Source organism: Falco peregrinus, chromosome 2 (assembly GCF_023634155.1).
Source record: "Falco peregrinus isolate bFalPer1 chromosome 2, bFalPer1.pri, whole genome shotgun sequence".
Classification (NCBI taxonomy): domain Eukaryota; kingdom Metazoa; phylum Chordata; class Aves; order Falconiformes; family Falconidae; genus Falco; species Falco peregrinus.
Genome location: NC_073722.1, coordinates 23810978 through 23870458, shown reverse-complemented (window position 1 = coordinate 23870458; position 59481 = coordinate 23810978). Strand labels below are relative to the sequence as shown.

The following is a 59481-nucleotide window of genomic DNA, read 5'->3' as shown; positions in this document are numbered from 1 at the left end:
ACAAAAATAAAAGGTTTCTTGCCTGCAAACATGGCACACCTGGGGCCCAGCACAGCTCAGCAGCCTAGCTCCGTCACTGCAGGGCTCCGCTACCAGGGCTGTGCGAGCTGGGGACGCGCCTGGTGTGGGGACAGCCAGGACCTGCTCTTGTCCTGTTGGTTTTTGCGGGAGGAGAAAATGGTGAGAAGGAAAACTCTGTTGCCTTCTCACAAAGCGCCTCACAGCCACGGCTGCAGCACATCTGGTAGAGCAGAACTGCTCCAGCAGCACCCAAATCTCTTTCCTGACGCCCAGCTTCCCCCCCTTCTGTTCCAGCCGGGGTCCCGCCAGCTGGCACAAGCAAACACGTTCCTTTCTCCAGCCCGGCGCCAACTCCTCTCCTTCTGCGCGTCTGCAGATGGCTTTGGGCCGGGATCCTCCCGAGTGCCTGTGTGCTGCTGCTGCTGCAGCCGAATGGGGAGTGCATCCCAGAAACTGGGAGGGAAGGAGCGTGGGGAGGGGGAGAAGCCAGCGGAAGGTGAGGCTTAGATTTATTGCCGTGGGATGACAACGCCGTGGCACTTCGGGCCCATCTTCTTCCCTGAAAAAACTCTCTCCACAGCGGTGTACGGTGCAGGCTGGCACCGCTGGAAGAGGCCTGGCTCACTTCTGACTGCGGGTGCAGCTGGAGCGCTGAGCAGCTGCTCCCTTCAAGCTGGATCACTTGAACCGCCGCTCACACGCAGCAAGCGCGCACAGGCTCCCCTCTGTGCAGAAACCGCGGGTGCCTGGCTCAGTGTGAAAATGGCCTGGCTCTGATCTTTCTCATGCTAATGTTGTTTTATCTAGTGTTGGAAATCAGGGCAGTTATTTTTATTTCGAGCTGTTGTGCTGTGTGATTTAACAGAAAAAGGTGTTCGCCTTGCAGTGGGTTTGGAGTAGTGAGCGTCAGGATGACGGAGCTCTTGCAGCGAAGGGGTGTTCTGCTGGGGGTGCGGTAGGTGAAGCCCCAAACCTGCGCAGCACCCTGGCCGAAGAAAAGCGAGCAACGGGAGAAGAGAGAAGGTCAGGGACTGGTTATACCATCAGGAGGACAGAAAGGGCTGGAAGGGGAAAAGGAAGGTGCACACCCCGCCGAGAAATGTGTCTGTGGGATGAGATCCCCAGGACACAGGCAGGAAGAGAGCTGAAACCCCGAGAAGTGTCTTGTCACAGTGGACTCCGCGCAACAAAAACAATGGCACCTCAGGAGATGTGAGGCAGGAGGGGCCGGCTCCTCCTGAAATTCAAAACCAGCCGGGAAGAAGGTGAGATTACAGAGCAGAATCAATTCCATAACCTACGAGTTTACAGAGAAGAGCAGAAAGGAATTCTGTGCTAACCTTTTCGTTACCAGATGTGCCTTTCAGTGGAAGGGGTGTCAGGCAAGCAGGCACCCACAGCCAGCCTGAGCTCAGGAAACACGACTCCAACGAGGCGTTCCGTTCCGAATACCAGAAAGGAGATGGCTGCAAGATGGGTGAGCTGGATGCACCAAGCGGCCTGTGCTCAGCTGGGAAGAGGAACAGCCTTGGGACCAGCCTTGGGACCGAGGAAGGAGTGAGAAGCACCGGAGTTGGGGCTAGAGCTGGAACCGCTGCAGAGGCGGTGATGAGTTTGTGTTGTGCAGCTCCCCTGGCACCCCGGCTGCCCAGCGCCCCTCAAGTCGCTTTGCCACAGCTCTGGCACGGAGCAGCTCCCTTGCAGCCTCCAAGTAAAACCGATCCTGGACGGGGGTGAAAAGCACAACACCAGACTCGGAATCCAGGACAACTTTCTTTATTGCTACCAGAAGGCTTTCATCAGTACAATGGCTCCAAGTACGATACCTTCCTCAGGGCTGTGGAGAGAGCTTACAATTGGAACAGGTCATTCTGAGAAAACAGAGGTGTACATTTAAGAGACAAGTTTTTAAAGGTTTTACGCTTGGTTAGAGGTTACATGAACACAAAACTTCTGGGTTAGGGTCTTTTGGTTTTGTGGCTGATAATGACACACCTTTCAAACCTCAGGCGTACGTAGCTGCCCCAGCACCTCACCGAGCAGCACGGGTCACATGCTAAGCGTAGAAACATATGGGGAAAAAAACAGACTCTGCACAATTTAAGGTTTACACTTGATGTAGAGTCAAGCAGTGGTGAAAATCCACACTGAGTGCAAACAAGAAAAAAATACCATTTTTGTTGAAGTGATACAAAATCCATTAGCTGTTTGCTGTGTTAGAAAACACAAACTGTTTCAACCTGGAGAAGTCTCTGTGCAAGGTACAGAGAGCAGCGGCCGGCTGCCCGAGTGTTCTTCTAGAGTACTTTCACACTCCTGTGGCTATTACTTAAGTGTGGAGCAGCTTGCAAGCATTGGTTTTTGGTTTTTTTCCTGACTAACCTTTTATTTAAATCCAGTTTTTAAACATTATCACATTTAAACACCAAAGTGCTAACAAAACAAAAAAGGTCTTTTTCTTTAGAAAGGAAAAAGAAAGCTGTCGTGAAGGTCAGGTAGTACAGAACATCATGCACAAGACTTGCTGAGAATTAAAAAAGGAGCAAGCAGAAAGAGAGCAAGGAGCAGATGGAGATCGGATCAGAGAGGTGGTAGTTGGCTGGGAAACCTGGAACAACTCTGCACGACTGATGTGAGCTCTTGGACACGGAGGATGGGTTACAATACACAGGAGCAGAAAAACAGTGGAACTGACAACACTAGAAAGAAACAATTTTTTGCTACTTTTTTTGTTTGGTTTTTGGGTCTTTTTTTAGATTTTTATACTTTTTTGTGTTTTTAAGTGCTTAAATAGTGGAACTATAATTAGCCGCACAAGAAAAAAATTCAAAAAAGGGTTGGGATTTTTTTTTTCTGTTTTTTGGCTCCCTTCAGTTCAGCCTGAGAAGGTATGGCCCCTTCTTCCCCCACTGAGAACACAGGGTGCCAGGTTCTGCACGGTTTCTAGAGTAGCTGTGGTGGAGCAGGTGGTGTGCGCCCACAGCTACATAACAGACACTGGCTGTAAAGGTGGACAAGGGGAAACGTTGCCCTCCTGCCTCGAGACATCAGCGCCACAAACAGAGCCCATGTTTTCAAGAGCCACTACCTCTGGAGCAATGTCTTCGTTGTAGAGACGCTTGATACCATCGTAGAAGTCATCCACTTCCATCTCTTCCACTTTACGCTTGGCAGAGGCTTGCTTGCAACCGCTGGGAGCTGGCAGACGCTGGTAGAGCGCGGCTGTACCTGTGACTGGCACTTCTGGCCTGCCGTTGTCCTTGGAGAAACCTGGCCCTGGGACAGAGGAGGGCTGGCATTTGAACGCTCCTCTGTTACAGGTCACCAGGGTATGCTGGAGGGGACTGTAGACATATACAGAATTGGGCAGCAGAGAAGACTGCAGAGTGGAAAGGTGATGTGCCACAAGCTCCCGGCAGTGGATCAGCTGCGAGCTATCCATCTGGAGGGGGAAGACAAGCAAAGATACCGGCATTACGGGATCGCTGCCAAGGAGAGGAGAGGCCATCAGCCAGCGCAGGGCAAAGGCTCTGAGCACACCGCCACCCAGGCCCCTCACTTCTCAACGACATGCTGGATGCAGGAGAAAGTAAGCGATAAAGGACCAAAAAGACCCCCAGCACGATGACTTGGTAAGATGCGGACCCCTGCTCCTTCTTAGGCCTCATGGGAATAGCGGAGAGGGGAAACCTTTCGGATATTAGAAGGTTTCGCTGCGTATTTTCAGCAGCTGGAGTGTTTGTCTTTGCAGTACCTGTCAGGACCACCCCGTGCACTTAGCGTGAATGGCTGAGCGGCTAACCAGGACTTTCTCCCCCGATGGTGTTTCCTCCGCAGTGCAGAGTGCCTGCATACACCAGGACACTCAGCTCCTCCCTTTGTCACCTACTGCATGCAGTCACCATCAGAACTTTGCAGAACTGTCCCAAACAAACCGTCGCTTCAGGCTGAAGCACCGCCATCCTTGCAAAAGCGTAACTGCAGGCAGAGAGCAGCAGCTGGGGATCCGAAAGCCCCGGCTGGCTTGGCTTGGCTCGGCTCACTGGAGTATGGAGCAAGACACAGCCTCCGGCGGCGCCCAGGCCCTCCCCGCTGCGATGTGCGGTACCAGCACCCCCTCACCTGTGCCTTCTGGAGCAGCTCGATGATGAGAGCCAGCCAGTCGGGGAGCAGCTTCTCCAGCTCCAGGCTGACGATGGCCAGCGCCAGCATGGAGCCCTTGAACTGCAGCAGCTGGTAACAGGCCATGCAGTGCAGCAGCTGCTTGGTGAGCGCCGCCACGTGCTGAGAGGGACTCAGCTTGGGCAGGATGGTCAGTAGCTGAGGCCTGTTGGACACCGCAACTGCGTGGAACTGGGGGGGGAAACAAGCACGTGAGGCAGCTGGCGTCGCTGACAGGCAACCCCACAGGCAAAGCCAGGTCAGACTTCAAGAATGGCATGCGACACGTCTCTGATGCACAAGGATTCTCCAGCTTAACAGTCTATTTCTGCACCGTGGGGGAAAAAAACCAAGGCGTTGAACCTGCCAGCAGCTTGGTGCCACCTTTCTGGCAGGACCTGGCATCGTACACATCGTCTGCCTGGGGAACCAGGCTTCCCGGGGCTCTGCAAAAGCCTACCCCCTTCCACCCTTCTCTCCCGGCAACACAGGTCTGGCAGTTGGTGTCCTAGACAAAAACCGCTTTTCAAGCAAGCAGAGGATGAAATTCAAGAGAACCTCAGGATGCTTTCCGTCCCTTTGCCTTACCCATGAATCTGGTTCTCTGGCCATGCCCTTCTGCAGCAGGCACAGAGCATACCCATCGCCCAGCATCGGCGCTTTCTCCATGGCTGTACTTAACTGCTTTTGTGCTGCCTGGCATTTAGCTCTGAGCAAACGCACTAGCAATTAAGATCATGAGGCAATGTTTCTCAGGATTGGCGAGTCTTAGTGTGTAGCTTAACATGCCTCAAAACAGGCCAGATGGTCAGATGGCACGCCCACGTTTTGGAAATTGCACCCCAAGTGTCACAAGTCTCCTGAAATTCTCTGGCAAGGCTTTTTCTTTCAGAAACTACTTGTACAGAGGAATTACAAACACATCCTGAGGTCTTCGCTCCCCTACAGGTACAGTTTTTGTCTAGGTACCTCGATACATTAGGTACACCGACAGACACCAGAAAGAACACAAGCAGCCCTTTACTTACAATATGAAGGAAATCCAGTGGCGTTGCCATGTGAAGATCCCAGTTCAGTTTATCCAGGATAATCTTCTCCATTCGGCGAATTTCAGCTGGAGAACAACCACAAAAGCTATCCCGAGCCAACACCTTCAGTACTGGAATCCTCTGCAAAAGCCAACACAAAAAAGAAATGAGAGAACCAGTCATTATAGAAATCACACAAAACGCTTCGTTCCTGTCCTGGCAAGCGTCAGCCACCATGTGCAAGCAAAGGCAGGACTGGAAGAGCTGTGTTCACACAATGCTAAGGTGGTAAGAACAAAAAAAATTACCTCATCTTCCTCAATGGTCTTTGCAGCAAGGAAGAAGCAGCTGATTGCAATACAGTTCAAGTACTTTGGACGGGCCTACAGTACAGAAAAGCAGAGAAGTCTCTGTGTGAATGTGATGCAAAAATTATGCTCAATCCTTTCTGGTCGGACATCCTGAGCCCCAGGGTCTCGCTGCCCAGGCAGTGCGTTCCGGATCGACAGGCTGACCTCCTACGCCACAGCGGTGGCAAGCTGTGCCAAGCAAAACTCCACACTCCATGATGTAAGGCAGAACAGCAACCTGCCAGCCCTGCGATCGTAACTGGCTCCCACTGATGTGCAGCGCTGGAGTGGAAAGAGCTCGGGTTTAGGCACTGCAGTAGAAACAGGAAGGAGAGAATCAGAAGGGCCAGACTGTCACCTGGCAAAAAAAAATAAATATTGCCACTCCATCTGCTTCAGCAGAGCTCTGCTGCTAGTGCTGCTGGGGGTCAGACACAGAATAGGCAGGAAAAAGAAGGTAATTTATGAAACACTGTCCTTGCCAAGGGATGTGTAAAACACCCGTGAAAACCACTACTCATGTCATTTCACATTGCAGTTCTCAAAACTGTGGCGCAGGGATTGTCAGAGGAGAGGTGGTCCCTTCCAGTGAGTTGTTTTAGGCAGGGTAAGTAAAATTTGGAGGGGAAAGGGTGATTCTTCACGTGCATCAAAACCTCCTTTTTCTGCGGCTCAGCTGGGGGCAGAGGGGGGCCGCAGGCTGCGTGGCTGTAAGCATGCGGGCAGTCCCTGCGATGGACCAGGCTGCGCGCATAACTGAGTATGGCACATCGGCTGGAGTTTTCGCTCTGCAGCCATCTTTGTCAATGTGACCGTCTGACTTCGCTTCCAGCACCGGCATAAAAGCCATAGGATGCGGCCAGCAACTCCTTAGTGGCTGGGGGCCGGGAAGTGCAGAGCCGCTGCTCCTAAACCTTGCTGCAGCCGAGCGGGTAGCCAGCTGCAGAGCCGTGCCCCCACCTCCGACAGCCTACTGGCAGCTGGTGCTCTTCTCTCCACATTAGAAGATGCTGAAAGCAAAGGTAAGTGAAAATCCTGCACCAAATGTGAAAATCTACTTACAACCTGAACTGCTGCCACGATTTATTCTTGCTAGGTAAATTTTAGCAAATGCAACAGAGTTTATGGGGTAGCTGAAGGGTGAGTGCCAAAAAAAACCCCCCCACAACAATGCAGGATTGTATCCAAACTGAAAATCTTTACCTACGCTCAGCCTTAGTTACTTAAAAAGGACCATGCTATGCCTAGAGGTTTGGTTTCCTAGCGTCATTTTAAACTTCTACTTAAATATGTGTAGAAAATCCACACTTGGGAGCGGGGGCAGTGCGTGCACACATCCACATCTGCTTGTGCACTCAGGTGTCACTGAAAGCAAAGAGAATGAATTCCCTTAGGGCAAGACTGGAACTTGTTCTTGACCATTCACGCAGGTTCAAAGAAAACTGTCAAGTTAGCGCAAAATTATGTTCAGCAAAGAAGGACACCTTCTGTGTCACATTCAGGGAAAAGCACAGGTGTCCAGAGCAGGTTCCTACCATCAGGGAAGCTTTTTCTCCCCACTATTTTTAACAATAATTTTGTCTCCTTCTATCCAAGTGCATCCCCTCTAGGGACTGACCTGGAAGGAACACACTGTGTCTTCTGCCGAAGCATGCTGAAACCCAGTCACCACCCTGGTCCCCCCCAGGAGCTTCTCCCTGCCTTGCTGGCTCTTCACACCCCAGCAGGCGCTGCTGGGATGGGCTGCAAGCGCCGCTCTGTTGAGGGTTAACGAGTGCTGTGCAGTGAGTTACACCAGCACTGCTGGAGTGGGTAACAGCCCCAGGGGCAGCCAGTTGGAACAATTTCAAAGCCTGTTCCCGCTGAAGGGAAGGGACTAGTTGTCCTAATAATAAAATCCCACATGGCAGCGCCTGGTAAAAAATCCAGGAGTTAAGCTGCATTAGAAGAATGACAGCTTTATGGGAGAGGAAAACTGGGAGAGGGAGCACAAAGCCCCGAGCTGTTTGAACAATGCTCACCCAGACTAAACACCTTTCCACATTCCTGCTCGCTGCCTGAAGCACGCAGTGGACTCCTTACTCATCTTCTCATACTCTCTTTGCAGACTTCTTGGCTGCTGCAAATTACTGAAAGAAAAACTGTACTCGAGGGCATTAGCTGTTGAGGGATTTAAATCTACTTCCCAACTCAGTATTTCAGTAAATTGGCTCTTTTAAGATCTCTTTAAAAATAAAACCCCAAAACTTCCATGGCTTGTAATGAAAGTATTATCAATATTTATTAATATTTAAAGGAAAGCTTAATGGATGATGTCGCCTGCATTCTACCAAACGAAGTCATATTGAAATGCAAGTGCACAGGCTGAGAACACATTCTTCTGCTCAGATTTCCTAAGCTATATTGTTTACCCAACAGTGCTGGTGACGAGCTTAGACACACATGCAGATGAGACTGCGGATTTGACGAGCACGGAATGTAACTGAGCAAATATGCCAAGAGATAAGGCCACCTACAGCCTGACTTCACAACTCAAGGCCAGGGATTTCAGGTTGTTCAGTCACTTGCAAGGGTGCCAAACAGCCCGAGCACAGCACATCTGACTTGCTCCCGCAGCAGACTTACAGGGACAGAAGAGCAGCAGATCCCAGATGCTGATTTTTAACTTTCCTTTTTTGAAAAAAGCACCAGTTTCTATGGTATAACAGCCCTAAAAACAAATGGGCGCATATATACATTCTCTGTTCCGTAGAGCAGGAGGGGACAGCTTATCACTTTGATGGCCTGCACCCATGCTCCTTACCTCTCTCCTTCACATCTGTCTGACTGGTATCCTGCTATCAGGAAGCTCTTAAGTCTGTCAGACTGGATATAGAGCAGGTTAGTAGTGAACTACTCCCCCAAAAAGCAATCTCCTCAAGCTGTATCTTCTTCCCAACCCCCCCCCCCCTTTTTTTTAATAATTTTTTCATTTCCCTGCATTAGCACACTTGCCAGGCCCAGACCTGTCCTCACGTTTGTTTCCTCTAGTTAGTTCACTGCTAGCAGGTGCCCACCGCAATTCTAGGTGGTACAAATGAGATTAAATGCAGTTAGAACACCAGAGAAATCACAAGGTGAGTAGGGACCGTCCCTGACATTACTGTCGGAGGGCGCTGGGCCCGTTTCTAACGGCAAGCTAGCAGGCGGTTCCTTTAGCCTTATGAGTCCATTTAGGTTAAGGCGGAGTGTTTTCTTTTCATCTAAAGCATTACCTCTACGCAGCTTCTTTTTCTCATTGCTTGAAGGAAGGAACAGGGACTGCGCTGAGGCAAATTCAACATTCAAACCAGTTTAAGAGCACGCACGTAGCTGAAGAGGAAGGGCGCTTCTCTGGGGTTAATATACGTTTAAACTAATGAGCTGCATTAATGATGGCAATGGGCAGAACAGAGGAAAGAGGGAAAATAAGTCTCAGCAGGTCCAAGCACTCGGTCAGTTCCCAGAGAACTGTGTGTTCTCATTCAAGCAATCGCTATTTTCACCAGGTGAAAAAAGACTACGGAAGGGATCTACCTCCTGACGTTCCTGGCTGCAGAGCGTGCTGCCAGTACTGCCACCTGAAACTGAGCTCCTGGAGCACTGCAGGTACCATCCTGTACGTGTTTGAGAAAGGAAGCGGGTGTGAGGGCAGAGGGGGGAAGTTAGCGTTTCCGTACAGCCATGCTGCTAGGACTGTACACAGAAATAGCTGAATGGGTGGTATGAATCTATTTCAATGTATGTTTCTGCAAATATTTACCTTTACTGCAGCTAAAAACCTGTCCAAAAGGCTGATGGCCAGGGCGAGCGTTTCTGGATAAAGGTGGAACTGGTATTTGAGCTTGGCCAGCCACTGAATGACCTCATCCCTCTGCTTTGGAGAAATGGCTACATCCTGTTGGAGAGAAAAACAAACTTTTCTTATACACAGGCTGAGGGAGTCAGAAAAGACCAAACATTTTACCTCCACAGGAGTTATTCAGCATGGAAACAAAGCCTCCTTTGGAAGGGGGGGAGGTGATGGCCTCAGAGCCAGCCTGAATCACCCCTTTGTTCTTGCTGTTACTTACCCTATCCCAAGTAATTTTCCCTGGAAAAGACAGCTTTCCTTACAGCAACCTCAACCATCACTCAGAGATTTCACTCTGCGTTGGGGAAGAGAGGAAGGATGTCTTGTCGTTTCTCAAGTACTGACAGGGTATTCTCTAACTTAGCTCTGAGTGATTTGGGTTTTTTAACCTCCTTAGAACCATGGCAGATGGAAAGACATGCCCACCTTGAACAAAGCCAGACATGCTGTGGGAGCTGGGCACATGCACAGCTCCTGACGAACAGAAGAGGGGAGGGACCGAGCTGGTGTTTTGAGAGGAAAAGTTTATTTTTCCTTCAAATTACAGGGATTATTTTTAGCTCAGTGTATGCTAAAAAAAGAAAATTCCAAACAGCTTACAGAAGACCTTTAGCAGTACAGTTAACTGCACCGTGGTAAAGCAGGTAAATTTTCACCCAAAAACCAGTTTGGGTTTGGTTTGTTGTGGGGTGGGTGTGTGTAAATATATTTTTGGCCCAAGTCACTGCCATTGATCTGTTTGGACAGCAGCTGAATTTCAACCACATGTACAGATCGCTCATTGACATCAAATCTTTCTTGCTGCCCTTCTTCAGAAATATTTACAGCTTTTCTAGAGCCTTTCAATTCAGCCAAGTAAATGTCTGGTCTCACTTCAGCAGGGATTATTCAAGATGATTAGCAAGGATCTGTCCAGAAGTGAAACCAAACAAATTTCTTCCACTGTGCTCAGGGTCCTTGTGCTCATTTGGCTACTGCTGAGATGGTTTAAGAGAATGAAACCAAATGAAATGCTGGCTGACCAGCTTCTGTGGAAGAGAAAGCCGAGGGCTTGCTGCTGGGCTGGGCTGGAGCTGTCCTCCCAGCAGTTAACACGGTAGGGGGGAAAGGAGCAGGATTTTAGAAAATAAACCCACCCACTACTGATGCAAAATCAATCCTTCAGGCTGTATCTATCACAAAAGTACCTACTGTGCATCTTGCGTAGACAGTAATGAGCTTGGTAACAGGTCGTGCTTGGTAACAGCTCTGCTGACTCTCCTGCCTTGGAGTCAAGAACACGTGTGACAGCAGAGTGTTTAAGGCAGAACTGTCGTTACACCAGGGCCTCCACAAGGACACCAGCTTTGCACCTTTCACTGTCACTTGCAGTATGCCATCTTTACTCCACGCTGACCCTCCTTACTGGTGCTGAGCTCCACGTTCAGCACCGAGTGGAACAGAACGGATGGGGAAGGTGGTGGGGCTCCAGTGCCCTGGGCTGGGTTCTGGGCTCTGCGGCAGTGGGCACAGAGCTGGTTACGGCTGCTCAGACACGTGTCTTGCCAAAATGCAGCCACCTGATTCCCTTCGAAAAACGACGACGGTGACAGCGCTACGGCAGCAGGGATCTAGTCTAAAGACACAGGGTTGCGCAATCTCAAAGCTGTTTCTTTCAGCTGTACTAGCTGGGCTAACGAAGCGATACTACCTCTGCCTGCCTGCAAAACGTGCCTTCAGTGCTGAATCAGGTGCTCCCCTGAGGAGAACAAAGTCCTGCCTTGTTTTCTCTCCTTTAGCCCTGACGGTGCAACAGCATCAGCAGGACTGTGTCTGATCCAGGTGGGCCTCTGGTCTCAGCTGGGGCCTCTGGATGCCACCTGACTACAGCATGGCCTTTTAAAAAGCACCTACCGTTTTTCAGGAGAGAAGAGAAAATTAATTTCCTTAATTCCAAGAAACGATGTTTCTTTCTAAAATGGTTACTGCAATTTAAGGGTGAAATCCGAGCCCCACCAGGGGCAGGACACCTGCTGTCTGCAAGGCGTTGCACTCGTTCCAGAAATGCCTAGTTCGATGCACCCTGGGACTGTAATGAAAGCACCACACAGCAGTATGGAGTTCATTAAATACTCTGCTAAAAACGTCTTTTGGACAGCGGGATAGGGACCTAAAATGTATCTGGGGAGTTAAAAAAAAGGGCAACACAATGTTAAATACTAGCTGTCCTCATAGAGCGTGCTTCTGTAGCAAAGGGAGGCCTGCACAGCTGCACCTAAAACAGGCAGAAAAGGGAGGAGCGATAGTGAAAAGATGAAGTTCCTTATTGCTTTACTCATTGCACCTGGTTTTAAAGGGAGGGAGACAAAACTACAAAAGAGCTTATAACCACAGTCAGGTCTGGACAATATTGTGGACTTTAAAGATTTCAAGCAGCTTAAAGGATTATTTTGGAAATGCAGTATCTGGGTGAATCCAGTGGGTAAGCTCTGTGTGTACCTGCTAAAAGCCATCCTGAAACCATGCCATCAAACAAAATAAACCTGACTTAAAAAACCTGCCTCTGACTCTCAAATCACCGAACTGGTCCCGCCACAGCAGCTTCACTGGCGAAGGCAGCAGGAATGGGCTTGGGCCCTTGGCCAACAAGAGGGGAGCTGCATCCCCTGGGTGCTGTGTCAACAGGACAGCAGCCTCTGTCCCCCCTGCACTCCCTCCTGAGACACAGGGTCTGCTCTAGAGGGGGCAAAACCAGCACCTGTGGCACTCCTTGCTGGGGAGGCAGGGCCCTGCCTCAGCAGCACCGGGGGAATCTCTCCCATCCCCTTCCATTCCTGGCAAATCCCACTCGTGCTGGACCCCAGCAGAAGCAGGCACTGGCTTCAACAGGCTCCTGGTGCGTCTGTCCTGGCTCCATGCCTTTCTCCCTGTGCCTGCCAAAGCAAAAGGTTAGGCCTTCTCCTAAAAACAGCACGGGTGGGAAGGGAAAGATTGTCTTTCCACGCTGCCTCTCAGTGTCCAGTCCTCGCGAGATCTGTCCTTGTATCTTCTCACCCTTCATGGGCAGTGCGAGGCCGTATTTCAAGACTCGGGAGTTAACTTTAAATGGCAAGGCCGTAATGTAAAGAATAGCAATCACACACTCAGCCCCAGCAACAACTTTCCATGTGAAAAAGAAATGGTGTTTAATCTAAACCACTGAAAACCAACCGTTTGTCTAAGCAAGATAAAAAATTAAAACAAACCAAAACCAGTCCCTGCACAGAGCACCATGTTCCTTTAATGTGAAGAACAACTGCAAAGTGAACTCACACCCAGGTACATGCGCAACAGAAGTAAGGCTTCAGAATAAAATCTGGCTTCGTAAGAACCATCTGGGAAAGCAAGGAAAGGAGGGACATCTCCAGCTCTCTTCTGCAGTAACATCAATCCTACAAAAAGCCTGTCTGCTCCAGTCTCTAACTGCAAATAAAGGAGCACAAGGGCAGGGGGGAGAACTCCCTTGCACAGAAAGACCAGGCACATTTAAACCTCCCCCCAGCAGCACTAGGAAAGGTCGTTAAGGCCCCGTTTACGAGACAGGCAGAAGGAATGAGAACGGCTCCCACCGCACCACAAATCCTGCTGCTACTTCCAAGCAGGGCCAGGAGCATCCCGCACAAAGGTATCGGTCTTTATCCCTCTCCCTCGAAGGCGTACTTGTGTCAGCCTAGTAACACAAATAAGAAATGCAGCACTGTAAGATTAATTAAACAGTGAGGTCACTGTTCCTTAGTTACATAAAATTAGAAGGAAAAAAAAATGAGATGCTATGGTGACTGAAAGCAAGGAAGTCCCTTTGGGCTGGAAAGCACAAGCTGCTCTTTGGTGTGGAGGTGGTTTCCCACAGACGTACAGGTCTGTGTGTGGCCAGCTGTTCTGTTTTGTCGCCACAAACCCACCCACCGTTGCAGAACTTAACCCCCGGGGTGGAAGAGCACGCTAGCCTAGCATGACAGCTTTAATTAGGGAAAATTAACCCCAGCACAGCAATGGCAGACTCTGTTTTCACGCAGCAGCAGCAGGTTGCTCCAAGACAGACCTAACAACCGAAGGACAATCCATCTCCTCTGGCTGGCACCCTGTCCTCTCCTTTTCTTTTTGGAGGAGAGGCCAGATCAGAGCAAGCCCTGACCTACAGATCTGGTTGCCCAGCCCAGCACCAAAGGTTAGCAGACGTGCACATGACTCCAGCCATGAAAAAAAAAGACCTGACAGCACTCCCAGCTCTTCAACCACAACCACCACTGGGATCAGGCGCCTGACTGAGCTGCAGCCCCACTCACCATGCGCCACTGCAGGTGCCCAGGTCCCCCAGCTGCTGGGGGCAGGCGGGGGGTGTGTGACTGCGTTACCTGCCCCCCCTCCTGCACCAGCCAACACAGACCGAGCCCGTGCAGGTGCCCGAGAGCTTTTCTCTGGCCTGGTGCCCGTGCAGATATTTGCAAGAGGCGCCGCTTGGCTCACCCGCAGCAGGAAGCTGGCGGGCAGCTACACGAAGCACGAGGGATTTCAGAACGGGTTTGCTGTGCAGGAACACCCCATGCAGCACAGGCAGGGCTCTTGCAAAAGCACCTGACAAGAGTTCTACTGAGACTGAAGAGACACGGCGCTGCGATGCCTTAGGAGTAACTTGTGCAAACTGTCCTGCACACGTACAGCCGTTTGCTCACAGCTCTTCGTCTACCTTGTGCTTGGGACGGACAGCCACGCGTAACATGGCAGGCTGAATGCTCCTGCAGAGCGCGAGACCAACCACTGCTCCTTTCCTCCCTCTCCATCCCACTTAGTCCTGCTTGGCACCTCCATAAAATAAGAGGTTTCCGCAGCTCTTTCCCCTGTCTTCCACCTAAAGAGCACACAAATAGCTCCAGCCAGCCAGAGGCCGGTGGGAGCAATGGACAGCGTGGAGCACACAGCGAGCCCTGCTGCTATCAGCTCAAAAAGCGATACCCAAGGAACGCAACAGCCCCATCAGATGTGCAAGTCATCAAAGCTATTCCATACTCACGTGTGAGCAACAGACCTGCATCTTCTTTTCCAAGCAGAAGGCATGATGCTAAGTCCCACCTTTTCAGAGCACAACACGCTGGGTTTGTTTCAGCACAGACACAAAGAAGCCACCTTGCACGAACTACAGAGCTAACAGAATGCATTTGGGACACATATGGGAAGTGGAGGGAGGTCAGCTTCTCTCTCGTTCTTGCGTAACACAGGTGTACATCACGTTGACCTGCTTCCTGCCATTATTTGCTTGATTCGTTATCAAGAAGTATCCTCTCCGTCACTTACTCTATCGATGAACATGCTGTGAACGATTCCTGTCAAGTACTTCAAATCACACAACATGAGGCCAGTTCACATGCCGGAACTGCGTTGCTCGACTGTACCGAGTAACAGCCACGCTGCACTCACCGCTTCTGTCTTTTTACCGCTCCAAAGTGAGCAACCGCGGAGGTCAGTAGTTGTGCCCAAGGGAAGGAATACAGCACCCCGTACAAAACACACAGCCCTGAGGCCTCCAGCATCTGCCACGGTTAATGTCTTTATTTGCCCGATTCCCAAATCAGTGCCCCAAACACCGTTTCTGAAGAGTCCTGTCAGAAAGGTGGCCACGAGGCCTTGGCGATGGCGAGAGGCACACAGAGCTGTTGTTCTGCTTCCCATTTACTGACAGCCATATCGCCCTGTTACCATCCCCGACCCAGGAACCCTGCCACAGGGCTCACAACATGCTTGCTGCATGGGACGGGAGGGCCGGAGGCTGTGACTCAGGCTCCAGAGTGCAAGCACAGTGCAAATCACCTATAAGGATACCTGGAGACTTTTGGAAAATGCAGTCTAAAAAAACCTATTATCTGTGAACTCAAACATGACTCCATTTTATTGCTGCCTAATCTAGGAAAAGCACCTTACCTGGTAATTTTTTCTCTTTAATATCTGCTGTCCCAGACAGAGGTATTTTGCTCTTTCCCCTATTTGTTTCTGCCTAGTCCCGCCATAGGCTCCTTGGGGAGCAGGCAGGTGACCTTTATCAGGACTGGGAGGTGTCTGAAAAGGGCAGCTGTAAACATTGCAGCCAAATCAGTCCCTCCTTGGGTCTCAGGATTGCTCCTTTTAGGCCAGAGCAACCCCCAGCTGACACCCACTGGGTTGCTTCTCATTTGGACCAGCTGGGGATTAGAGGTGCTCTCTGGATACCGCTCACGAGTGGCATTCTGCAGGGTTTGCCTGCAGTTTAGTGGCACAGCAAAGAGCTCAAGCAGCACGACCTCTGCCATCTGCACAATACCATGCACAAACACTGGGGAGAGAGATTACTGCTCAGCAAAGCAGAAGAGCTGGATGCATTAACCTCACAATGTTGTACAAAATTGGTAAGTCAGCCTCCAATTTACTTGCAGCATAAAACAGAAGGTTGAAAGAACAACCCAAGGACATGTGGTGAGACAGTGGAAAAACTGGAAGTAAACTGAGGTCTCCTGATTCTTCAAGAGGTACAGAGAACGAATGAGAAGACAGAAAGAAAAAGCCAGAGCAAGCAAGAAAGGAGCAATGATAGAAGTGACACCCTGTTTCTGTCAAAAATTAAAGATCTTTGCTTACACATCTCTCTGCTGCAAGGTTACCTGGCAACATGCAAATCTCAACCTTTGACCAGTCTTTACTGCTTGATTTCTCAAGCCTTAATCACATGAAAACTTCTGAATGTCACCTGCATATTGTATAACTCCGGAGGGGGGGGGGGGGCGGGGGGAGGAGGAGAAAGCCACCAAATACATTCAGAAGCACCAGGAGTGCTCCAGACTCGGCCCACCTGGGTTTCTAGGCTGAAAAGCCCTTGTGAGGTCTGGCTTTGATACACCGCAAATACCCGGAGCCAGTGGCCTACATTTAAAGCAGGGAAAGTAGAAGAAATATACATGCCAGTAGGAAATGGGAGTCTTCAGGCAAAAAGTAAAAACAAAACAGAAAAAACACATACATTAAATTACCAGGACCGAAATCCCCCACAGTGTCTGCATCCTGTAGTGAAAATGCAGTGTCTTTCTGTACCAGTTTCTTTCTTCCTTTCAAAGACCTCAGCTCTGATACATATTTAGAAACTGAATTTGTTCCGGTTTTAAACATTAGAACCGAAAATGTCTCCTAAAAAGTCAAACCTGAAAGTTTACTCCTGAAAAATTACCTCCAATCTCATCATTAGGTTTTGGAGGACATATTCACATGTCCTCATTTGCAAACCAGATGACTTCATTAAAACCCTTTCTGTAGTCGATCTACCTTTGTAACACAGAATGGAAAGTTACACAGGCTTCAGGTTGCCAGATCTGATACACAGGAGGATGCAGATTTCCTGACTGTCATGGGAAATAAACAACAGTTTCATACAAGTGAGGTTTTAGGCTACTGCAGCTGTTTTCAGAAGAAGGCAGAAGGTGTCAGGGAATATGTCCTTCTTCCAGACATTACAGAAAACAGGGTAATTCACACTGAACGTCCGTGACTGCAACACTGCCAAAATGAACGCTGCAGAAGTGGAGGAACATGTGACAGTTTGAAGTTGGGTGTCACAAACCGTAGGAACAGTGAGAAAGACGTGACTACAGACAGGGGTTTTCAGCTGCACCATGGCACTGCAAGTCAGGATTTCCCCAGAGCAGACAGCTGTGTTTATGTTCTCTATTAAATCTGACCTTTGTGCCTGTTACACATACACACAGAGAAGTCCATCCAATGTAATGATTATTTACTGCTAGAAAACATTTAGTATTATGGCATTCTAGCTGATAAAGTCTGAAATGACACATAGGAAAATAGAAAGAAAAAGGTTAAAAATACAACAGAGTTTTGGGAGTGGAAATTCCAGGAGCCGAAACCCCAGGGGACAAGCACAGAGGGCCAGGAAACACTCCCAAGCACGGACCTCAGCAGTATTGTCCAAGTGCAGGGAGGAGGGTGGGGAGAGATCCTTCATCATCATGACATAATTGCACACTGAAAGGACAAACTTGGTATTTGTCCAGGCCAGACCCGAGACTCTGCTGTTAAGCACAAACCTTACACTGGCTTTAGCCATCAGTCTGTTTCCACACTTGATCCTACTCTGACTTTTCACAGCAGGCAACCCATCTGCCTCCCCGCTTTCCTATTGGGCAGACTGCCAAAGGTCCCGCTAACTCCTCTGAGTATTTGCCACTGAGGACAATGCTTCACGGGGTGCTGCAAACCTCAACCGCAGTGAACGTTATGACCCCCTCAAGGTCCCTGGCAGCAGGACAACTGCTCTCCACCACAGACAGGGCTGAGGTCAGTCCTGCTGCTGTAGCGACAACTCAAACGCGGCACAGGTGGGGAACCTCATCTTCAAAGGGCACCACCACCACAATCCTGCAAGGGAGGGATCGCTAGAAAGCCTGTCTAATGCAGGTGGCAGTTTCTGAGCCACCAAAATCAACTTCACCAAGGCAAAAATGCAAGTGCTTTGTCCCTGTGAAATCTTCACACAAGAATCTGGTTTGGTTACACTCTCTGAGTCCCCAGCCTATCTTGTTATATCGTAATCTTATCTCCCTATATTATAATCACTTAATCACTAACCCCCGGAATACTGCCAGCTTGGAACAACAGGCTGGTTTACCATAAACCAGGGTCTTAAACTGGACATGCCCAAAGACAGTCACAGCTACAGTATACTCAGCACCTCTGTCAACCAGGTCACTTATTTGCAAACAGAAATGTGGATTAACAAAATAGGCAACCTGTTAAAAAACTATTTGCTCCTACACAAACCCAGCAGTTTCTTGTTCACTGACAGAAAAAACACTGTGCTGATTAACTTTGACAACAGCTGACATACTTGCATGAACATTTTGTGTGAATCAAGAACAGCAAGAAAGGGTCCGAGTGCATCAGTGTGGTTATTTCTGCCCAACCCAGTGACAAAGTAACAGAAACTCTGTGACAACTGTCCTCACATTTCACGTTTTGTTTTAAACAAAGGTTTGCGGAGTTCACAGGCATTTCTGAATGCACATGCTAGACAGATGGCTCCTCCGCCAGGAGCACACAGTTCAGGCTGGGTAAGGCCGTGAGCGACCTGGACCAACCTCCCAGCTGTCCCGTCGCAAAGCCTGAGCAGTAGGTTGGACTATGGACCCCCTGTGGTCCCTTCCACCCTGAATTTCCCTCCAGTCCTGTGAGAACATTCCTCAGTGGCAGAGGCGAGTGCCTGGCTTGGCTTCCCTTGACACGAGCTTGCACCCTGCTCCATAAATAGTTCTGTTAGAGTCTGTGGGGTCCTTCCTGAAGCAGGCAGTGCCTGACCGAGTCGGATCCTCATCTTGGCTTCGTCTGATACAGCTACAGCCTACTCCGCTGACGTAGGATGATGTACCGTAAGGAAGAATCTGGCTCAGAATGGGAGAAGGTGGCAAGGTCAGGCTTTCACTGTGAATATGCTGTTCCAGGGGGAGGCCTGAGCTAAGCTAGTGCTAATGGTTCGAGTCAGAAGGCGGCGTTTCGTGTGGAGAGCCAGCATTTCAGCGCTGCTATTAGTGAATTTGATCACTATGAAGATGAAGCTGCTTTTAAGAACTGTTGCAGAGTTGGTACCCCCAAGAAATGTGCGTTTATTACCCACACAATTTGTAAAATGATTTTAATTAAGACAATGTATGTACATGCTTTCACAAGCAACGGCAGAGCTCTAACGCTGTATGCTGTTCAGCACGTTCTGTACCCCTGACTGTGGCTAGGTCCCTCAAATAAAAAAGTAATCACTTACTTCACAAGCTAATTTCCCAGGTCTCAAGCAAAAGGTAACTTCTCATGCAACAGCATCAGTTGTTCACATAAAAATACACCAGAGGATAGCCTCATGCCTTTACCAAGATGAATGATGTGAAGAAGAGACATTACCTGATTGGGCTGAATTTTCGGCACATGTGCTTTCCACATTTGAGCTTCCCTAGAGATTGCCGTCTCCAGAAGGAGAGACAACCTCTGGCTCTCCAGGGGTCCTGAAAACTTCATGGTAACCCTTGGATCCACCTGCCACCCAGCTGGATACAGCTACCTGTAAAAGCAAAGACAGCCTGGTGAAACACTGAGCTGTGCCCGTCCGGTAAACTGAGCAAAAGCAAGCACACAAAGGTGACTAAGGCTGCAAGAAACGGACCAGGCTCATCTGTAACAGACAGTGACTGGGTACTTGGCAAACCTACCAAGGAAACCCAAACCAGTCGGCTCAGATTCAGATGAAGCAGGGCCAAAATCATCCACAGGTCTCCAACACCTACATGGGCTGGAGAGTCCTGCCGCTTTGAGGTTTTCTGCTCCTCCGTTATGTGGGCAATCAGGGCAAGACTTCAGCAGCACTAAAAAGGGGGTGTTTTATGAAAAATACTTGAGAAGAGGGAGGAGCAGTACAGCAAATATAAAGGGGATTTCAGTGAGTCAGTTGCCCTGGCCCAAATCTTGCTGCAGTTAAAACCAGTCTACCTGTGACTTCAAGGGAAGTTAAAACTGACATTCAAATATTTTTCAAAAATTCCAGCCTTGGAGCCTGGTTGGTGCCAGCCTTAGCCCAGTACTCTCAGCAGCAACAGGAAGTTCTGTGCAAAACAGAGGAACATTTGTTTGATAACTTAAATGATTTACAGGCTGAAGCCTGACAAAAAGGTCAATGTTCTCCCTCTCTGCACAGTATGGTCTGTAGCTTCTCACACAAGCTGCGACCCATTTCATGTGCAATGCAAATGTACCAGGGAGTTCAGGAAGGTTCCTCTCAGGTCTGAACACTCTGAACATACATTAGATCCACAAAACATTAGGGCACATCTCTAATTTTAGATAGGAAATGCATTCTAAAGGCGGAAAAAAGCGGCAAACCCAGTGGCGGCCTTTGCAAAGCAAGAACTGACTACAAGCCCGGTAAGTGGCCTGCAAGGCCCACAGTATTCAGAAACACCTGCTTCCACTGGCAGAAGGGACAATAAAAAAGCAAGCCATTTAAAGTAAAGCACTTTTCTATACACAAAACAGAAAAAAGGGGGTTCTCCTGGCCCTAGCGCAGTCTCACTCAGCAGTTACGATGTGGCAAGAAACTTGTAAATTTGAAATTACAAAGTGGAGGCAGGATTTTTTTAATTTTTTTTTTTTTTTAAAGACAACCTGCTTTCAAATGGAGAAAATTATCTGATTGAAAAGGTTGCTCACATTGTTCCAATACTGCCCACCATTACTCTGGCCGCAAACTTCTTGAGAGTATTAAATCACTTAGGCAAAACAATTCAGCCCTGAAGGGTAAATCCATGGGAAAGTTATTTGAACTTTCAATTCCTTCTGTGAGCTCTTGTGAAATATGCAACAAACAGGTGGATACTGGCCAAATGCTAACCAGGCTATTTTATACAGACCAGTTTGTTAATACAAGAGTTTATGCTGTATTTACAGGAAATAAGGCAACACGTTGAATCAGAAAAAACAAACAAAAGTTCAGAGTTACAACAATCAGTTTATTATAAAATTTAACAACAGCAGCTCTGAACAAATGAAGATTCAGAGTGTTTTCACAGAGGTGTAAGAGAAACTGTCAAACAAGTGTTTTTCTTTACCAATCCACAGAAGGGGCGCGATACACACAGAACCTGCGTGAGGCATAAAACCGCACTCAAGTCCCACTTACAGCCAAGCAGGTTTTAAGTGGCAAATAAACGTCAAGCTTCTCGGTCCTGAACAGAAACCCCTTTTATATCAGGTTTTTACTGAACAAATGCTTCTCCATGAACAAAGGAGAGGCTGTACTGGCTTGGCATACCCCTACACAAGGTTTCCAGCCCGTCACTGTAAAGACCCAAGGTGAGTGGGGCCATATACTGGTTTTCCAGCTGGAGGGGACACCATGGATCCCGGATTCCTGAACGGGGCTCAGAATGACTCCCCATCAGCCCCCGAACGGCTAACTGAGTATCACTGTGGACTGAAGAATCCCTGTTAAAAGTTCCTCACTTGACCAGAGGGATAGTCTGCCTGCGAAGAGGTGAAACTACCTTCCTCTAAACAGAACCGTGGCCTGAACCGCAAGGGTATTTACGTGCGTTTCTTTTTTTAAGCCTCGGAGTGATCCTGACGAGACTCCTACCACTGTACATGGGGCTGCTGGTGAAGCTGAAGGGGAAACCGGGATACCCATCCACAGCCTCCCTCGCAGCTCACTCCCTCGGGGGCGTCATTAGCATCTCATTAGCCTCTCATCAGACAATACACTCGGGCTCGGCCGGTTCCCGAAGGCTGCATCACCCACCGTTTCCAGAGCCATCAGGCCTCCAAATGAAGTGTAAAGCCCTGGGAAATGAGGATAGCGGTGATGGGGGCTGCACCCCTGCGCTGATGGAAAAAAGCAGTTTAAATCGCAGGCGCAGGTGAGAGATTTTGTCCCCTCTGGCATGGGGGGTGGGGGTGGGGCAGCGGGCATCCAGCAAACAGGGATTGAGATTGGGGAGCGCAGCCTTCCCATCTTGCAACTCGAGAGCCCCAGAAAAGGGGTTTCTCCAGGACTGTGCAGAGCAAAAGATGGGTGACTTTTTAAAAAAATTATTTGTTTATTATTTAACTGAGCCCGCAGATTGTCAGCTGCTATGTACCAGATAACGCTAACTGGGTAACATCCCACAGGGTATCGGCTACAGTCCCTCAGGCCACATTTGGAGAAGACAGCCATTAAATGTGTGCTCGTGAGCACTTGGAGTTGCACAAGGTGAAATGGAGAAAAACGGTGACGTCAGGACCAGACCCAAAGCTCAGGACCAGCGCTGAGCACCAAGAGCCGGGACACAGCAAGCTCCTCATTGCACGCTTGTCAATAAAAACAATCAGCAGCTATACTTAGCCCAACCGCGTCTCCTAATATGAAATATTGACAGTCCTTTCTTGGGTTTGCAGGAAAGAGAGAGTAATTAGCCACCCCCCAAATCACTGGAGAAAACATGAAAAATTTCAGGCCCAAGCAAGCATCCTCATGCACCATTTTTTTGGTCTGTTGCAACTGACAAAACATCCCCACAGTATTTACAACACAAGTGGGTTTCACAGGCCTCTGGACCGAGAAAAGATCTTTTCCTTACCCTGATCCCTTTTTTAGGCTGTCCCTGTGCTGCCTGGACTGGTCAGCGGCCCCAGCAGAGAGCTCAGGGGTGACCCTGGAGCACCCCTAAATACCAATGGCCCTGCAAGGGGTGTTTTTAGTGAGCAGTGATGGTGACTCTTCTTGAGTCACCAAGGGGGAAAAAAGAGAGGGGAAAATAACGTTTCCCTCCTGAACTAGGGAGGCAATTCAATGAGGGCTGAGGCCCAATAACCTTTATAAGGAAAAAAAGAAAAGGAATGACGCGCTTGAAAGTTTCCGTTGGAGCAACAGTGGTGCGCAGGCTTTTCCAGCACCGAGAGCATGCCGGGCAGCTTGCCAAGCACCCCAAGGGCTGAAACGAGTTTGCATCTATAATTTACATAGCTCTTATTCAGATAAATGTACACCATTTTGAAAAAATGCCAGCATGCTCTACATGTATGCAAGGCTTCACAAAACACAAGGGAGCCACTGCAGAGCGAGCACTGCTCGGTGCTTGGAGAAGACAAGGAACGGGACTGCCAGCACAACTTCCCAAAATCCAGCGCATGGAAGTCGGGTGAAGAACACAGAGGGACTGGACTCCTCTCCGCTCAGACCGAGATGAGAAAACCTGAGCAGAAAAGCAACGTCGAGGCTCCCATCAGCAGTAAAGATACTTGTCAATGCAGCAGGCACCTCTGCAGAGCACAGCAGTGCCAACGAGGGCTGAGCCTGCCCTGACAGCACAGATTTGCTCCAGCCGAAAACTCACATGCATTTTTTCTGCAACTGAGCCCAAGAGACCCACAGCTGAAGGAACTGCCAAAGCTGTGACAGTCACCATAAACTAACTCACCCTGGCTTTTTCCTTCTGTTTCCCCAATTTAAAATTAAACTTCGGCTCCAGGGTGGTGGTTAGGTTTTTTTTTTTCCACAGTCACTTGGGGAGTTTTTAAAACACTGTTCAAACAGTTCACAAAGTTTCATCTTCACTGGAAGGTCAGCTAGCTACACTGAAACTTCTTAAAGAACAGCTGGAAAACTAGTAAAGTAAGGCAAGGCAATGCATTGGCTTTGTTTTGACATCTCCTGTGAGCAAGGTCACAAGCTGCAGTCTCAATCTTGCTCTGAAATTAGAGGCAAAACTTTGGTGTGAGGTTTTCACTTGTATGAGGCATTAAAAATCACCTGCTTATCCATTAAAAATGCCCTGACTTGGTCCAAGAAATGTAACCCATCTCCTAAAGATCTCTCTTTTTGATCCAAGTTTATAAATGACTTAAGGAGGTACTTTGAGTTTCCCTAGAGAAGTTTTGGGCTGCTAAGTGCTGCAGGCTACGGTTTTGTGTTTGCAGTAATTGGGGCAGGTCACTACATAGCCAGAAACACTTTTTGGTTTGGGGCGTGTTTGTGCATCGGTGTAGGATGCAAAATAGTTGAGCTTGGGGTGGGGGTGGTGTAAAAAAAAATAGTAATCTGTTTCCCTGACAAAAAAAAAAGTGCCTCCTGCAGACAAAAGATGCAAGATCGTATTCTCCACTGGCAGAACAACCTCATAACAGTTTCTGATTTTCCCCTGCCTCCAGTTGCAATTAAGCTGTGCCAATACAACTGCACTGTAAATAGCATCACTGAAATCATTCAGGGCAGTAATAAAAACGTCTCTTGTTTTGGTTGTGGGCTGTTTTGGGGGTTTGTTTCTTTTTGGTTTGTTTTTTCATTTGAATATAGATCATTTCAAGAACAATTAACAAGATTTCTAGGACTAGAGACAGCCTTAAACCACCATCTTTATTTTGTGCATAAATCCAGGTGGATATTCTGAACAAGAGAGGTAATTCCAACAGAGCTTAACCACCACATGCACTTCTGCAGACCTTGTAAGTATTTTCAGCACCCTGCAGCCAAATCTGCTTCAGCTTTAACAAGCATTAATACAATTTTACAGATGACCTGAAAACAGACTCTTCTGGGTGGGGGAGGAAGGGGAAGCAGAAGGAAGAGAGGAAGGAGACTGAATTCCTCCGAGCTCCAGCCAGCCATCTGTGATTTCAAATGATCAAAATGTAGTTTGCACTGCTAGAAGAAATCGTCTAACTGCAAGCTGTGATGAGAAATTTCAAAGCTGTGGGCGGGGGGTGGGTGGGATGGATGTTAATTTTAGTATCTGGGGCTTTCTCTTTGCTTAACTCTTTCCTCCCCCCATGTCAGTAAAGCAGCCTAGAAATTTATGGCAGAAGAAGTAAATGCCTACAGTGTTAATTACATCTCAGAAGAAAAAAGCAGCAGGCATAGGCTGCTTTTACAATTTTACATTATTTTTGTGCCACAGAACAGTTGTAAGAGGACAACGTTTTTGTGGCTTAGGCAGCAAAATCTCCCATGAATGACTCACTAGTGGAAATCACTGCTTAGCTTTCTGCCTTTTCAGCTTGCCAAAGCACAACCTGATGCGATAGTGATAAGCAGAGGACCAGCATGGGTTAAAATCATCTGGTTTGCGCTGTAGAAAGTAAATAATGCTGTAGCCTGGTCAGTGGAAATAGCCTGACAAGAGTGTGAGACAATATATGGTATTTTTCAAATTAAACGACCAGGAAAAAGCTGTTTGGGAATATAGTTTCAAATTTCCACATCTAAATAAGCGAGTGTATTTGAAGCAACGAACTGACTTGTACAGAATGAATACCAATATGCATTAAAATAAGAATGCGTTCCCCCATGAGAAATGCATTACTATCAAACATAGCTATGCCACAGGTACGTATACAATATTGCACCTTTAACAAGCAACGTATTTGACTTGTGCATAAGCCAGCCACAGACCTAAATTGGGAACGAGGTAATTTTATGCAGGCTGGGAAATGAAGAGGGCCCTTGCCGTTTGTCTGTATGACTCACCCACAGCTAACTCCCACAACCTGCTACAAAGGCAAGTCTGTGAGATATTTTGGCAGCATCGTTCAGGCAGGCTCATGTACATCACACACTCGCCACTTCTTTTCCTCCAACCAGATTTTTCCTGGGAGTGCAAACAAAGTTGACCTCATTTTAGTGTCGGTTTTCCAAAATGAAGAATTTTTCCAAAGATTTTAAAGAAACCCGCCAGTGAAAAACACGGGTCTGCAACTGCAGAAAAAGAGAATGCAGAGCAATGTTTTGATGTGAGGGAAGGGAGGTGTTTTTAAGTCTGTTTTGAAACAGAAAAATCCCAGGACCTATCCAGCACCTATGGAGGAGGAGCAGGAGCCCTCTGGAGAGGGATGCATCCTGACCAGCAGCAGTGTACTCTTTCTTCTCACCACCATCTTTTGTTTCAATTCTGTTCAAAAAGGAAAGCTCAGATGGACTTTGCTGCAGCACCATAAACACTTCTAGATTTGTAGAGCAACATGGCAGAAAACATGAACAGCTTCAGTTCTTCACAGTATTCCCTATGGGTAGCAAAAAAATCCAGCAAGAAAACGGGGAGAATAACGGGGGGGGAAAGAAAGCTTGGATGGGGGCGTTTTTAAACAGGAGGGAGGGTGCCACAGAGCTGCTGGTGATGGCAGTGGTGTAAAGCTGCTTGCTGTCTGATGGCTGTCACACAGGGGGGTTCTGCAGGTACAAGCCTGAGCCGTTCTTTCGTTTTACAGCAGCCACCGCTTTGTAAAATCTATGCTCGCTGCCCAGCCTTTCCTCTCCTAACACCTGGAGACCGTAAACCTGACTAGTTCTAAGAAATTTCTGCTGTACTTCATTCCCCAAGCCTCATGGCTGACACCAGGGTTTTGCTATTAAAGGGAAGCTTAAATGGTGTTTTCCAAAGCAGGGACTTTCAAAAAACAAGGTAGAAGATGAACTCCCAATTGAACTCTCAGACAATGTCACCATTCTTCCCTCCTGGCAAGACAGGCATGCTTCCAGACCCATGCCTGCCCTACCCCCTTTTCTAATGGCTCTGGTTGGAAATGCCGGAGGAGGTTTCCATTTCCTATTTGTCTCGGCAACTGCCAGCAAGAGTCCCTCCAAGCAGCATTTGCCCAGAAAGGCCTTCGGTCAGCAATGGCTTAAATTTTCCATGCCACAGCTCCGAGTGATGCAAACAAGCTGTTTCAATCATAGCTCCTTTCCCTTTTGAAGCCGTGTGTGGCAACATACCAAGTAAACTGTGGATAAAAGGTAAACTCGGAATCCAGCCCTAGGAGACCAGCTCCAGCTGCATAACGTATGGGTCCGACACATAGAGGAGATGAAACTCAATACACTTTAATGAATTCTGCTTTGAGATTTTGGGTTATTTGAACCTAAAAATCAAAGGAAATGTTATTAACTGATGGAGGCTGTTTGCTTGCATTGACTAAATTAAGCAAAAACAAAACCCTTGCAAACCAAAACCCCTCCATGCCATTTTATGAACACTTGCAAAAGAAACTCTTACTTTTTATACTCTTTCAACGCTATGGGGTCATCACCTGGCTGCTGATTGCATGCAAGATGCTTCTTGAAGATGTAAACTCCTCACAACGTTTATTAAAATCAGCCAAGGGCCTTGGGCTAACATTTCGGTAGGAACGGACCCTGCTATTGCTGGGCATGCAGATCTCACCGCTCAGAAAGAGCCATGCCGCCAGGCTAGGAACGTGAGCCTTTATTGTGTGCACTAGGGTATCTCATCAAGGGCAGGCTGCCCTCCTATGGGACAATCTGCGGTCACATGCCAAAAGGTGGTGCTACCTCCTTGCTCAGAACTGAAGCACGAGACAGGTATAAAGGCACTACAAACGTTTGCTGGTATGACGCCTGTTCTTCTTACGGTGTTTCTAACCTAAACGATGGGTAAACCCATGAGAGCAACGGCTGAGCCCCGCACCAAACTCTCTGTATGGTGCCAGCAAAGGAACGAGCCCAGCTCCCAGAAGCAACTAACCAAGGTTTGCACAGCAGTCTCTGGGTTCTCTGGGACCTTCTGGATCCTTTGGGGACAGGGTCCAAGATCACTGTGGAACACCTGGGAACCCTCTCAGAAACCTGGAGAGTGAGGCTGTTGCTAGGTGAGGATGAGGTACGGGTAAGCCACGAGGCTCTCAGCCTGAGGGAGCTCTAGCAGCTGCTTAACGAGCATGATCAGCTGCCCTTGACCCAGGGTGCAGCTGCCCTCTAATTAGGGAGAGTGAAGCACCCCTCTTAGCCAGTGCCTGAGTGAGGTCTACATAAACACGAGCCAGACCCAAGGCATCAGGAATAAATTGTAGAGGTTTATGTAGAAGCCTGCTATGAGAGCGGACTCAGCTAGAGCTGCTCCAGTATAAACTGGTCCACCATGGGGAAGTTCTTCCAGCAAATGCTGGAGCAGCTGCCCCTGCCAGGGTAGAGCTTTGGATGATGGGCATAGGCCTCCAAGTTCCAGGCTGCAGGGAGTGTCTAGGGCCTCTCTCCAAGGCTGGGAGAGATGGCCCTCAGTCCTCCAGGGGTATGTTGACTTGGAGGAGCTGTGGAGCCAAGTGAAGGAGTTACAGGAGATAGTGAGCAGGCTGTACAGCATCAGAGAAGTTTCATGGGAGACAGACAGGGTCTTCTCTGGGACCCAGCAGCCTGAAAAGCCTCAGCCCCCATCCATAACAGAGAAGTGAGCAGTGTCCACTCCCACCATCAAGGTAAGTGAAACCTCTGGAGGAAGGGCAAGGATGGAAGTGGGTGACTTCTGGCACTAAAAGGCAAGTTCCTGTCCCACCTAAGGGCTTGTAACTGTGAACTAGGTTCAGCATGCTCGTTGAAGAGGAGCCAGATGTGCCTTTGGGCAAGAGATATGGGCTACCTGACCCTAAACCACACAACACTTTTAGGAAGAAGGGGTGAGAGATTGTAATGGGGAACTCCTGGCTGCAGGGGACAGAAGCATCCACCTCCAATCTGACCTATCATCTAGAGAGGCTTGCCGCCTGCGGGGGGCCCGGATGTGGAATGTTGTCCAACATTCTGACTGCTACCTCTGCTTTCCCTCCATGTGGGCATTAGGGAAACTGTCGAGGCAGCCTCTAGAGTGTCAAGTGACTATGGAGATTTGGGGGTGGCAGTCAAAAGCTTGGGGGCCCTGGTGATGTTCTCCTGAGCGTAGGTCAACAGTTGCCTGCAGAACTGGTGTTAGCAACAGCAGTTTGAGTTCTATGACTGTGGGATCCTGCTAGTGGAGGGGCGTCTGCTTGGGAGGGATGGGATCCACTTCACCCAAGCTGGGCAAAGATATCTCTACCAGTAAGATGGTGTCCTGGTTTCAGCTGGGAGAGCTGATTTTCTTCTCAGTAGCTAGTGCTGTGTTCTGGCTTCTGTGTGAGAATGTTGATAGCACATTGATGGGTTTGGTTGTTGATGGGTAATGTTTCTACCAAGTCAAGGACATCTCAGTTTCTCAGGCCTTCCCAGCAAGAGGGCTGGAGGGGCACAGGAAACTGGAAGGGGACACAGCTAGGACAGCTGACTCTAATTAGCCCAAGGGATATTCCAGACCATTTGATGTCATACTGAGTATGTCAGCTGGGGGCAGAAGGAAGCAGGGGGAACGGGCAGGACATTTGGCATTACGACATTTGTCTTCCCGAGAAACCGTTAGGCGTGATGGGAGCCCTGCTTTCCTGGGGATGGCTGAACCTGCCTGCTGATGGAAGGAGTAAATTCCTTGTTTTGCTTGGTTTGCATGCATGGCTTTTGTTTTACCTACTAAACTGTGAGTTTTCTCACTTGTACTCTTCCAAAACACTCCCCTATCCCACTGTGGGGGGAGTGAGCGAGCAGCTGTGTGGGGCTTGGTTGCTGGTCAGGCTTAAAGCATGACAGATGGGTGACCCTATAAGGATGGCTTTGAACTAGGCCTGACAGAGCAGGGATGGAGTTACCAGGAGCCCTTTGAGAGCAGTGGACAGGGCTGATGGGCAAAGGGCCCGAAGTGATAGGAAGGGACCACAAAATCAACAAAAAATGAGGCTTAAGTGGGGTCACTTCCAGGATTTGCATGCAAGCAAGGATGCACCTGTGAGCTACCATTATGGAGGAACTCCCCCAAACTCTTTCTGGGAAAGAAGCTCATTTTGCTGCTTCTCTGAAGTGCATGTATGTCTATGAACATAGTGGGGAATAAACACGGTGAGACCTGTGTGCAGCTAAATGGCTATGATCTTGTTGGGATCACGGAGAGGTGGTGGGATGGCTCCCATGACTCAACACACAGGAGTGTTGCAATGGAGGGATACAGGCTCCCTAGGAAAGGCATGCTGGAAAAAGGAGGATGGTGGAGTCTCCCTTGATGACAAAGAACAGCTGGAGTGTATGGAGATTTGCATGGGGATGGATGAGGAGCCAACTGAGACCTTGTGGGTGAGGATTAAAGAGAAAACAGGTAAGAGTGACACTGTAGTGGGTGGAAAAACAAGTGGATGAGGCCTTCTACAGACAGCTGGAAACAGCCCCTTGTTTGCAGACCTGGGTCCTCATGTGGGACTCCAACCACCCTGACGTAAGCAGGAGGGACAACACAGCACGGCATAAGCAATCCAGGAGGTTCCTGGAGTGCACAGACTACAACTTCCTGACCCATGTGACAGAGAAACTAAGGAGAGGTGTCCTGCTGGACCTCATACTCCCCTACAAGGAGGGGCTTGTTGGGGGCGTGAAGGTCAAAGGCTGCCTTGCCTGCAGTGACCGTGGGATAGTGGAGTTCAGGATCCCAAGGGCAAGGAGGAAGGTAAGCAGCAAGCTCACAACCCTGGACTGCAGGTGAGCAGGCTTTGGACTCCGCAAAGATCTGCCTGGAAGCATCCCATGGGGCAAGGCCCTGATGGGAAGCAGGGCTCAAAGTTATTCAAGGATCACCTCAAAGCTCAAGACTTCCATCCCCACAAATACCACATCAGGCAGAAATACCAGGAGGCCTGTGTAGATAAATAAGGAGATCTTGGCACAGTTAAAACACAAGAAGCAAGCACTACAGAAGGTGGAAGCAAGGATGGGTTACCTGGGAGAATATGTAGGCAGCAAAAGGAAGGCCAGGGAATATCTGGGCAACACTACTGAAAGCAGAGGCTGGATGAGCAGACAGTGAATTGGATTGAAAAGTGGCAGAATGAATGTGTCCAGAGGGTGGTGACCAGTGGCACAAAGTCTAGCTGGAGGTGGTGACTAGTGGTGTACCCCAGGGGTCAATACTGGGTCCAGTCCTGCTTAACGTGTTCATTAATGATCTGGATGATGGGCTAGAGAGTACTCTGAGCCGCTCTGCAGGTGACACCACGTGAGGAGTAGCAGCTGGTATGCTAGAGATCTGTCATGCTGCCATCCAAAGGGACATCCACATGCTGGAGAAACAGGCTGCCAGGAATCTTAAGAAGAGTCAGTGTGGAGTCCTGCACCTGGGGAGGAAACACCCCAGACACCAATACATGCTGGGGGGTGTCTGGATGGCAAGAAGTTCTACAGAAAAGGCCCTGGGGGTCCTGGTGGCCACCAAGCTGATCATGAGCTAGCAGTGTGCCTTTGTGGCATAGAAAGCTAGTGGTATCCTGGGCTGCATTAGGAGGAGGGTTGCCAGCAGACTGAGGGAGGTGAGCCTTCCCCGCTGCTCAGCACTGGTGAGGCCACACCTGAGCGCTGTGTCCGTTTGGGGCTCCCCAGAGCAAGACACATGGATGTACTGGACAGAGTCTAGTAAAGAACTACTAATACAATGAAGGGACTGGAGCAGCTCTCTTACACGGAAAGGCTGAGAGCTGGGATTCTTCATGCTGGAAAGAGAAGGACTGGAGCAGGACAAATGTTACATACATATATAAAACACATAGAGATGGTTTGGGGCAGAGGGAATGTAATATATATAAATACATAAAGGGATGAAAGAGAAGGTTTGGGGCAGGGAGAATGTTACTTTTACATATATTTAAAACATATATATATAAAAAAATAAATAAAGGGAGGGTACAAACTGGATGAAGCCAGGCTCTCTTCAGTGATGCCCAGTGTCAGTACCAGAAGCAAGGGGCATAAAACGAAACAGAAGATGTCCCCTCTAAACATCAGGAACACTTCTTTACTGCGAGGGTGACAGAGGACTGGCAGAAGTTGCCCAGAGAGGTTGTGGAGTCTGCATCCCCAGAGGTGCTGAAGAGGCATCTGGACATGGTACAGGGCAACTGGTTTAGGTGGACCTGCTTGAGCAGGGGGGGTGGACAACATGGCTTTCAGAGGTCTCCTCCAGCCTCAGCTGCTCTGTGACTTTAAGGGCCTTAGGCTCAAAGCAGCACAGTTTGAGGGTTCAGCTGTATGCCCAGAGCAGCTCATCAGTTCTTCAGGCAGCAAATGCTGAAAGCAGAGCAGAAAGGCTTAAAAAAAAAAAAGGCAAACCTAACCTGGCATTATGTAATGTCTCACAGCTAGTCTCCTAACAGCAACACATGCAGAGCATGATTCACTTCTCCCATCGCCAATATAACTTGGTATAAATCAACAGTAACTTGAAGGAAGTAACTGAGGAAAATCAAGCTCACAAAGTATGAGAGCGAGCAGTAATTTCATAAAATAGGGCCAGAGGCTTTCAAGCTCATAAAAGCTAACTCTCTACAGGCAAGGGCCAACAGGCATTCAGAATCTAAAGCACCACACACCACCTTTTGAGTAATATAATCCCCGGAAACCAAACAAATACAACGTCTTTATGGGGGAAAAAAAAAAACCAAAAACCCAGAAACAGGATTCAGCAGTAGTTATTTTTGTCTTTCGGCAGTAGTTGGTCATTAACATAAATGAACAGCAATAAAACCAAACAAGTTTATACCCAGTTCAACACCCACATCCAGAAAACATGTAACTACAATGGCTTGATTCCTCTTGACAACAACAAAAGAGAATTTTATCTGAAAGCATGAATGCTCACCAAGGCCCGTATTTCGCTTTGCAGATTCTGATTAGCTTTGGGGTAAATTATCAGTGATTACAGCTAATATCAGGATACAGTGTGAGGCACTAAAAAGAGATAATTATGAGGAAATGAGGAATTATCTGCTGTTGAAACAATAGATCAATTATGAGGTACAGCACAGTAGCTGCAGAGCAGCATTCTTAGGCTCTGAGAGTACTGTCTCCTCTTTCTCATCAACCAAAGACAACCCACAGTTATAAACTTTAATTGTCCTCTAGGAGCTCGAGCTTGCTGACTAATTAGCCTCTTGTTGAGACAATACAGAAAAGGACATAATTCCAATTGTCCACAAAGCAGGATGGCACAGGCACACTCCTGGCTCTTCCCTACGTGCTCATCTCTCCTTGCCCTATGAGCAAGAATTTAACAACAGCCTTGATATCCCCAGTTCCAGACGACCTAAAATAGGACAACAGTCCGCAACCTAAAATAAAATAAACCCAGGGAAGGAAACGGGAGGTGGGGTTACTGACAAAGAGAAAACGGTATGTCTGAGGCCATACGTAATGGCAGTCTGAGTCGTCCTGCTTCCACAAAGCATGCTGTGCAAAGTCCCCTTTGGTCCTATAGATGCAGGCATGGTCACATTTGCAGTGCTTTTATAAATGGGAGATTAAGCTGCATTTGATGGTTGTGTTACAGCAGCTGCATCCGTAAAGGAAGCAGGCTTTTCAGCTGCATGGCAGCACTTAGGAGCAGTTAAACCCCAAGATTAACACTCAAAAATTGTTAGGAAGGTAAAGGTTGAAGCTTTTGGGAGCCGAGCTCTTGTCTAACAGACCACTGCAGTCACGAGCTACCCCAGCCAAGAAACAGTATCTCACTGTATACAGTGAAATACCACCAAAAAGGCACAAATGCCTCTGGCAAAGGGGTTCATCCAGCACCTCCCATTATCCTGGTAAAGAAAATGTTTGATGTCTGGGCTGATGAGCAAAATGGAGTATCTGCAGTAACATGTTATTCGCAAGTGAGCTTTTACATGACTATTGCATAGCAAGTGCAAATACCCATTACAGTATAATCATTTGCAGTTAGCAAACACACAGGAAGGGAAAATTTCTGTTCCACACTTAGATGGGAGGCACCTAAGATTTCTCCTTCCATCTGAATGACTTCACCTTGCTTTTTTGGCATTTGAAAATAGCTGTTATTGTGCTGAATTCTCAAAGAAACTGCTCTCTACTCCCAGCGAACCAGAACCCCCCTTGAAATCCATCTCCTTGATGGCAAGCCTGGATTTCCTGCTCCTTCATTGGAGTGTCCTGGTGAAAAGTACCTGCGGTTTTGGTACCTTCTCTAGCCCCATGAAATCCTGGGAGAAAACAAAAACACCCACAATTTGTTCCTGGACAGGTTAGCCCTAGACACCCATCTTCTATCTTGCAGGGGAGGACTTCCAGATCCCACAACTGTGTTCCACTCAAGTCTGGAGTGGAGTCTTCTCCTTTCCTTTTTGCTAGGGCCTATAGTGATAGGACATGGAGTTACAGCTTTAAACTGAAAGAGAGTAGGTTTAGATTGGATATTGGGAAGAAATTCTTTACCGTGAGGGTGGCGAGGCGCTGGCCCAGGCTGCCCAGAGCAGCTGTGGGTGTCCCATCCCTGGCAGTGCTCAGGGCCAGGCTGGACGGGGCTGGGAGCAGCCTGGGCTGGGGGGAGGTGTCCCTGCCTGTGGCAGGGGGTTGGGACTAAACGGTCTTTAAGGTCCCTTCCAACCCAAATCATTCTGTGATTTTGCTCCCTGCTTGGGCAACACAGTCCTAAGTTATCACTTGGTGGTCAAAATGTGATGTCTAGTTTTCCTGAAGCCACTGGTCCTGCCCAGGCTTTTTAAAATATGTCTCTGGCAGGCTACGGAGCAGTGTGAAATGAACTGCAGATTGTGTATCTACCCATTCTATCACCCATTTCAGGTGGCTAATTTACATCAGCATGACAGCAGCACCAAATCTTATTTACTAAGAGGTGTCATGTAAAAACACAAAGATTAAACCCGTGAATATATGTGCTCTCAAAAAGCCAGCTCAGCATGAGGTCAAGATTAATTACCGCTTTAACCAGCGCATTGCTGCACGTGTGCAAAGGAAAGCATCTTTCATACTGGCCTGGGGGAAGGCACGTTCCATCACACAAACACGCTCATGCTGTCATTTGTTGCCTGCTCAAGGTATGCTAAGAAGCAGGTGAGCACAGAAAAGTTGAGAAGGGAAAATCCAAGAGACTGTAATTATAAGGGAGATGCTCAAAGCTGTGAAGAGCTAAACACTTGGGTCCATCCACTGACTTAAAAAGCTTATCCCAGGGCAATGACACAAGTGAAAGTAGTGGCACTGAACAGCCTCACACTTGGACGGAAGTCTGTAAATTGATACATGTCTGTAAATATAACAAATAATCTGAAAATAGGAAAATAACACATTTTAGAAAGTAAATGTTGATTGCATCAGTGTTAACGTAAGATGGCAGACAGACAGCTGTGGATACTGCATTACCCTGGAAAACAGATGTCCCCATGCCTGACTTGTCGATTCCCTCAAAGTCATCCCAAGGCTTCTAGGATGTAAGGATACTGCGCTACAACTGTTCCCCTAAAACCATACCTGAACCAGCTCGAAGTGCCCTTTACCACCTGGCTGTGCAGGAGAGTCCTGAAGGGAATGCTGCACTGCTGGCAAAGGCCAGAGCGTGGGGCAGGGCTAACAAGGGGGTCTCCTCACCCCACGGGGCTGCGGCTGCTCGCTCAGAGCAGCAAACAGCAGGCTGCGCTGAGGCATGTCAATGCCTTCAACCGCATCCAGGAATGGCTGCTGCCAGCGAGACCAGAGCAGAGACACGCCGCAGGAGTGCTGCCCTGCTCACCACAGCTCTCACCATCACCCAATGCAGCTTGTGACACCCCAAACACAAAACAGTGGGAAAGCCCAGCCCCAGCAGGCATCAACCAAGCAGGACCTTTTGTGGAGAGGGCCCTGATAGAGCGAGGCTGTTATCATGCACTGCCAGGAGGACAGACGCAATCTCAGAGTACTTTTAAATAAGGACCCAAAGCAAACAAGCACAGGAGTCTGTAAGAATACAGAACGGACACAGTAAAAGGAGCTTCAAGATGAGTTCTGCCATGTCAAACTACACACAAGCTCTAAACAGGGGTAATGGATAACTAGAAGTATATATGTATCATGTGAAAGTTCAATTCCCGTTGGGGCGAAGCCAAAAGATCAGCTTCCCACATCCCATGCCAAGGTCTGTGCAGGCACAGATGAGAGTGAGCTATCCCCCAGCCTTAGGAGCCAGCCAAACTACTTTAAAGGAAATAAAAAAAAATAAAAACACAGTCATTTGCAGGGATCCAAAACAAAACCTTGGAGACAAGGAAAAGACACTGCGATTTGCTTTTTTAGAGACAAACTCCTACTCAGCCTCACCTTGCGAAACCTGGGCTCTGCATACATCCCCCAGCTTTAAGTCGGGGCAGGGGGTAGCCCCAGGGGAGCGAGGGCCACTGCCACATCTGCCATCTCTGCATGGAAAACACGAGATGCTCCAGAAAAGGGAGCTTCACAACCATGTGCATTTTGCTCAATTTACATACATAGTTATTAAAAGAAATCTCACCCTTCTGTCTTTGAAAGGGGCTGTGCCTTGGGCAGGCTGCTGCAGTACACCATGGGAAGAATGTTTTGGGAGCACACAAAGGCTGATGCTGAAAATCACTTTTAAACTCAGGCTTGAAACAGCCTGCCTTCTATAACACCCTTATTTATATATATGTAAGGGCAGTGAAAATGCTGGATTGTTCCTTTTTCCCTCCTTCACTGGTTCAAAAGGGGAGGATAAAGGAACAGGTCTTCCTGTGTTCAATGGACAAGTTTTCAGGAGGATTTTTTGCGAGCCTGCTCTCTACCACCGGCATGAAATAACCACCGGTAACCTCGCTCCGTAAGCTCGCCCCTTTGATGCGGATTTATAGAACAGAACGGCACTTCTTCCATCGCAGACAGGCGGCCAAAGGCGGCACGGAGGAGAGCGCAGACCGTCTCTGCAAACCAAGTACACGAAGAGGAGAAGCACCACAAATTACGTGTGCCACGATGAGCTACCAAGAAGTCACACCTGTGGCACAGATGTGCTGCTCAGCGCCCCCCACCCACCCGGGACAGGGGCCTGGCGACCGCCGACACCCGCAGGGCAGGGGGGTGAAGCAGGGCACGGCGGCCACGGCCCGCACACAACTGTTGTTGTGCTGCGCGCACAATGCGCTGCGCTCGTGCAATGCAGGCGCCCCGCGCACACACTCGTGCAACGCACGGGCGCTTTGCATATGCCCCGTACACCTACTAGTGCAACGCAGGGACGCTTTGCACGCGCCCTGTGCACACACTCGTGCAATGCACGGGCGCTTTGGACACACTCAGGCAAAGCACGGGCGCTTTGCACACGCCCTGTGCTCACAGTCGTGCAACGCACGGACGCTCTCCAAACGCGCCGCACACGGGCGCCGTGCGCGCAGCGCACACGCAACGGTGCGCCACACACACAGGCACCTCATACCGGCGCCCTGCATCGCGCACCCCCGGTGCCGTGCACGCCCGCCCGCCGCGGAGACCCCCGCCCGCACCCCCGGCTCCCGCCCCGCGGCTCACCTCCCCTGCGCGGCGGCGGGGTGCCCGGCGGGGCCCTGCCATCAGCACCCCATGGCGGGGCGACGGCGGCGGGGCTCCTCCGCGGCGCTTCAGCACCGTGCGGGCCCCATGTCCGGGGCGGCGGCGGCGGCGGCGGCCGGCGGGCTCATGTCGCCATGGCGGGGGCCGCGGCGACGGGGACCGGGGAGGGGAGGAGGGGGGGGGGGGAAGGCGGGCCGCCGCCGCCGCCGCGCGGGGTGGGGAAGGGGGGGTTAAAATAAAATAAAATAAAAATTAAAAGGGAGGGGGGGGGAGCGAGAGGCAGCCCGGAGCCAGCCGCTTCCCGGGGGGAGCAGGGGAGGGAAAGAAGGGCCGGCGGGGCGGCCCCGCCTCCCGCGGGGGGCGGTGCGGGGCGGGGCTGGCGGCGTGGTGCCGCCCCTGCTCACCGCCCGCACACCCCCGCCCCGCCCGCGGGCACAGGCTGCGCCGCTGGCTGCCCGCGCCGCGCCACGGCCCGCTGAGGGGGCGGCTCTGCGCGGAGGGGGAGGAGGAGGGGGAGGAGGAGGGGGAGGGGGAGGGGGAGGAGGAGGGGGAGGGGGAGGGGGGGACTCTTGCCGCGGGCCGCCCGGCGGAAGGATCGCGCGGTGCGAGCGGCCGCTGCCTCGCCGTCCTTCCGCGGCGCCTGCGCGGCTGTGGGCACGGGCGGGCGCTGAGGGGGTGCGGATGAGGGAGCTCGGCTAGCGGGAGCGGAGCCCGGCCCGCAGCGGGGAAGGTTCCGCCGGGCAGGGCCGCGTGGGTAGCCAGCTCCCCCCGGCGAGCGGCGCCTTGGGCGTGTGTCTGCTCCTCCGCCAGCCCCGGCGCCGAAGGAGGTGTCAGCTCGCCCCCCTCGGTGCCGCCTGGGCAGCAGGCAGGGTAAAGCTTTGAAAGTTTCGTTTAAAACCCCGGCGAAACAAGGAGCGAAGGCGTTCGGAGGCGCCGCGTCCCCCCGGGGCCGCCTGGCCGAGTGCCCCGCGGGCTGTCCGGGGGCCTGCCCGCTGCCGTCACCGGCCCCGGCCCTGCCCGCCGCGAAGGCTGGCAGGAGGGACCCGCTGCCCGGTTTCTCCCGGTGTCCGGGGGCCAGGCTCTGCCTGCCAGCCCCACTCCCGTAGCAGAAGACAGATGCCTGACGTGCCAGGGAGGCCGCGAGGTTTTCCCACAGATCCAACTAGCCTTTTGTCTGCCTGACTTTAGAACTGGACACCTAAGTTTGTGAGTGTTCAGTTTTGTTGTAAGTCCTCCGTCCTCTCCTCCGTCCTTTCCTCTTTCTTTTGTTTTCCCAGAGCAGGTTGAGGGTTTGTTATACCACCGTACAGTGAAGACCAGGAAGAGAATAAATACTTTGCATGAAAATCCTGGCACTGTGAAGGTGAGTGGCAGAACCTTGCTAAACCACCAGAGGTTGAAATTAACAGATAAAAGCAATAACTTCAGAGCAAAGGCAACTTGTTTTCTTTAAACTCCTTCCAGTATCTGTAGTTATGAGCTGTTCAGGCAGCACAGAAAGGAGGATTTCCTCTAGAGATGATAAGCACGGTGACATAAATCAAGTGTAGAGAGAGCACAGAAATTTTTTTCTATTTATTTCCTGATAAATTAACTCTGAATCAGTTTGCTAAAAATTCATCTGTCATAAGCATTTTTAACCCTTTCTCTAGTAACTCTCAGGCCACGCTTGCAAGACTGAAATAAAAGGCTACTTTTGCTGCAGCAGCAAACTCCTCTATGCATAGAGTGAGCTCTTCGCATCCAAGCTTGCTGTGTGCTGCTCCCTTTCATTTTTCTTACTTTTTATCTTGAAATCAGATAGGCCTTTTAGAACTAAGAAGGTGCAGAGAAGGGCAAGTCCCACAGGAATTTTATCTGGCTTTTACATTTTCATTCTAATTCTTCTGGGTCTCAGCATTTAAGGATCATTGTTGAAGAAGTCTACAGCTGTTGCAGTGGTTTTCCAAAATCTGTTGCACCACTGGTAGTTTGTGGCAGTGATCAAGTGAAGATAATTGAGCTTAGCTGGGAAATTCTTGCTGGAGGTCTGACCAACACTGTCCTCAGATTGTTCCACTCCCGCAGTTTACAGCGGCTCTTGCATAGTCTGACTATTTGCTCAAGGGATTTCCATCAGGGCCCTTCCCAGAACATTTTGTATGTCAATGCTGGGAGCCCAAGGCAGTGCGGTACATCCCCAGACCAGCAGATTGTGGAACTGATGGTTTGGCAGGAACCTCTAGTGCTGACTTACTGCAACAGAGTTCCTTTTATTTGTCTTGTGCTGAATATGCCCTCAGCTGGATACATATGATTACAGTCCTTTGTCCTCAGTAACAGTAGGAAGGGACAATTGAGGCAGCACCCAGCTGAGTTGAAAGTAGCGCAATAAACTAGTCGGGTACTGGATTAGTACTCCTTCCGAAGGAAATGCTGGAGACTGAGGAGTTGCCTGGTGCAAGAGGGACCTCAGAGCAGGTCCTCCTAGCAGGGCAGTCAGTTGAAGGTGAGGTCTCCCAGGACGGCTTCAAGCCTCTGTAGGAGGTGGCCTAGGTCTGGGCACAACCGCCCAGGGGTCAAAACAGCATCACAGTTGAACACACTCTGAGAAGACAGACACAGCATGTGCCCAGAGCAGCTGAGGGTTATGGCGGGCAGGCTGCCATAAGTAAGTGACTGCCAAGGCCAAGGGATTTAGGCAGAATGCTGAGAAAGAGATGGAGGCAACCAGTGAGAACTGTATGTGTTTGGGGAGAAAGGAAAAGAGGCAATATTAAACCTAGAAAAAAAATTAACTTGGTCAATGTAATGAAGTGCACCTGGATGAAGACCATTACACCATTACGAGCAGGTGTTCTGCATGCAGGGACTTGACACACTGTACAAAAATCCAACACCTTGGAACAGTATAAAGACCCCAAGTGCCACGTCAGCCAAGGAAGAAGTACACTTTAGTAGCAGGGAGAAGACCTGTTCGTTCCTGTGGGAGGAAATGAAGCCTGTCTATTTTAAAGGGATTTGACAGGACAGCTGCACTGTCACAGGCAGCAGGTACAGTGGACTCGCTGTCCAGGCGTGCAGGGGACTTACAGCAATATGGGTTGCCCTGGTTATAGCAAAATTAAATGTGTCCCAGCCTGGTTCCAAGACAGTGTGACGGCATGCAAGTATAACTACACAGGCAGCCACTGCCTTAACGCAGACTGGGCTCTAGGAAGGTGACAAACCAGTAAATATCAGACCAGTGAGGGATCAATGTTAGTGGAAACAAGAAAATCCCACATATAAGGCATGTGTAGTCCTGCCTTTTACCTTACGTGGTGCCTGATTTTTCTACCGCTGAGTGGAGGGAAAGAAGACAGACTACAGGATTCACAGCCAAATCCCAGTATGTGGAAAAGGGAGGGGACATAACTTTGCAGTAGACATTTCTGTCTGTGCTGTTTAAACACCCTTCAGAGGGAAAAACAGATGATCTTGTGGTTTGGCTCCGTGTTCTGCTTTGGAGACCCAAGCGCTATTCACTGCATGACCTTTGCCCAGTGAATTAAACCAACAGATGCAAAGGGTAATACTAATTTTCATATCCACCGAACTTGGGCGCACACAAAGTCCAGCATGGGCAAGCAAGCTTGATGAGTTCAAATATGTATGCAGACAGCAACTTCAGAACAAGGATAAATTTACCCTTGTGTCAGGTTGGTTGTGAGACTAAATTAAAATATTTTGCAAAGCATTTGAATATCCCAAGGGGCTAGGCACATGCAAACTTTTTTATAACTGCTGTTTGGATTTAGCAGGTCGAGTTCAGTGTAGTGTGGCAGAGTAGTTATTCTGTTGGTGCTTTGACTCCAACCATTATATAACTCATCTATATTTATCACTAACCTGAGATCTTTAAAACAACAAGCAAGTTTTGATCAGCCCAGAGAAGGAAATACTGATGTTGGTTTAAAGAGCAAAACACTCAAAACCTTAAAAAAAATTAATGAAAAAGTTCTGTTGTTCTTTTCCAAACCGATCTCAGAGATAAAGTTTGGTGAGCAGCAGAGCTCTCCCTGGAAGTCATGTTGATCACAAAAGAGGAAGGGCCTGGAGCATCTCCTCTGCCTGCCTTAGGCTGAGCTTGGGCTGTTGGTAGAGGAAACCCTCACAGAGGCATCTGAGTGCTCATCAAAGCCAGCAGAAGAGATATGTACGCTGATGGCACTGAAGAGATCTCATACTGAGGCTTACTCAAGGCTCAGAAAGACTTCTCTTCTTGGAGGCAACTCCTTTTTTTAAAAGACTGGAAACAGTCTCAGAAGCAACTTTTCAAAAGCTGCAAAGAAAGTTACACTCTGTTTTCTTTGTCTGGAGGCACAGTTTGCAAGACAATATTGTTTACGGTGAAATCACCTGACAAGACTTTGCTCAGCTTCCTGGGAGTAAGTGCTCATCAAATAAAAATCAGCAGCACATAGGAACTCTCAAAGGGGAATAAAACGGGTTTGAGCACTGAACTGTCTTTGTTTGACCTCTGTGAAAACTGAACTATCCAGAATGGATAGTTATTTTGCAGATCTTACTCTTTCTGTGCAATGAATCAATCAATGGAATGCTAATTTCCCAAGTTCAAGTAGTGTGGAAGTTAGTTCATACAAATTATAAGACTGTTCTACCTTGTAGGTACGTTTGCTATGCTTGTTCTTACAGGCAATAATGAATTGCCCTTTGAAAAAAAAAAAATACAGTATTCCTGAAGTATTTAGCAAAGGAAAAAAAGAAACTAGATGCAGGGTCCTTCATTTCTTCCAGCTTAAAATGTAGATTTCCACTGCAGCTGGACAGACAAACCCTGGCTTCAGTTTCACAAGCAGAATTCAGCTGTTCCATGCGTGAAACTGAAGCTAAATTGTTGTCCTGGCATGGAACAGGAAGAAGCATCTGGCCGGTAAGAAAGGCCAGCAGCAAGCAAGCCCCCTTTCCAAAGCACTCTATGTTGGTTTACTTTTCCCAAAAGAGATGAAAAAAAAAGCAACATAAATTCCTTGCCCAAATACTTGTCAGCTTTAGTAAAAAAAAAAAGAGCTTGCACATGAAGTGTCTCAGATACCTAAATCCATGTTTTAATAAAGATAATGTAAAGTAAAGAGGAGTCATGGCTGCATGTAGTATGCACAGTCAACAAACTGCAGCTGTGCAATCTGTTCTGTCTCTTTTAAATCAATTGTCAGTGTGCTCTCCCTTATCAGAAACTATCACTTGTCATGCAGGGAGAGGCAGCCTCAGGTAGCCATTTGGTTTTGAGGGTAAGTCTACAGAATCACATGTTGAAAGAAGTCTGTTGACACCAGAAATCATCATAAGCTGAATCACAGGAGTGCCAGATCAAGTGTAACATCTCCATGGCCTCTTAGGAGTTCACAGCTGTTACCACATTGCTTTCCTACGGCCTCTCGCAACTTCTTCCTAACAGCAGGAATATAAATTATTTACTAGGAAAACGAACCCTTCTATCTGAGCTGAAGAAGATTCCCTTACTGTCTGTTTCCACCACAGAGCTTCTTGAAACAGCAAGACACACTTCTGCTTTCATCCAGGACAGTGAAATACATGCTTACATTTAGCAAATTAAGTACCTCTTTCATATTCAGTGATTAATTTGGAGAGGGGAACTGCAGGCACTAAATTAACCTTTTTACCTGATTTATTTTTACTGAATAAATGGCCCCATAATGAAATTTTCTTAACCAGAACAGGGATTTTCTGTGGTTTGCTTTACTATTTGGAAAATGTTCTAATCTATTCAAAATCTATTCCATTTAACTTGGTTACAGCAAAACCTTCAGACTGTGTCGCTCTCCCTAGGGATCGCACCTGTAAATCAATCGTTCTTCCTAGAAAACAGATGACAAGTCAGAAATGCATGTCGCCACATGTGAGACTGCCAACAGCAGATAGGAATGTGGCTCCTCCTCTACAGCATTTCCAATTTTACCCTTTTAGGATTGGCATCATGAATGATATAGTGGAACAGCTAGCTGATAGTAATATTTCATGCACGTTCCTCCTTAATTTTGTTTCATATATATGGTCTGCCTGCCTGGATCCAAATTACTGGCGGGGGGGAGAATCCTTCTTCAACTGTCTGTATCCAAACTTTTGACCTGCCCTTCTACAGCATAAAATGGCGCCCAGTTTTCAAAAAAAACTCTATTCAAATAGTCATCATCTGCCATTAAGTGTAATTCTTGATTAACTTGATCTGAAGATACATGTTTTCTTGAATTGCTTTCTAAACTAAATGTAATTTCTTATTGCCATTCTTAACAGTGCTAGAAGCAAAACAGAGCGGTAATATGGCAGTACAGGAGAAGTAGAAAATGACCAGCTTTCACAATCCAAGACCAGTAGGTAAAGGGACACTGTAAAACAAAGGTGTAAACTGCAATAAATAGTCATAAAATCAAAGAGTAACTGAAGTTGGAAGGGATGTCTGGAGGTTTCCTAGGCCAAACTCCTGCTCAGGGCAAGGCTAATTTCAAAGTTAAATGAGTTTGAATGGTTTTCCACATTGCATGTAAACAAGACAATGGGTAAGTGCATGGGAACGGAGATAAAGGTAAATCGAGGCAAGAACAGCTGTGTACTCTTGAGCAAACCCGCTCCAAACAAGTCTTCAGCTAAAGCAACTTTATCGTGGTCTTCAAGAAGGGAGAAGATGTGAGTAACAGTACCTTAAAAATTCATTCTCTCTGGCTCATTTAATACAGGTTTTCTTAAATTTTCCCCTACAGAACATAAAAATTCCATTCTTTTCTCTATGTGACTACTTAAAGGCAATTCCCGTTAATTATCTCACTGTGGTTATATGTCACTGTAGACATCACCATCTATAATTGGTTATTTTATGTCCTGGAGAGTTCATATCAGCATTGCAGGAGTTTGTAATCTTGCAGAATGTGTAGTATTTCTGTGACACTTGTACACCTGCCTTTTTAAAAGGGTAATTTGCTGCCCAGTAACGTAGTGACTTGCACTTTTCTGTGTGGGTCAGGATCATGTTCACTAACGCTCTTTTGGGTAGAAGAAAGGTTGCAGATTTTACAAAAGTGACATAAAGTTCTATTTGCTAAACATCATCTGGCAGCTCAACTGGATACAGCAGTCTTTGTTTCCTGTCTCATTCCAGAATCTTTGCTACTGGGCCTGACTTTTTTTCCAATGAAGGAGATGGGTGCTTTTCCACGGACTGCAGTGACAACGGGAGGCAAGCAGATACAGATCAGGCAAGGTGCTAGAGGATTTTCTGCACGCTCTATATTTAGGGATCTGTGTGATACGTGATCCTAAATACAAGGTTAGTCAGTTTGAACTCTTGAGTTAGACCCAGATATTTCCAGACAGGCAGAGCTACCTACTGACTGTACATCTGAGAAAGTACATCTGAATTATTTCTTCTGGCAAGTATCAAGAGTATGTTAGTGAAATGTGCCTGGATATGGCAGCTTAAGATAGAACTATGCTGGAAATGTTCCTGCAGCTGTTACTTGGAAAACATCTGTGGTACTATGCACGGAAATTTGTACATCTCTGTTCACACTAGCACAGAGCAAACAAAATATAAATTATCATTGGGAAATATGAGAAGGACAATATGTGCCAATGGACATGAAATGACTGAAGGTAGTTATCAATTGAAAGAAAGGGGGGAAAATGGAATATTCCATTTCTGGCACAGGAAATAGAGTAAGATTGGCCGACTCTGTGAGACTCCCAGAACTCCAACTGCTAGTTATTTGAATAAGACTAACCAATCCATGGGACTTGAGGGGTGGAAATTTTTACACTTCCAGTTGGAAAAAACCTTCCATCTGTGCTAATTTGTGGTGGTCTGTGTTTGTATAGTCTGATAAAGGGAAGAGTATACAAGTTGACATGATTTCTTATTTACAGTTAATGGTTATCCCTACAGAAAGTATAAAAGACATTGCCCTGAAGAACTTGATTTTAGCAAAGACATACAAGAAGGTAAGCTAAGAAACCCTGGGAAAGGACAATGAGATGTCTTTTGTTCACAGCACATTAGATAATTAAGGGATTTTTCATCTCTGGAGGCTTTCATATTAAGCCTGGGTCATTAGAAGGTCTGCTTACTGAAACGAAATGGCCTGTTGTATTCCAGAACTAAGACTGGATAATCTGAAAAGCAAATGTGTAAGGAATTGAGAATGTCTTTGGTAAGACAGCAGAGAGCAGCACGATGGGAAACGAGGGGAGATATCTGACTGGTGGCCAGAAATTTGTCTCTGTCTGCCACAGAGGCCGGTTTTCTGCTAAAAGCCGATGAGGCCTAAGTCAAAAGCCTATAAGCTCTGGTACAGAACATCTGTACTTTGTGATTTTAGCTATTTTCTGTCACGATGCTTGCTTCAATTAAAAAAAACAAAAATCAAGATGGAAGTCTTTTTCTGTTGATTTGTGGATGGTCTTTGTGCAAAGGTTCTTTTGGGCCTTTTGGTGTTTAATCCAAATTACATAAAACCAATTTGCACTATGTTAAATCTGAAAATAAATTTAAAATATCCATTCCCAGTCCTCATAACCAAATGCCTCCTAGCAAGTCATTTTACTTAACAGCTGCCTGGTTCTGCAGTCAGAAAGGTGACTGCTCTATTTTTGATTGGTTTAACTTTTAATGACTAATTTAAATTCCATTTATGCAGAATCCCTATGATTTTGAAAATGCCTTCTGAAATTATGCACAACTACCTTTCTAAAAAAAATACTTTAAAAAGCCTTAAGTACAACATTGCCTAGAATTATCTTGTCAATTAAATAAAAGAACCCACTTGAAGTAAGTGACAAAAATATACAGTGAATGAAACGCACCTTCCAGTAACAAATTGTTATTAAAAGAAACCTTTAAGCAAACTGCTAGTTACGTGGTCATGCTTAGACAAGCACAAGGTTATTGAAACATACAGCTTCCTTTCAGACAATTTAACTCACACTGAAGGCAAATTATTGCCATAAAAGCACTGAAGCACATTGCTCAGGCGTTTGGTGTAATTCTATTGGCTTCTAAAAGATTACCCTTGCTGCACAGCAATGTCAGTGGGATCAGAACTGGGTCTGCGTCTTCAGCTGCCATTACATATACTGCCTGCAACACCTTCCTGCAGAACACTGGTATATGCATCTGATATTATTATCTAAAAAAGACAGGAAGCAATATTTTAGTAGGCTTGAAGATGCAATATAGATTTCTGACAACAGCTGTAATGGAAATCAGTGAGACTGAGCTAGCTCACAAAGGAGCTGTAATCCAAAGGGCACCTAAACCCACCCAGCACAGAAAACATGAATAATAATTGTATTCACTGGGTAAGTTACGAAATGTGTCACGGATTTGGAGTCTTTCCTGGTTTCTTCCTTTTTCTCAGTGCAGAGTGGAATTTGAACAAGGTGAGGCAACAACAACCCATGAGCTGACGTGGCCGTGGTAAAGTCATCCACAAGTGCCTTCCCCTTCTTAGTGTCTTTATGTGAGGGTTTGCAGTGGTGTGGGGGTGCATTTCAGTTCCCCTTTCCTCTTCTCATGCCAGAGCCATTTTCAAGGCCTCCAAAAGGAGTCTGGATGTTGTTACAAAAGTAGGTTGCATTGGATGCTGTGCTTGCAAGCTTGGCAGGTACCTTTTTGACACCGCTCAAGATCTTTTCAGCTCTGTGCAGACAGGGGTCTTCACGAAAACACAGACAGAGAATCAGGCTCACCGAAGAATGCTGTTCACTCTTGAGCCATTTTCTCACGCTCAGTCAGTGTCAGGGACCATGGATTTCTGTGGTTACCAGCATACTGTACATGGGCTTGCTCAGAGCTGTGAAATAATAGACAGGGGCCTATTCACGATGTTGTTTCTGGAACAAAATCCTTTTGCGTCCATGAAAATTCTCAATGAAGACTTGGAATTTCCTTCATGAATCAAGATTTTAGCACTACAAGCAATTCAATTTTTAGCTGCATTTTACAAGCTTTGTGCTAACTACTGTACAGGGAATAAGAACATTTTCTAAGAAAGATCTGTTTTCTAGTAGACTTTTTAATCTCTCTCTTCTGGTAACCTCATCTGGGGAGTCAGAAGTTAGGTTCCTCTTTTGTCAGAGGGGATTCAGAAATGCCTCCTAAGACAGTTTAATGTCAAAAGTATCTCTGATGAAACCAGATGAAATGGGTGAGGAGGAGAGCACTGCATTAAAACAGCATAAATTGGATGAAAACAGACCAAATGTTAATCGAGGCAGTGAAAATGGAGGTGTGAAGTAGTCCTCACCAGTGCTTCGCATCAACATTTCATCTCTTCTAGAAGTCCGATGCCGCTGCCTTAGTGGTTAGCTGTAGTTTTGCCTTCTTTATACTAGCAAGTTTTGTGATTTAAATTATACAGACACACTTCCTCTTGTCCCAGGACTTCAGTGCAGCTGCGCTAGTGTAGGGGTACTTACAGCAATACAATGGCATAAAGATGGTTGCTTTTTTTTTCAGTAAACAAAGTATGTGGTATCCGTACCTGGCGGCTTTATACCAGGTTGAATGCATATGTAATTTTATGTGCATGTAAGTATCTATAACATGTACAAGAATGATACGTGCTTCCTCTAAATATACACTGGAGTCGTAGGGTATATTTACCCAGATCTGTATACAGCCAGGGTTCCTTGCATGTGGTCTGTCCCAAAAATGCAAGGTGCTTGGCTGAAGGTGCCCTGCAGTCTGCCGCGTGTGGTTAACAAAGATCCCAGTGAATCATCTGCATTTCCAGGCATCTGAAAAGCGTTTCTGGGTGCCCATCAAAAAAACATTTAAACTCTGCCTCTACAAAACAAAGAAATACACCTAAACAGCCTAGTTATGCTCTTATAAATTTTCTTCTGTAGGCTAACTCACATTTTCCTTTGTGGTGAGCTTCCTCTTGTTGTGGAAGTTCCTCTCGCCTACCCATTAACACTGTTAGATGCTGTTTCTGTACTGGTTTGCCGTATGTTGCAGCAGCAAGACAAAAATCACAATCTCTAAAAGTTTACAGTCTCTCCTGAAGTTTCCATTGATTTGTGTTGGGGTCTTGTTGGCTCAAAATATTTTCTGCAAAGTTTCCTGAGCAAACAAGCTGGGTTTCTTTTTTCTGCACCCTCCCTTCCTAATTTCAACAGCTATTTTGAACTCAGGGTGCAGTCTCTGAGACAGACATACATGCACTATCATTGTTTATCCCTGGATTTGTTTGTGTTACTGGTGAACCTTTTCCCTACCACCAATCTCATATTTACATTAATCCTTGATTGGCAAGCCTTGTTCTCCTGTCCTATTGCACGTAATAAATTGCAATAAATTCATTTATTTATGAATTCTGAACTTGACCAACTTCCATGAGCACGAGGTGAAAAGTGTGAAATTACACTCCTCTGTACCAAAGACAGGAGCAGTACCAGTGGGTATGTCTGCTTCTATGGCTACTAGAGGATCAAATGCCACTCTCCCTTGGGGGTTTCTGTAAGGAGAACAAGTTTTAAATTCTGGCAGATTTCTGAATCGTGTAATCTCCTAGACTTGTTCCCTCACAAAGGGCCTGGTGAGGGGAAGCCAATGCAAAGGCTTCAGTTTTGATAGCTTTTAATCACTGGCCACTGGTCCCACTGCTTCTAAAAGCAAAAGCATCTGCAAAATATCTCTCAGATGTATATGTGTGTGTGTGTGTGTGTGTACATACACATACGTATGTAGCCTTTATATGAATTTCCTAATATGTATATTTTTGTACAAAACTAAAATGTACACACTGAGCTAATTTTATTTGCTAAAATAACCTACTTTTACTCCCCTCAGTTAAACAGAAAACACCCAACTGTCAAATCATCCTATTTAATTAAAACAGGTTGTGTTGGTTGTTTTTTTTATATGGCGCCTCTTAAGGATCTGTGAAAGAATAAGCTGTTCTCAAGGGGGGAAAGGATTCTAGGACTAATCTCATTTGACACAGGCTCTCTTGATGTTTGATACTTTACCCATATTCTCAAATGAGCTTGAATTGTGTGCGAAGAAAACGCTAATTCATGCATGAGCTGTTGTCTCTTCCACCACTGCAGAAAACAAGGATGTTGGCCAGACTCGACCCATTCCCCACCCCACCCCCCACCCCACGCCCCCGAATTAGGTGCCAAGGCCCTAATCATCACAGAGGAGCAGTCTGGTCTTCTGGGAAGAGGAGCAGTAACAACTCTGACTTTGGCCTTCCAGTTTCAGCACTGCTGTTCTCCATGCCAGTATAATGGGATAGAAGCCGGGCACTTAGATTAATTAGTGGCTGTAAAGCCTGTGGAGCTCTTTGGTGAAGTGGTTCAAAGGAAACTATTGTTCAAAGTGACCCCCATTGTTCTTAACCGGGTGTCCAGTTGCTGAGCGGGCAGACGGCTTGTGTCTGGGGTGGTAATTACCACATGTCCCTTAATCATAAAGGTTTGTAATCCCATTTCAGTTTGGAAATCCACATGCCACAAGGCCCAGTTAACACCTCTGATATCATCACCTGCTAGTCAATACCCAGCTATTAGCCATCCATAACTATTCCCAATGAATTGCTGTGCAGACGTGCCAGGACAAGTTTTGCCAAGCCATATTGGAAGATAGTTGAGCAAGGCTAGTTAAAATAATACCTGTTCAATTTGATGGTATTGGAAAGTCCCACATCACAACAAATACTTTTATTTAGTTTAAAATTTATCTTGCAGAAGTTAAGGATTCAGTATAAATCTTTGCTTTTATTAGGATCCCAAAAGATTTCAGATGGATTTTCCACCAGTTTCAATTCCTTTTTTTGTTGATTTCACACCAGCCTTCCGGTTCAGTGTAACTCAAGAATTCCCTTCTCAAATCTGTCATCACTGTTTCTAAGTAATGAGTGCTATAGCATCTGTAGCTAAGGAATTTATAACTTTATTTTTACTTACTGCATCTTTCAGTTCCCAAAGAATGTCAGGAAGGAATTGCTATTCTGTAAAGCACCGCATGTTACAGAATAGATAAATTGTGTTTTCTCATAATGGTGGAAACACTTCTCATTTCTCCCCCCACATGCACACATCCCTTAATCACAAATAAATGCCACATTAAAAGAAAATTACTGCTTGCATAAGGGGGAGGGGGGGGGATGACGATGACGGGACAAAAAGATTTTATCTCTAGACCTTACCACTACTCCTCCTTTTCCTGCAACACTTGATTGTTCTGTCAGGTCCGAACAGCACAGGGAGCAGACTCATCTTCCCTGTTTATAATCCCAAAGCTGATAAGTGTATCACTTACAGTGAAGATCCTTGGGGTTTGTTTTGTTTTATTTTATTTTCTCGATCCTCCTTAGTTCTTTGCAACAGATCAATTAATTCCAGAGAAACAAAGATGGGGGAGAAGTCCTCTCCTAGTGTAGATAGAGCCCTTCTGCTGCAAGGCTGCAGAAAAAGCCCTGTTGAGCCATGCTCTTGCAACAAATTTCCCCCCCAAATTACATGATCTATGACTGATAATTTCACAGAGTGTTCTGTTAGGTTTAAATTAGCAAAGGGAAAGGAATGTTATGTGTTCAAGTAGATGTCTGAATTAGCATTTTTAGAATTGTCATGCTGTGTGTTTACAAAATGAATGGGTTTTGCTGTTTAGGTAAACTGAAACATACATTCCATTCTGTGGCTTAGTACAGCAGCTGGAAGAGGAAGAACATCCATACTCCATCTCTGTGATGGCAAGATATCCTTCAGAATGTGGGGGAAAAGAAACAGTGGTGACTGCCAAGGGCATTTGGATAACAGAGACTACAGCTTGGAGCCTTAGCCTGTAAACATCACCTAGATGACGCCACTCTGAGGAGTCAGTTTGGTCAACTCCATTAACAGTAATCATTGTTCAAACTGGAGCAGATCCACATCTCTTACTTCAGAGCTTAAAGCTACTTTTATCCCACAAAAAAATCACCTTGCAGGGATGCCGTGCTTAAGGGTGCTTAGGTATATCTGATGGTACCTAAAAGAGTGCTGGCCTGTATCTGGAATATCCCTAGGAAAAGTTGTGCGTGTTTATGGGAATCTAAGAGCGCTTGTCGTCAAAATAAACTTGAAGAAATTGTTGGCCGTCATCACTGGCATAGCAGACAGGAACTGTGCCTAGAAATAGAGATTGGCCTAGCAACATTGCTGACTGTTTTGTAGAGAAGGCGGCTTATTTTTCCAGACCGTGACATTTAATAAACATTTTCTGTTTGTTGAAACTGCCGAACCTCACTAGATGAAACTGAATGCTAATCTGCTCGAGTCGCCACCACAGACTATCTCCAGTATGTACGCATCGCCAGCCACTGTGGTTTTGTTGGTTTTGTCCTATGACATTTGTTCCTTTGTGTTTGTCCACAAAAAACAGACAGAACATGGAACGCGTTGAAACAGCCCCACAAATCCTCCAGACGACGATTTATTTTGCAAGATCCTGTTTGATCTTGTCATGAGGGCTCCGTTAAGCTGCAGGCTGAGAAGCCTTTTGATGCAACCTTTGACTAGTGATCTGCAAGAGGTTAGATAGGCACCAGCACTGCTGCTGGCTGTTCACCTAATACAGAATCACGGAAGGGTCCGGGCTGGAAGGGACCTCTGGAGATGTAGTCCGACCCCCTGCTAATGCAGGTTCACCTAGAGCAGGCTGCACAGCCATGTCCAGGCGGGTTTTGAATGTCTCCAGAGGAGTATTAGCCATCTTCTACCTGAAGCATGGGGCCTCCAGGCAAATGTGATCAGGATTATGAAGAGAATTATAAAGAGATTATAAAGAGAAGCTTGGATGTGCACATCCTAACAACTCTGAAACACCAGACCATAAATAAATCTGACGCTTGGCTTGAAGCTGTAGACGGGGTGGGGTGGGGTGGGGGCTGGTGGGGTGGGGTGGGGGTTGGTGGGGTGTTAAACCCCAGACGGGCTTTTTGAACCCTCGAGAAGCAGCAGAGAAGGGCCCGACAGACACCTGAGCGTCAGGCCCACCGGAGCCCGGCTACCTCCGGCCGCCCCTCGGGGCAGCAGATCAGTATTTGTGTTTATTACCGCACAGGTGAGCTGCGGGGCCAGCAGGGTTGCTCGGCGGCCCGGCATACCCGGAGCCGAGCGGCAGGCAGCCTCGGGCCGTGGGCACCCCCCCGGCCCGCCCCGGCCGTCTGAGGGGGCTCCTCCGCGCACGCGCACGGCTCGGGCCCCGTTGCTACGGCCGGCAGCTGTAGGCGGGGCAGCGGTACATCACATCTGGCCAATCAGGAGAGAACCGCCCTCGGTAGGCGGCCAATCACTGCCGGTAAACAACACACCCTCCCCTGCCTGCGGGGTGGGGAAGGGGATGGGAGGGGAAGCAGCGCTGCCAGCCAATCGGCGACCGAGGAGCGCGGGCCAATCAGAGAAGCGGAGGGTTTGGGCGGTCTTTTTAAAATAAATCCACCGCCACAGAGACTCTGCTCTCTGGTCCCTTTAAAGGCGTGATGTGACCATTCCCTGTCTCCTTCCGCCGACGCCGCGCCCTCCCTCCGGAGTGGCGCGGTTCCGTCCCGCTTCCCTCGGAGCGGGAGTTCCGCCGGGTGCCCGCGCCATGTCCTGGCCGTCCTGCCCTCCCGGGGCGCCCGTAGGGTGCACGGCTGGAAGCGGACTATTTGACTTGCCCGCGCCGCCTCACCGCCCGGACCTAGGAGGGATCGCTCCGCGCGGGGCCATCTGCGGGCCGCCAGAACAAAAACAAGGGGGCGGGGCTGCGGTGGCTCCATTTTGATGCGGGGCTGGGGCGGCGGCTCGCGGCTGGGGATGGTGCCGCTGCCTCGGGCAGCGCCGTGACTCACTGGGGGAGGCGAGCGGGGCCCGCCGCGGGCGGGGGCGCAGGCGGCCCTGCCTGGATGCGGAGCCAGCGGCGGAGCCGACCCGCGTCCGTGCGGTGACGGGAGCCGGGCTCGCCTCCCCCTCCCCGCCGCGGGGGAGCCGAGCGGCGAGGGCCGCGGGGGGGGCCCGGTGCCCCCTCACCACCGCCCCGGGTGAGTGTGCTGGCAGGGCCGGGGCGGCCCCTCAGGCCCCTTTGTTCGCCTCCCCACAGCCTTGGGGTTCCCCCGAGGGGGCGGGAGGCTGAGGGGCCGGGGGGCCAGGCTCCCTTTGTCCGGCCGGTGCGGGCGGAGGCGGGGCGGGGGGGGGGGGGGGGGGGTGCCAGTTGCTGACCGGGTTTTTCTGCCGCAAAGGGAAGGGATCCGGAGGCGGGGGGAGAAGATGAGCAGCGAGGTGCTGTGGCTTTTCAAGCAGCTGAATGTGCACCTGGAGCAGGAGGGGCGGTTCCAGCCCCGCGAGAAGGGGCTCAGCCTCATCGAGGCCGCCGCCGAGGTGAGGGGGCTGGGCCGGCGGGTGGGGGAGCTGAGGGGGGGGCAGCCTCCTCGGGGCAGGGGATGTCAGTTGTGTGAAGTAACTCCGAGCTGAGAGACGTGCCCGAAGTTGACAAGGGTAATTCTTTGCTCTGTAAACGACGCTTGCCTTTTGTTTTGTCTTAATCTGTGTTCATTAACGTGCACTACGTGATCAAAGAACTCCGACCTACAGGGCGAGTAAAATACCCGGGTGTTTAATATCGATTGCTTAAACTTCGAGGGAACACAAACCCGAGAGAGGTGTATTATTTTCATTTCGGGGGCTCTGAACCGCTGCAGGAAAGCTGGGGTGCCAAGCCGGCAATTAACGGGGAAATGACCGGCTTTTCTTTAGCAAGGTCTAGGGAAATGAAACCAGCAACACGGTGCTTAACAGCAAAAAATAGACCGAAGCATAAACACTTCCACGGTGAGGAGCAGAGTTCCTTGCAGAGTTTATGACGGGCTTATATTCCTTGGGATGGGTGTGAGCTTTTCTGGAGGGAGCCTTAATGTTTAACAAAACAAGTCCCTGGGATCGGGCTCCTTGCTTGTTTTGAAAGCAGAACTTTGTCGCTTAAACGTTGAAGTACAGGCGAAGGGAAGAATAAGCCAAGTCTGGCCATCTCTGTTCAGTAAGGTCACCAGTCACTGGGTATGATGTACTTGGTGACTATTGTCTTAAAATAACAAGTGCAGACTCAAATGTGGCTGTGCTGGGTATCGCACCAGTGAGGCCCAGGACCTGGCTGTAATCCGTGTGCCTGGGGTGTGCTTTGGGTCTCGAGTACCTAAAATTATTTTGAAGTTATGAGAAACCAAGTATTTAAGGAAAAAAGGAATTGTTTCCCCGTGACCTCGGTAAAAGATGACTTAGGGAGGGAGTGGGCACAGTCGTTGCTGCTGCCACAGAATAATTCTGACTTTGCTTCTCTTGCCATAGAATGAAAATACTCTGTCTCCGAGACAAAGGAATGCCAAGGTGGAAGATCTGTGGAGTCTGACCAACTTTTTCGGTTTTGCAACTGAAACGTTTGTTTTGGCTGTTAACATTCTGGACAGATTCTTGGCTCTTATGAAGGTATTTTGGGGGGAGAGAACCTGCTGTAGTGTCAGCTGGGAATACATGAGCTTCCTGTGAACTCTCTTGCCTGACAAATAAGGGAAGGTTGTGATCTGGGATGTAACTGTGGCTGTTCACTCATTCTGCACTAGCAATGTTTCTGAAGTGCTCCTTTGTAAACGTGAAGTTGAGTGTTTCTTTTTACCTCTAAAGGGGTGTAGCAGCATCGTTTGTTTCCCCTAAGCCCGTAGCCTTCACCAGATAGATGTAGATTAAGAAAGGAGGAATGAAGGAATAAAACAACTTGTTTTGTTACACACTATTTGTAGGTTCTGTGTTAAAGCTTAGCTTAGCACTGGAACTAATACCAAATGGTCATTTCCTGGTTGTTTTTCTTCCCATGTTTCTGCTGCTTTATGGCAGACGGATTGAACCTAAACTGGTTCCCCATTATTAAGTTGGCAGGAAAACTGAATTTGTATCAGTTCTCTGGTTTGACCATCCTTGAGGTTGCAGGAAATGTTACGCTGGTACATGGGAGAGAATAGCAGAGGTAGGAACAAGTTGTGGAGGGATAGGACTGCCTAGAACAGGCTCAGGCAGGATTTGTATAGGCTTTAAATGAGTGTAAGCGAGTGTTGCTGCTTGGAGAAGCAGGGTATTACAGTTCTCACTGCAAATTACTTGTAGTGTAGTGATGTGGAACGGTTTCAATAGAGGGTGCTCAGCTGCTGAACTTCACTTCCTCTGACTTAGCCATGGCTGATACTGCTTTATTGGCTCTGCCAGCTGTGTTTTGCTGCAACTTGAGTGATGAAACTAGTTAAGACTAGGTGAGGTGTGTGAGTTGACGGACATCAGGTCTAGTTGTGATGAGAAAATCCCTTTCTGTTGAACTGTGAATATTCAAAACGGCTCACCTAGGCTGGGTGTGAGCTGTTGATGTTGCTGTTTGATAAACATGGTGTTACAAGGCAGGGGAAAGTATTCATTGTGTTTCTTCTTTATTTTTAGGTGAAACCGAAGCATTTATCTTGCATTGGAGTTTGTTGTTTCCAACTGGCTGCCCGAGTAGTGGAAGAAGAATGCAATATTCCATCTGCACATGAGATCATCCGGATCAGCCAATGTAAATGCACTGTGTCCGACCTGAAACGGATGGAAAAGATAATTTCTGAAAAGTTGCACTTTGAATTTAAAGCTACTACTGCCTTAACCTTCTTGCACTTGTACCATACTATTGTACTCTGTCATACCTCAGAAAGGTGGGTTGAGTTGCATGTTGGTTGTCATCTGTATGTTTTCAAAGCCCTTTTTCTCTTTAATTGCCTCTTAAATGGTGATGGCATTGGCTGTAGAGGAGGCAGCTCCTTAGTTTTTCCTTCCAGACAAGTGAATGCTTGTTGATGCATGTGCTTCTTCTCTTGGGTGTCTTACAGGAAAGAAGTCTTGAATCTCGACAAATTGGAAGCACAACTGAAAGCTTGTAACTGTCGTCTAGTTTTTTCTAAAGCAAAAGTAAGTAGAAGTGGCTTCCTCTGACTTCAGAGCAGGTTTTGATTCGTGATATGTTGAGCAGTGTTTTTTTGTCCTTTTAGCCATCTGTCTTGGCCTTGTGCCTTCTCACTCTAGAGGTTCAGACTTTGAAATCTGTTGAGCTGTTGGAGATCCTTCTGCGTGTTCAAAAGCATTCTAAGGTAAGTGTTTTCTGTGGGTTGTTTTTGCAGTTGTTGGGACTGGTGGGGTTAGTGATGTCCAGTGTAACATTTCAGGGACCCCTGCTGTCAGTGTACAATTTTTAAAAGTACTGTTTGGCATCAGCTGAAATAAGCAAGGAAATGGGTCTTGAAGCATCTGTCTGCAACTCTTGTAACTAACATGCAGTCATTGGTAGAATGCCAAGCAAAAAAAAAGCCCTGCTGCTTAGAGAATGATCTCAGGTAGTCATTTTGCACTGGCACATCTTGGCAGCTGCCTGGCAAGCAGCAAAAGGATTGTGGCTTTAAAAACCAGCTTAAATGTTTAAAATCAGAAGAAATGCTGACCTGATGTCTGCACAATACATGCTTTAACAAGCAGCTGATTTAACTTGCACAGTTCTAGCTGTATGTTCTAGAGAACCTTGCGATTGGTCCCTAGGACTGCAGTTGACTGCTGGGCTGGTTATTCTTTTTGCCTGAATAGCATACAGGATTTACAGCTTCTAGCTGCATGCTCTATCAGTTGATGGTCTAGAACAAGCTTTCCATTCTTCCAGTCAAACTGAACTAACCCAGTTTCTTGAGGGCTGGAAGTAGTTCCTTAAGGTATGAGAACTCCATTTTAAAATGGAGTAATCTTGGTTTCATTTTTCCTTTGGAAGTGATGATGAAAGTGTTAACAGCAACTAACAGGTAAACTGTCAATTCAGACTTCAGTGTGGGCGTTTCTAGGAGGTGTATAGGAGTTCAGGTTCAAAAACAGCTTGACTTTGATAAAGGGATCACAGTTATGATTCACTTTCTCCTAAGTCTTTTCTGAGAAGGTAAAATGGAGGGAGGGGTTATCTTCAGAGCCTGTCTGTCGTAGACTAAGTAAGTTATTTCTTGCTTTTCAGATAAGTGATAGTGACTTACTTTACTGGAGGGAACTGGTCTCAAAATGCCTAGCAGATTATTCTTCTCCTGAATGTTGCAAGCCTGATCATAAAAAGCTAGTCTGGATTGTTTCGAGACGTACAGCCCAGAATCTCCAAAACAGTTACTACAGTGTTCCTGAGTTGCCAACGATACCAGAGTGTGGATGCTTCAATGAAAGTGAGAGGTTGGTAAAACTTAGAACAGGTGGTTAATTTGTTGGGAGTTCTCATTTTCTGTATATGTTAATAGCAACTTTGTATAACTAGGCTTATTCACTACTAGTTGGAGGAAAAAAATGCAAGATTTGAAAGTACTGATGGACTTAAAATAAGTCTTAAATAGAAGGAAAAAATTGGTAACTGTCATTGTGGTGCTCAAATTGCTTTGCAGGGTGGGGGAGGAGGCATTCCTTTTTTTTTTAAGGCAGGGAGGCTTGCAAATCCTTTAAGTTTTCTGAAGTAATTTACATTTGCTATCTTGGAACACTGGCTTTTTGGTTGGTCAGAGAATTGTGGAATTAGGAGAAAGGAAATTGTACCTTGTTAGGATTTAAGCCTTAATGTTGAGAAGGGTTTAGAGCTGGGATGTTATACTAGGAACAGAAAAGGGTGCAAGAAAACACAGGATTGAGTACTTTGGCACTTTCAAGGGCTTGTGCTTTGTGTAAATTACCTTTCCTGCTGTTCTTTCTAGTGAAGACTCCTGTGAAGATATGAGCAGCGGAGAAGAAAGCCTTAGCAGTTCTCCTCCGAGTGATCTGGAAGGCACCTTCTTCTTTGAACTCAAACCTAAGACAAAGTGGCAAACTCTTAGCTGTCATTCTTAGCATTGAGTCTTGATTGTATGAGGATGAGATTTGATTGCACCATAGAGTCTTTTGGCAATAATAAATGAGGTGGTTACCCGTAAACTGTATTAAGTCAAGAGTTGCTGTGGTGTATCAGTGCTTTGTATGCCTGCCTTGGTTTTTTTTGTTGTTGTAAATTTAAGGAAGAAGGAAAAACCCTGTTCAGGTCCCTAGTTTAGCAAAAAAAGTTTGTGCATAGTTGTGTTGTCAGCAAGTATAAGTGTAGCCCTGTACCTGGTGGTCCAAAGTGCCGAGCAGCTGAACACCTGAGCAGTGTGCCCTGGCAGCAGGGAAGGCTGACAGCGTGCTGGGCTGTGTTAATGGGAGCATAGCCAAGGGATTGAGGCAAGAAGGGTTTTTTCCTCCCTTTACTTGGCATTCATGCTCATTTGGAACAGTGTCCAGCTCTGGGCTCAGGATGTTGACAGACTAGAGTCCAGCAGGAAGCCGCCAAGGTAGCAAAGCACTTTGGGGCACAGGACGAAGCAAAACGAGTTCACTCAGCCTGGCAAAATGGTCTTTTGGTGGGGGTGGGGCCCAGAAATGGGATTGAACAGCAGCCTTTTGGTATCAAAGGGGGTTGCTGGGGAGGGGAGATTTTGGGGTCTTGGCTGAGAAGCATGGAGCAAAAGCGAGAGGCTTTAATTAAATAGGAATGCCAAGTTCTCGGTTAATGTAAGTTCACTCCATGGGAAAAGTCAAGCACGGGTGTGGGCCGAGAGGGGCTGTGCAGTCTCTGTCCAAGGAGGTTCTTGGGATTCAACATGTCAAAATGCCAAGCTTGGTTTCGTTTCAGTGTTCATCCTGCTTTGAGCAGGAGGTTGAACTAGAGTCCTCTTGAGGGCACCTCTACTCACGTGTTTTGGGATTAGATCGAATTGGCCGAGTAGGTTCTGTGGAATAATAAGTGTACGTAGTACTAGGCTGGAGCGATTTACTGTCATATGGGCCAAATACTGAAACTGCTTTAACACTTTACATGCTGTGCTCCTTTTCAGCAGGATCTTGAGTTGTGTACTCCAAGCAGATATTTTTTTTTAAAAGCTTGGTTTTTATAAACTTCAGGGATCCCTATTTCACAACAGGAGTATGTGTGGCAAGAAGGAGGTTTCTAGTCAATACTAGCTTTCACTAAAGGACAGTGTAAAGTGTGTGGCTGGGAGTAATTTTCTATTTTCTTTAATACAGATGGTTTTTACACTGAAGTTCACATTGTATGCTTCAGTGTGTTTTAAAATTTTAACTGTTAACTTGCCAATCCATACTAGTAGCTTAGACTTAACATGGTAAATCTTGATAAGTCTACATTCCTTTTAATATTTAATCCTTGTAGTTGTTTTTCAGTATATTCATGTT

The 59481-nt window shown here is 47.7% G+C and overlaps 2 protein-coding genes and 1 long non-coding RNA gene across 6 annotated transcripts; 2 read left to right on the top strand and 1 right to left on the bottom strand.

Moving 5' to 3' along the window:
- Window positions 1–1781: 1781 nt before the first annotated feature.
- Window positions 1782–37459, bottom strand: CCNI (cyclin I). Of its 2 annotated transcripts, XM_055797007.1 has the most exons (7): window positions 37153–37456; window positions 19371–19527; window positions 9342–9476; window positions 5519–5593; window positions 5211–5351; window positions 4144–4374; window positions 1782–3463 (listed from the first exon to the last, which is right to left on the bottom strand). In XM_055797007.1, exons 2-7 carry the CDS (start codon window positions 19482–19484, stop codon window positions 3005–3007), a joined length of 1155 nt encoding a protein of 384 aa, XP_055652982.1. In that variant the 5' UTR covers window positions 19485–19527; window positions 37153–37456; the 3' UTR covers window positions 1782–3004. The 2 variants fall into 2 exon arrangements, with proteins under 2 accessions (XP_055652982.1, XP_055652983.1); XM_055797008.1 differs by lacking the exon at window positions 9342–9476 and having other exon boundaries at window positions 37153–37459.
- A 282-nt stretch (window positions 37460–37741) lies between these two features.
- Window positions 37742–51452, top strand: LOC114013788 (uncharacterized). 3 transcript variants are annotated; one of them, XR_003556975.2, is made up of 4 exons: window positions 37742–38536; window positions 44330–44431; window positions 45094–45168; window positions 50849–51452. It is a non-coding gene; the product is annotated as an uncharacterized LOC114013788 (long non-coding RNA). The 3 variants fall into 3 exon arrangements; XR_003556974.2 differs by having other exon boundaries at window positions 44330–45168; window positions 50889–51452; XR_003556973.2 differs by having other exon boundaries at window positions 44330–45168.
- A 1524-nt stretch (window positions 51453–52976) lies between these two features.
- On the top strand, window positions 52977–58193 carry CCNG2 (cyclin G2). Its single transcript, XM_055796849.1, has 8 exons — window positions 52977–53240; window positions 53439–53577; window positions 54541–54678; window positions 55675–55925; window positions 56100–56178; window positions 56259–56357; window positions 57257–57462; window positions 57972–58193. Exons 2-8 carry the CDS (start codon window positions 53467–53469, stop codon window positions 58102–58104), a joined length of 1017 nt encoding a protein of 338 aa, XP_055652824.1. The 5' UTR covers window positions 52977–53240; window positions 53439–53466; the 3' UTR covers window positions 58105–58193.
- Window positions 58194–59481: the final 1288 nt, after the last annotated feature.

Coding starts and splice junctions, on each gene's coding strand:
- CCNI (XM_055797007.1), bottom strand. CDS start 19,484: ATGAAGTTTTCAGGACCCCTGGAGAGCCAGAGGTTGTCTCTCCTTCTG. Junction 5,594..9,341: donor GGTTTTTAGCTGCAGTAAAG/GTAAATATTTGC, acceptor TCTGTACTGTAG/GCCCGTCCAAAGTACTTGAA. Junction 5,352..5,518: donor AGACCATTGAGGAAGATGAG/GTAATTTTTTTT, acceptor TGGCTTTTGCAG/AGGATTCCAGTACTGAAGGT.
- CCNG2 (XM_055796849.1), top strand. CDS start 53,467: ATGAGCAGCGAGGTGCTGTGGCTTTTCAAGCAGCTGAATGTGCACCTG. Junction 54,679..55,674: donor GATTCTTGGCTCTTATGAAG/GTATTTTGGGGG, acceptor CTTTATTTTTAG/GTGAAACCGAAGCATTTATC. Junction 56,358..57,256: donor GTGTTCAAAAGCATTCTAAG/GTAAGTGTTTTC, acceptor CTTGCTTTTCAG/ATAAGTGATAGTGACTTACT.